This window comes from Brachionichthys hirsutus, chromosome 2 (genome assembly GCF_040956055.1).
Source record: "Brachionichthys hirsutus isolate HB-005 chromosome 2, CSIRO-AGI_Bhir_v1, whole genome shotgun sequence".
Taxonomy (NCBI): domain Eukaryota; kingdom Metazoa; phylum Chordata; class Actinopteri; order Lophiiformes; family Brachionichthyidae; genus Brachionichthys; species Brachionichthys hirsutus.
The window spans coordinates 3,969,594-4,041,682 of record NC_090898.1 but is presented as its reverse complement, the minus strand read 5'-3'; the positions used below and the strand labels follow the sequence as shown (position 1 = coordinate 4,041,682).

Genomic DNA, 72,089 nt, shown 5'->3' with positions numbered 1-72,089 from the left:
TGCGTTACCTGGTTGATGCGGGGGACAGGTGTGTGCGTTACCTGGCTGATGCAGGGGACAGGTGTGTGCGTTACCTGGTTGATGCGGGGGACAGGTGTGTGCGTTACCTGGCTGATGCAGGGGACAGGTGTGTGCGTTACCTGGTTGATGCGGGGGACAGGTGTGTGCGTTACCTGGTTGATGCGGGGGACCCGTGTGTGCGTTACCTGGTTGATGCGGGGGACAGGTGTGTGCGTTACCTGGCTGATGCAGGGGACAGGTGTGTGCGTTACCTGGTTGATGCAGGGGACAGGTGTGTGCGTTACCTGGTTGATGCAGGGGACAGGTGTGTGCGTTACCTGGTTGATGCAGGGGACAGGTGTGTGCGTTACCTGGCTGATGCGGGGGACAGGTGTGTGCGTTACCTGGCTGATGCAGGGGACAGGTGTGTGCGTTACCTGGTTGATGCAGGGGACAGGTGTGTGCGTTACCTGGTTGATGCGGGGGACAGGTGTGTGCGTTACCTGGCTGATGCAGGGGACAGGTGTGTGCGTTACCTGGCTGATGCAGGGGACAGGTGTGTGCGGTGTCTGCGTCGCTGTCCTCGCTGGACGAGCGGCTTCTCCTGGTTCCGCTTCGGCTTCCTCTCTGTGAAGACGAGGGAGACGCGACATTAGTCACAGCTGGACCACATACAGGTACCACACAACATAGGACATGCAGCCCCCCCCCCCTCAGCGGCCCCCACCCAATCAGAATGCTTTGATTTATTCAATCAGAAGACAAATGAGACAGAATATCCCTGAACCACTGCCGTCTTCTGATTGGTTGGGCACGCTGCATTAGCGATGCTGCAGCTAGCTGCTGAGTGGCTGGGGGGGTGGGGGGGGGGGTTCTAGTGCTGCTATTGCCCCCTGCAGGCAGGAAAACAGAATCTATGACAAACTCACCCGGGGCGCTCCAGACGACTTCAAAGCACGCCACGGCGTTCCTCACCCGCGGTTTCAGTATCCTGAGAGACGAGAGACGAGGGACGAGAGACGAGAGACAAGGGACGAGAGACAAGGGACGAGAGACAAGGGACGAGAGACAAGAGACGAGAGGAGGGTTCGTTGCTTCAGGACCACATCTGTGTTGATGCGTCATTTGACACCTGCAGTAACTCCTGAGGACTTTTCTTCTTCTTCTGTTTTTTGTTGTGGTGACCAAAACAAAAGAAATATACTGACAAAAGAAAAAAAAGCACTTTTTTTTTCTCTCCATTTCAAAATTTGTTTCAACATCTATTAAATAGAGGTATAAACTTTTTGTTCAGACCCTCATGTAACTTTAAAGTCCTTTAAGTATTTATAAATACTCGTAGTGCTACATTAACGCGAGCATTCTAGCAAGCCAATATTAGCATTTAGCTAAAATAATTCCTGATGCTCCTCCTCCGGTTCCGCACATATCTTGTGTAAATGAATCCCCAGATAACCTCGGCATTCCTCAGCGTTAATGATAAGGAATTAACGACAGGCAGAAATCATGTTATCATTTTAACAATAGTGGTTTTCGCCTGAACGTGATGGAAACAATGAGTCGTCGTGTTTCTGGAAGTCAAGGGGCAGGACGGCCTGCTGTTTTAGCCGGGTTATAAAGGCGTTATTACACTATAATCTAAAAAGAACCGCGGTCAGCGGTGCGCGTGCGCGTCCAGCCCCGCACGCAGAGGTCTTACGTAGACTGCAGTAGCCTCGTGCTGCTTCTTCTTCTACGTTTTCCTTCTCAGTCTTCTTCTACGGTTCTGGCGGTAGTCAAAGGGCTCTCCAGCTCATTGCTGCCACCGTCTGGACAGGAGGGTGCATCAGCACGGCTTTGATCCTGATAGACTCGTCTCCATCTATAAATATCTCGTTTATCCTGATTCAGAAACATCTCAGCTCCTCAATAGTTTCAGCGTTTAGAGAGATACTCTGGAGAATCAGGATAGTGAGGAGGATAAACCAGCGAGGAATCAGAACGGTGGACGACTTTAGATTCAGGACATCGGTGTTCAAACTGGACCCCCATGATGCTTTCCCTACCTGGCAGGTATGTGTGGCAGCTGCACAGCTAGCTGAGGACACCAATCAGTATATTACTGCTGTCCTAACATACCTTGTAGACACATGTCGAGTTAATCACTGGAATTGTGAGAAAAGCATCGATTCATGTTTTTTTAATGAACTACCAATTCCCCTGGTGAACCGTCCCGCTCGCTACAAGTTAACATCAGCTCAGCTGCGCTCACAACAAGAGAGCGGTTCAGTGAACCGCTCACCCCCCCCCCGCAGCACAACGAGTCACTGAACCGCTCCCCCCCTCCCTGCAGCACGACGAGTCACTGAACCGCTCACCCCCCCTCCCTGCAGCACGACGAGTCACTGAACCGCTCACCCCCCCTCCCTGCAGCACAACGAGTCACTGAACCGCTCACCCCCCCCCCCCCCGCAGCACGACGAGTCACTGAACCGGACTCACGTATGAGTCACTGAGCCGGACTCACTAACCCGCTTTCAGCGGCAGCAGCCACTCGACTCGAGCCTGGGGGGGCCCTTCCTCACCGGAGCCGAGGGGCTGCTGCCCCGCCCGTTCTGTTTGTCTCATAAGGATCAATAAGAGACTAAAAGTAAAATCGATATTCAGTCAGTTAGTCCACTGATTATTCTGAAGATAAACTTTAGTGTCCGGACTTAACAGAAACTATTTAATGCCGCCTTTTTATTACAGTATATAATTAAAATTAAAAAATATATTTTTGGAATATTGGCGGAAACATAATAAATAAAAATAAAGATGTAAAACTTTTTTATTTAATGCTTTTGCACAAGTGTATTGTATACTATATGTATTTTTAGTCTAATGCTGCACTGTTTGAACACATTTTTTGCTTTTGTATTTATATTTAATTTATGCAGAGAACAAAAAAGAAATATGTTTTCTCCCTTTCAGAACTCCTGATCTTTCCCTCTTTTCCCTCAATGACATTTATTATTTCCCTGTTTCAATCAGCCATTTTAGCAGCATAAATTGGTAGCAGGTGAAACTTGTATTCACAGTATATTTCTATGTACCTTCTGGGTAACTGACTCAGTGACTCAAATGAACCGATTCACTTTAGTGAGTGATTCATTCAAACCCGATTCAGTAAAAAGAATCATAGTTCCCATCACTACTGTCAACAGTCGGCCCTTCGCTTCCCGATACGTAATCGCGTAGGTTTAGTATCCACCAATCACAGGCTCCCTCATTGCGACGTCATATTGGACGATTGAACCAGGAACCAGTATCGTAAATTAAGGAACGCGAACTTCTTCTCCTTCAAATTGAGGTTTTGGAAGCAGAAAAAAATTGATACGTGTTAAAAACGGCGCGGCTGACAAAGGACCCGATGCTACAACACGACTGGTCAGAACTCAGAGCATCGCTGGTCCCGTTGAGGGTTCCTGGTACTAGTCCCACCGCAAAGTGGTCTCAACGTCACTTTCTGTGATCAGGATGACCTTCCCAAAAGACAAGTGCTGGTCATTATAGTGACCAGAGACGTTTACACACTGGCTTTTCCATCCTTGTTTCTAAAATAAAGTTGGTCTGGGCCATATATTAAGAGATTGCACACATTTGTAACGTGAATAAATGACATACTGTACTCCCTTTAAAAAAATCGAAATCTCCTTTTATCGCCGATTACTTGTCATTCACTTTGTTAGACATGTCGCCTGCTTCGATAGAAGGCAAATGGAAAATCTGACGTATGGCTGAACAACCCTTCACCTTATAGATGCTAGTGACTCCTGAGGATTCCTATTGTCCTGTCCTTACACTGCAAAGTGTTTCAACAACTTCATCCAACTCAAGATTTGGTTTCATGGCTGAATAGTAGAAATCACACAAGATCGGTGCTTCTCTGATTTGGGCCACTTTCACACGCGGTGCAAAAGAAAAACACCTTAATCCTTGCTAAACAGTTAAAGAAGCGAGTGCCTTGTTTAGTGCCCATTGTGCAATATGCATTTATTGTTCTGCAGCATGCTTGTGCTCAGTGTGACACAAGTCTCACACAAAGCTGAATGTTAACACCCAAGGCTCTGGGGAAGTTACATTTAACTGTATGAACGCCGCCTATAAAGGGTCTTGATATAAAAATGAAATCCATGCGAGTGACAGGAGAGACGAGTCAGCCAGATTCAACTGTGGATAAGAAATGTTTTATTTGACTTAAACATAATTACAAGGAAAGCAAACATTGTAGCCTCGGTGGAAACCAATCCCAGTGAATCACACTCAACACAGTCGTCATCTCAAACTGCTTTTTATTACACCTTAAATAACAGTACATTTTAATATAGTTTCTATCTTGCATCCAGCTTTCGGTTGTACACTGACTGACTTTAAAATTAAATACAAAAGGTGGAAAGGGAACAGTTGGGGGGGGGGGTGCAGAGCTCTACAGTTATTTGATGGAGAAAGAAAAGGAAAGTGAATTTTTTTTTTCCTTTTATTTTTGCCAACTCCAGGCCTAACGCACAATTACAGCACATTTTTGTACAGGATGTCGCAGAGAAAGAAATAACAGAATGGAAAAGTGTCACTACCGCTAAAGAAAGAGCGTTTTGTTTACAAGGGAGGGAACAAGAGGAAATTCTGCCATTCAGATGCTGCAAGACTTATTTATTAGAGGACAGAAAAAAAACCTATTATAAAACATTTTTCTTTGTAAGTGGAATTTTGTTTGCTACAGAAGGAATGAAAATGTATTTGTTCCATTTTGAGATTGTGTGTGTTTAGGTGAATGAATGTACAAATGCATGTGTGTACAATTTAAACATTTACGTTACTTCTTAAAACGTGGAATCCCTCCCAAGTATGGACCAAGTAAACGTTTATGTCGCAGGGTTTGCTTCTCAGGTGCATAGCTTTGACATTTTAGTTGAATCATGTATACACAGAGTAGCCAAAAAAACGAGAAAAAAGAAAAGTATAAATACCATTGTACTGATATATTCAACAGGTTATTTTCTTAAAGAAAAACATCAAAAGGACTTAATTCCATATGCACCTTTTTAAGCAATTCTACAGCATGCGATTCTAAGAGATAACCCACCCATGGCAGACAACCGAAATCTGTTTTCTTCTTCCGTTTTTAACTTAAAAAGTATCAATATCATTATTTTCAAACATTGATTTATACAACATGTCATTCACAGAGTAGTAACTGCATTTCCAAGCACGGAACGGGCACCTCTGTTCAAGAGAGACGTCTAGATTGTAACCAGGCTAACGTGGATGTACGCCCTACCCGACCAAATCACATCACCGGTCCCAACCATGGGCAACAGAAACCAGGGAAAACCAAACAAAATCAAAAGGAGAAGACAAGAAATGGGGAGGGGTGGATTATGATTGGATGGGTTAATCTTCATTTAATTATTCTACACTGTCGCCAGACAAAAAGGTGTAAGAATGGTTAAGATGTTTTTTTTGTTTGTTTTTCGTTTTAAAAACGAGCATTCTTTATCATAAACAGCATGTGCTTGGTTAGTTAACTTTTCTTTAGACATGACTCTATATATGCAAAGTTTAATTTTTGTGCAAACAAAGATCTGTGGACTACACTGGAAACAGAAGAGGTATCATGGGACTAAATACACAGAAGAGCCAGAAGTGGCTGGAGGACTCCCTGCTGAAGCTCAGTTCTCTCACTTTGCCTGCCTGCCTGCCTGCCTGCCTGCCTGCCTGCCCCCCCCCCCCCCCCCCCCCCCCCGTCGGATAAAGCTGGATTTAAATGACACAACCTGCAGGTCCTTTTAGTTTCCAACTGAAAAGACACGAAACAAAGCTTTGATCCTCCTTTTAAACTTTAACCAAGAGCTGATTTATTTCTCTTCAACAAATAAACAAAAATAAACATGGTCATGTTAATAACCTTCACTCAGAGCGCAGGACACGTTTGCCGGGTGGCGGCAACGGCGGTGGTGGTGGGGGGGTTGAAGTTTCACTTACAATACCAGACCATGGCCATGGGAACAATGCACAATTTCCCCTCTGTTTCATTTTGAAACTACTAAATTCCTCAAGCTTTTATTGTAGCTAAATGAGTGACAGACACTTGTGCTCTTTAAATGAGTAGGAGAGAGAGAGAGAGAGAGATATATATATATATATTTTTGCCCTTGATAGTTTTTCGGGGTGTTTGGAGTCAGTATCATGGTGTTCTGAAAAGATTGGATATGCAATAAAATTCAACGTCGTGATGTTGGAATGGTCTTCCACTCAACTTGAGTCCAGATGCCATCTAGAATCAAAGAAAAGAAAAACATTTCGTATCCCGATAATCAATCACACAGTTATGATCAACTCAATCGCCGACTTTTCCATGCGTTGCGTCTCTTAAATCGGTTAGTACGACATGTAACATGCTGAAATCACATTCTAGACGGGGAATTTAACTCTAGTCTACACCATGTAACTGAGGTGATACTGCATTTCATCCCGAGTTTCATAAGTTGCAGTCTTCTTCTTGACCACCAGAGTGCAGTAAGAACAAACTCTAGCTCAGGTTCTCTGTGCCTCCAGCTGTTACGCACTGGACGAACAACAGTCCTAGTTTCTCCCTTACCTTCAGTCTAGTTCCAGATCTTGAGGAAGCTGTCCCAGGACCCTGTTGCCACTGCCATGCCATCGTCAGTCACACCCAGGCAACTCACCCGGTTATCATGACCAGCCAGAACACCTGCAGAGATACACCGAAAGCTTAGAACAGCAGCACATCAGCTTCTGTCTAACACACACCAAGACCTGGATATAAAGACTGCAGAGGCACATCAATCATTTCCAAACTGTGAATTGTAATCAGGTATGTTTCCCATAAGCTGAAACATGGAGTAAAAGGCATAAAGGGCCAAGGAGAAGTGAGTTACAGGTGTTTAGAGTCCTGATACCTGGCTCTGGCGTAAACCACAAAGAGTAACGTACCCAGCAGATGGCACCAGACTGTGTGCTTTTAGATGACGCGTAAAGGCTAACACTGAATCAATAAAATAATCATTATTCCAACCACCCAAATACCCCATTGGTGCGTTTTCGGAATGCGTGGCTCAGATGTGCACCTCCGTATTCACGCCTCCGTAGGAGCTCCTCACTGCTGGAGCTGAGCACACTTGCACAGAAACACACGGGCACACCACACTGCCCCATCTAGTCCACTATAATGAGCACAATCCCAAGCGCAGACTATTATGACATCAAAGCTTTACCGTAACTGTGTCTTTACACTTTTATAGCCTTTGCCTGTACACGCAAGCGCGTTTTACACAGACGTTCATGGTGGGAATGCTGCACTTTAATTACATTTCACCGTTCTGTACAAACATTATGAAAGCCAGCAGCACACGTAACAACAGGAGTAATTTGGTCTTCAGAACAATTACACAAAACACGAAATACTCAAGATATCTGCCACCGACGGAAGACAATCAGAAATAAATTATTTCGGTTGTCGGTTGGAGTCCTTGTTAATTGCACATCCGAGAATTAGTGGCAATTTACAAATGTAAAAAAGAAACACCAAAAAATGACCAAAATATCAAAAATAGGAGATTGAATGAAGTTTCAGGAAAAGTATTTTTTTGGGATCTGCCCAGGAAACCCTCATTTGTGAGAAATAACTTTCACATCATGGAAAGAAATTAAGTTTGCAATCAACAACAAAAGGCTGCAACTCAGCACTTAAATGTTTTGTGCAGAAAGTTTAATGAAAAAAATGTAATAGTTGGAGTTATCCAGAAATTAGAGACACAACAGAACTAATCAAAAATATTGCATGGCAGTAGCTAACAAGGCTACACTAAAGGTCCAGCATCTAACAGACCTACATCGGAACAACAGGTATGTCTGGCTCCACTGTTGAGCCTGAAAAACGTCTCACCCGCACGGTCGGCCTTCAAAGTGTCCCAGACGTTGCAGTTGAAATCGTCATAGCCAGCGAGCAGCAGGCGGCCGCTCTTGGAGAACGCCACGGAGGTGATGCCACAGATGATGTTGTCATGCGAGTAAACCATCAACTCCTGGTCAGCACGCAGATCAAACAGCCGGCAGGTGGCATCGTCTGAGCCCGTAGCAAAGGCGTTGCCATTAGGGAAGAACTGCAACGAGCACCGAGAGAGATTTCATGAGCCACACCTACCTCTGTGCTATTGGTCGATATAAAATGTGGCACCAAAGCATTTCATATTTATGTCCTTCCGGTGATCCAGTTTCTGCGGTCTCACCCACCAAGAGGAAATTGTCTCTTTCTACTCCTCATTTACAGAATCATGATGCAGCATAATATATTTACAGTAATTTAACGTGTCGGCTTATGACTAAACCCTGGGAACCAATTGTGGTCGTAAGTCGACGACCCCCCCGTACACTGAATGAGCCCGGTATCAGCTGCAGCATAATGCGACAGCGTCAACACCACTTTTGAAAGAAAAAAATTCAAATGTAGTGTCATTGTATTGCAGCCTGACTTTACTGTCACTTTACTTGAACAGGACCCAAAACGTCCCAAAACATGCAAGGAAGCGTGTGTGTGTGTGTGTGTGTGTCTGTGTGTGTGTGTGTGTGTGGGGGCCATACGCAGATAGCGTTGATGTCCGACTCGTGGCCAGTGAAGGTCTGTCTGCACATTCCTTCTCTGATGTCCCAGAGCTTGGCTGAGGCATCGCAGGCCCCAGAGACAAACAGCCTGGTGTCAGGTGCCAGGGAGAGACTCATGACATCACCAGTGTGACCAGCAAATGTTGTCGTCTGCTGACCAGTCTCAATATCCCACAGAGCACTGCAAGACATCAGGAAGAACACTGTTCACACAGCGATCCACAAGAGCAACAAATACAGCCAAATCTAGAGCTTAATGTTCAATGGATCAGTTGAAGGGGAAACCGATTAACCCACGAGGCAATGTGGGGGCTGTTTTGAGTCCGTTTAAAGCCCGCCCGCCTCTGGGTCGATGGGCCCCAATAGCAGGTTATAGCAGACATTGGTGGAGATTCTTAATATTGGCCAGGAACGCTAGTGTGGCTGTAATTCTTCATTAAAAAGAGAGGAAACATTTTACACTACAACACAAAATAATCTGATAACCCTATGCCCAATCCTACAGGCAACATTTCAAATGAACTCTATTAAACAAACACTTTAGTGAGCGAGTCCCTGGGAGGTTTTATTGCACCACACTATATGCAATACCACAACTCACCAGGTGGTGTCTCCAGAACTGGTAACAATCTGGTTGTCATCCAGGAAGCGACAGCAGGACAGGTAACCTGACAGGAGAGAAACACGAAACACGGATTGACAAAGTAATTTATGATGGAACTAATTTCCTACAGGGCAGAGTCGATTACTTTCCACATACAGAAGGAAATTCCTAATTATTAGATCATACAATCGGTGCAGCAAAATAGGGAAGAATAAATAATTTACAAACGGCAATGGAAAAAAACATTTTTTTCTCACTATTCAAATTTTACTTCCATGATTCATCCTTCACACACTGGCGAAACGCATGCAGGCCTCCCTACTGCAAGGAAACTAGAAATAAAATGCTGACACACTTCCTGCATCATGCAACACTGATCGGCTGAATATACTCTTTCCCTCAGAGCTCAAGATAGTTAAGCCAACTCCTATTATAGAAAAAGACATGTGACAATAATACCTATTGGAAAAAGTAAGAATTTTAAACTGAATCAAAAATATACAGCAAACCAGAAAGGCACCGAGGGAACAATGACTACATCAATATATTCCCCCAAAGCATTAGATTAAAAAAATAATAATATTGCTTACATTAGAATAAAATCATGACCTCTTCTGAAAATGCAACTCAAATGAAATTCTACTTTTCTTTTGTAGAAGGTAGAAATATGTGCAAAACACTTAAACCGTCACATTTTCACTTCCCGATTTCAGCCAAAGTCAACAAAATTTTCAAATGACCAGAAATATGTAATCTTCAAAACAAAGACAAATTACAAAAACCCACACAAAATGTGTCCAATGAACGCACTGTTCCATTACAACATATCATCCAGGGCGACTCATCCTGTCACATTTTCTACTGATGTTTCACATTTACAAGCAATATATTACTGCAATGAGTACAGAATGAATGATTTAAAACAAACATTCTCTGTACATGTACTGCTAACAGAATGTGTACAGTAAACACCAGCAGAGGCTACAGTCTAGAGAATCGGGCGATGCTGAAAGGACTCTGAATTCCTAATTGTTTGCCTATCATGGACTGTACAGCTTTTTTTCTTTATAATCTATTTTGTTTTTCTTTGGTCACAAATCTGCTTGATAAATGATAAATAAATACATAAAATGAATAAAATGTCTTACACCTGACAATTCCACCGGATGACCTGCAAAAAGCGACAAGTTATATATTACGTTTGATGCCAAGGTGTGTTCTCAAAAACGTTAAGGGGTTAAAGAGCCGAGTAAACAGAGCAGCTGTGAGGAAACCTCGTTGTTTGTCTCTTGTACTATTAATGACAGGTTAGTAGAGACATCATTACCCAAAGCAAGTGAGAACTCCAAAGACAACTTGTATTGTCCCATGGCTCAGATTATTATCTGCACTGAAGAGGACATACTGACTACCTGCACAGTTACGAGCAAATGGTTAAGGCATTCCAAAAAACCTTGGCATTGATGGGTCAATAGCCGTGCAACCTACCCGTGTGTCCGGCCAGCTCACGGCTGACGCGCACATTCCCCTCACGTGTCTTCAAGTTGTATATGGAGCAGATGTTGTCCAAGCCGCCACAGGCAACGTAGTTCCCAGAAGGGGCATAGGCGCACGTCATCACCCAGGAAGAGCGTAACGGGATGGCGTGGACCTGAACAGGAGAGAGAGGGACATTTAAAATTGGACAGTATGCTTTGACAGAGCATGTTGAACCCCATAACTCTCGACTTGGCACTCTCAAAACTCTTGAGAATTATTTTAGAAAGAACCCTGCACTAAATCAAAATAACTACCAGAAAGAAACAACTGATGATTACTATTATTACGCCTTTGTCACGCTACATGACCTTCAAAAGAAGCAAGTGACACTTGTCCCATTACAGAAATCTCTCTCTTCTGACTTGCACAATACAGGACCGATCAATCCTAGAAGAGTACGTCTAATCTAGCAATTACACAGGATGTCATGTCATACCATACACAGGATAGTTTACTTTCCTACAAAATGTCAAGTCATGATGCTAAACCAATTCATTCTGATAGGGACTATCGTTTATTTTTATAAATTATTACTGTTGTAGTTATTATAATTAATGACTCCTCTCCCCCAGCATATGTCTGCTCTCATTGGCTGCAGCTTTTTACAACACTGCAAACAGATCTGCGTTAGATTACGCTCTTTTGTCACTGATCGGCAAAATGTATGGTTAACCTGAAAACCCCTCGTCAAACCAAGTCTTTGCGTTTGACATCTCACACTCTGTCTCTAGGTTCCGGATTTGATCATTCATTTGTGGCAAGGTGTTAAGCAACAAGGTATTACAGAAACTTTGGAACTATAAGCCAAATGGGGGGTTGCATTCGGTTCAACTCAAACTACCTTTAGGCAAATAAACAGTCTGATATTCCATTCTATGTCATATCATTGTTCCTTGGAATATGATATTTTTACCTTGTTTGTGGTGTAGCTGTCCCAAATAATAAGTTTGCCATCCTGGGAGGCGCTGACCAAAAGCCTGATGGAAAAAGAAAGAAAGAAAGACAGACATTAATCTCCTGCTTTAATCTCCAGTCACTTGAAATCTGAGAAAACAGGATTTTGAGTTTGAAGAAGCCAAAACATATTATTATAGTTGGATGAAACAAGTTGCCAGTCTGGTTAATGTCAATTTGGAACATGCCTTTTCTTTCTCCGTTCTGTGATGGGTATGTTTCTTTATAAAAAAAAAAATGCTAAATATCGGTACGCAATTGCAGTCATCGGTCAGCATTTGAAATGGACAGGCCACAACATTGATACCCAAGTAGGGAAACATGTTTGGGAAGCAACTTACAAGCTTTTAATATAACACATCTGCACAAGACAATGAGAGAAATGTTTAAAATCTGCTCATTTGTCTTAGTACAAAATCACAGCAGTTCTGCAAATGGGCCGTGCTAATCTTAAAATGCCGTCGGGGTATGCAGACTCATTTCTGTGTATTTTTATTCCGTATTAGGTACTTTCTAAAACTATCTGTAGATATAGATATATAGACATGTATCCAGAATCTGCCGGCTGGTAAGAATAGTTATTGTTATAAAGATTAATTATTTCATCTCTCAGGTACTGCTATGACTGTTCTGCCATCTGGGTGAATCCAGCAAGCGTAACCACAGCGATGGCTCCAATGCACTTAGGTGCAGGGAAAGGAGTGATCACACAAAGGAGTCTGATGAGACTGCGCACGTCTTAATTACCAGTGTGCATGCACTCCCTCCAGCAGATAATCAAGTAGGGACAAAACGGTCTGCGATGGAAATTTCATCTTAAAAACCTGAACAATTAATTGAAGTCAGATAATCAAAGCATTAGATGATTTCCACAGCAGAAAAACATCAGATTAGGTCCCATATTCGATCAAATATAATGCTTTGATCAGAACAGAGCCCAGACATTGAAAAGGTAAGGAATAAACACCCATTGTTCAGTTTAATTATATACAACCTCAATTGTTTTTGCCTGTTAAATTGCACACAGTATATGTCATTGTTGTTTAATAACATGACTTAAAACACAAGACATGGTCATGATGACAGTTCAGTGAATGCTCCAACACTCTGGTAGGTGCAACTTCATCTCCCTCACCTACAAAGTTTCAACACAACTGACTCCATCTTGAGTATTTTTCCTATCCACATACCTTCAAAGCAGACAAACACACAAGACAACGACAACACGCACGCAAACACACACACACTGCTTTCAACACACAATACACTAACACTGCTGTCCATCTTCCACTGTGTTAATCTGATCAAATGGTTTGGACAGATGAAGGTGAACAGCCTCGGGATGCATTGAAATAAACTCGCGCAAAGACAGTTCAGTTTGCTTTTATATATCAATTTATATATCAATTTCCGACATTTGGGTGAAGGCCTGATTGGAAGAAATAATTGATCAACAGAGAGAATGGTGTTGAATGACATTACCTTGAGTCGGTGCCCCAGTGCATGGCATAGATTTTAGCCAGATGCCCCCTCAAAGTCCTTCTAGTACGCATCTGAATTCGGCCAACAGGGTCGATGTTAGCTGTGATCTAAATGAGATTAAAATGAGAATCACTAGAAGGCTCTATACGGTGATCCAAACGAGAGGAGTCGTTTCTGACAAATAATTTGTTTTTATAGATCAAAAATAAATTATGTTAAGATAAAACTAAGAATTTATCCTTACCTGAGATAGGGTAGCATCCGCACACGCTTTCCTGGCATCCTGAAATAAAACCCAACCAAATCCATTTCAGATTACTCTTCATTATTTAGTATCACTGAATCAAGCTATGGGAGTTCGTGATTTTATATAAATAGAAAGCATTAATGATACAGCCTGAACCAAAGAAGTATCCTTTTAATGTTGGTAATACTACCAACTACTGTACTTTCGAATTGTCCCGTGAAGGGTCGCCACAGCAAATCAACGTTTTCCACTCACTTCACCCTGTCCTCTGCATCGTCCTCCCCAACACCAGCCACTCTCATGTCCTCCCTCACTACGTCCATGTATCTTCTCCTGGGTCGACCTCTAGCCCTGTTCCCTGGCAGCTCCATCCTCAGCATCCTTCTACCGATATAGTCCCTGTCTCTCCTCTGGACATGTCCAAACCACCAAAGTCTGGTCTCTCTGACCTTATGTCCAAAACATCTAGCCTTCACTGTCCCTGACCTCACCACTGTCTTGTAGACCTTTCCTTTCATCTCTGAAACTCGTCCATCACAGAGCACGTCTAATACGTTCCTCCACACATTCCAGCCTGCCTGATCCTTCTCTTCCTTTCCACATTCTCCATCTGCGCTGTTGACCCGAGGTACCTGAAGTCCTCTACCACCTTCTTTACATCTATTCCTTGTAACTTCACTCTTCCCCCTGGGACCTTCTCATTTACACACATGCACTCTGTTTTACTCCTGCTCACCCTCATTCCTCTCTTTTCTAGAGCAGACCTCCACTTCTCTAAATTCTCCTCCACCTGCTTCCTGCTCTCACTGCAGATCACAATGTAATCTGCAAACATCATATTCCAAGGGGCTTCCCCTCTCACCTCATCTGTTAGTCTATCCATCACCATGGCAAACAAAAAGGGGCTCAGAGCTGGTCATAAAAGCCCTATAATGGTACTATCTAGACATACCAACATATTTAAAACTGTACGTGTTAGTAACCGTCTCAATAACACGTAACAAATGTCACTCAAATTATGGTGAATTACAAGCAAAATAAATAACTAAATGCACCGTCATAAGTATTCACATTTACATCACTACAATGATGTTGGTATGAAAATGATTAGTGACTCAGTGGAATATAGTCACCCCACTGCTGTGGTGATTTACAGCACTGAGGCCCATAGCTTATGTGAATTAGATTATTTAAATCAATGACACTTTAACATATGATGTAAAATATGTTGCAGCTTTCTCAACCCAAGATTATTCCTAGATGCACTGGCATTTAAAAAAACCCAAACATTTTAACTACCTCATCGACAGGATACAGCCGAGTGAAAAGTTCATCAACATTGGTTTGAAACAACAGGGTCTAGAGCAAGAAACCTAATTGACAAGATGTCGGTCTGGATTTTTAAACAGAAAATTAACACCAGACAGACTTGAGGAAAATAAAGGACTTACTCTGATCTGGTTCTTGAGCTGCTCAGCCTCCTGGCGTAGCTGATCCAGTTCACTCATTTTCTTCTTCTAATAGTGTGCCGTGCTCCGCCGCCGAGACTCTTGCTGATCTGGAGGAGAAAGGAAATTAGTGTCTCAACTTATATACCACATGATGTAAATTTCATTTTAGCAGCAATACAGAAATATACTATTAATTAATACAATTAAATACTACAAACGCTGGTGTACCGTGTTACATGAAAGACCATCGGCAAAATGCAAAAGATGGTCTGTGCATTGTGTCGTGTAACTGATTTATGTAAACCGATTTATCAGAACATTGCAGGTAAAATCAGATTGTATTTTAAAATCCACCTGTGATGACCCGGACAAAGAATCACAACAGTCCAACACTTTCTAGACAACTTAAGACTTGTCCTTGCCAGCTTGAAACCTTGTTACCTAGCAACAAGCTATAGGCAGCTACTTTAGGCCTTTTACTTTTGATCCACTACCCAAATACCATCAACACCTCTTGGCCACATCGACCAGCTGATAACCAATCCTCAACAACTGATGCAAGAAAAAAGGGGAAAAAAAGAAGCCATCAACATGGCAAACATTTGTTCTTGTAGTCATCACTGATCTGCCAAAACAAAGCAAGGATTAAGAGGTTAATATTAATAAAATGGCAACACTACAAACCCTAGATGCTCAAATGATGGACAGTTTGGCAAAACTCTCAATGCTATGGTATCTGGACTCTAAACTCTCCTCCAATGTCATCGCCGTAATCCTTGGACACAGTTGATTCAGCTCCTCCAGCCAAATCCGGTTAAGACAAAACCTGCTGATGATCCTAAAAGCAGTGGCTATTCCGCTGACCCCAATCCTCTGGCTGACGCTTGAAACACTTTCACTCTCCACAGACAGAAGATGAGCTACACTTAAACCAAAAAAAATAAATGTATTGTAAGAATTACCCATGACAAGACATCGTAAAAAAGCATTAGTACTTTGAATAAGTTTAAGTCAGAAAATCAGTGGACAAAGCTCGAGGGAAAAAAAAGCTATCCAACGACAGCGTCAAACTCAGGGATGCGTTGAATGGCTCAAGTGGACTAAATGAAAGAAGTCTACCTTTCTAATGATTTCTTCTCTCACTCATTCCAATATTAATTGCCCTGAGAATATTATGTAACTACCCATCTTTTTTGTTTTTTGAGAAAATACAGCTTAATTATCACCTATCTGTCAGAATACCTCAGGCCCTATTCCTACGACAACTACATCTTACCTCACCTCTTTGGTCTCCGGTTGTGATAAAGGTCCTTTGTCCTAGAGGGTGCAGAGACCTTCTGACTGAACACTTTCAAGTGCCTGAGATCTCAGTAGCTACCCATCACCTGATTGGCCAGAACTGTTAAATGGGTCTGCATTTATGCAAGGCGCCTTAACCCTTAATCTCGGTGATAAAACTGTCTCATGGCAATATTAATAGGTAATTGTTGTCTGGTTAGGTTGTCTACCTTGTATCAGGCCTTTGTGAAAGAGATAGTGTAAGCTCAAAAGGTTACAATAAGAAATATCAGCAGCACCCATAGATATTGGAACCTAAAAATAAACCATACTGTGAACCTGTGCTATAATATTTACTGTGGCAAGAGATCTTGTCCTGATATACTTTAGGTTAATCAGATTCAAAAACTGTAACCTGGTGTGACAATTCATTAAAAATGATGACACACCTAACAAAGCAACCTGCCACTGTAAAGTAGTAGTATAAGCTAAAATGTGTCCACGTTGAATTATTGCCCTTTGTCCGTCCTAAAGTTTACTTTGTAAACACCATCATCTTTCAGATACAGAACATATAATACATCAACTTCGCACGAACAACAAGAGATTCTGCTCCCTAAAACGATCTCTCCTGAAGCACAATTTTCCCATGGTCCAGAAATGATGGGAGGAGTCTACCAATGCTAAAGTTTGCTAACTAATTCTGCTAGCATTGTGGCTGTGACAAAACGTGAACCGAATCCATTAGCACTGGCTGTCTGGAACTTCAAGCTGAAGCAGCAGGGAATATAACCGGTCTGCAGCCTTTTGTGAGATTTACGTATTGACGTTCAATACATAAATATATCCCAAGTACAGAGTATAATAAAAGACTGGATATGGGAAATGTTTAACAAGTAGAAGTCAACAGCCCAATTGAGTGAGATAGGCTTATTTTTCATTTCTACCGCTTTGCCAGGTGTGCCACTGGGGTATTTTAGTAAATTAAAGCGCAACACGATCTTTGGGAGCAGCATCACATGGTTGAAAGGGGCAGTCGTCGATTGGACAAAGTAGGGGAAGAAATCCCTCCCTCTCCCATGTTTGTTTTGGTGTGTGTGTGTGTGCACTGTACTTCCTCTACCCTAGATGCACTACGTATAGTGTTACTACGTACATTCGTCGTGTGTTTGGTCCGGTGAGCTTTCACACTGCATACAAACCGAGCAAACAAACAGAGACCCACGTTTTCACTGATTCAGTTTGCTTGTTTGGTCGGCATCAGAGTTCGGATGAGCACACCTACCCAAACAAAGCGGCCTATCCGAGGAAACGAACTCTGGTCTGTTTAAAGTGGACCAAACAGCTCTGGTATGAAAGCGACCCTAGTCTGTTAAAAAAGAATCTGGTTTTGAGAAAATCTAATGTTCATTTTAAATCCATGAAATATAAATTAATCCCTTATGACCAAAATCACGAAATAAGATGATGCTCGTTGTAGGCAAAGTTTACTAATATAATCAGAGGGGCGATTCAGAGCATTTTCTTACCCATGCGCTAGCGGGAGCATTGAAATCACTGCCAGTGCAACAGATACAGTTGATTTTGCTGCCTTCTCATTTCTGGTATCTATTTTTAGAGTGGTAGTGGTGGAGGAGAAAGGGGAGGGAAGCAGACTTCACATTTTCCAGCCACTCCAATCAACACTGACATCTCAGGCAAAACGGTGACAAGGAGAGGGGAAGTGAAATTTGACTCCACACACAAACACTTAATTTGTATTACTCCTGTCGATCTGGCAATGATAACAGTAACAATTAATTCCCACACTACACATTTACAGTATAAGATGGGAGTTAGGGAATGTTACCAGGAACAGATGAATACATTTTGGTGATGATCCACTAGAGATCCTGGATTCTGGATCACTTTGAAATTTTTGTTAACATTGCAGTCAATAGAGCTTCAACATGTGTTCCTCAGTATTTCGGTTGATTATTGACCGACGTTTATGGAATTTGACACAATCTCTATCTGACCACTGAATTTTATCTGGATCAGATTGCAGATATTATCAAGACGTTTTTTTTTTTTGTTTTTTTTTATTATTATTTTTTAAATCGGGGTACACTTTTTTTCAGCCTACTGTGCATTTTATATTAGAGATAGATTTCTATAGCTCAGTCAATTTTGCATTGAGCATGTGAACGGATTTGTTTGCTCTACCAAGCAGGTAATCCTGCTAGGAGACAAACAGACGTCTGTTAGCAGGATTACAGATAAACTGCTGGATGGATCTTGATTGAAAAAATCTGACAATGGGTCTTTGTCTAACATTGCAAAAACATTTTGAGACTGATCTGTATACCTGCCTGAAGGAGAAAAAAAATCCAGATTTTCCCATTTATATATAACAGATAAATTTAAACGGATTTATTTATCTTGTCAACTATGAATCAAAGTCACTCACCAAAAATCAGTCAAAAAGGGGTCTGATAGGCACTTCATGCGAAATGTCTTCGGATCTGATCCAGAATGAGGTCAGGAAAACATATTACATTTTTAAATTGAAACCCCCAGTTACAGATTAAGAAGTCAGGTAAAAATACACATCAACTCCAATTCAATTTAGCTTTTTATGGTTGGTGTGTAAAGATACCAAGAACAATTTATAACCTTTTGATGATTATCTGAATCACAATATCGATTGTGTAAATCTAATTACAAGGGAAATGAGCTGCTTGGCAGAGGTTTGAGCTTGCTGAGTGCTTTTCTAGTTAAATTTAAAATCTATTGAAGTTAAACCTTGGAAGTTATATGAATGATAAAAACTAACAGGCAACCAGACAAATGAAATGTTTAGTCAATTACATTTGGAAAACAATTAAAAGACTGAATTACAGTAGACAAAAAAGCTCCACCATGATGACAGGATGCGGCAGACATTGACATGTTCTGGTGCACCAGAGGATAGAGGCAAGCTGGAGGATAGAGTGAGATTAAACTAATGAGAATGAACAAGCAGAGGACAATCGGGAGGGGAGCTGCTAATTAACCCCTTTGTGAAGGGGAGCAAGGATTAGCAAGATCCCAGCATTTTACACTGAGCAGAGGAGGCCTAAATGTACTTTGGGAAGGCCAAAGTTATTAAAGAATATTTAAAAGCATTCTTCAAGCCCTCTCGCCACTCTCACATTGACTTAGGTTAACTTCATAATTCACTCAACCTCTCGAGTTAAACACGACATCCAAATATGTAACTACTAAACTGGCAAAATCATAACTCACAAAAGTACTGGGGCAGCTGTGGCTTGAAAAGTGCATTGATCATAATTGAAACTTGCACGCACTAAAAATAAATGCACAATCTGATGTAACAGGAACTGGATATTCCTGATTAGAACAATTCACTTGTGTCAGCTTTATTTTTCTATCTTTAATATTTGGATTACATAAACAAAGCTAGATTCTAAGCGTACAAGTCTCTTTTTTTCTGATTGGTGGGTAAGTGCTGCTGGGAAGTGATGCATAGTAAATATAGCTGAAACACAAGCAGGCCAAAAAAGAGGAAGGAACAAGAGGGCTGATGATGCAGGAAAAGAAGACAGAAGGGATTGCTGCAGGGCTCTAGTTAAAAGCACCATGCAACGTCATTCACTGTGCTATTCTCGCCAACGAGCACATTCACTTTATATGTTGACATTTTTGGTATGGGGGGGGGGGGGGGGGAGGTTGAATTAGCACTCTGTCCAACTATTGATTTCAGTGACAGCGACCTTGTCAGTTTAACAGATGCTTTTTACTATCCAAAGCTACTATTCTCAACTCTCAAAAAAATGCAAGGATAAATTACAGCCCTGAGAATGAAGAGTTCAGGGCCGATCAACTCATTGTTAAATGCAGCACAAAAATACAGTGACCTGAGTGCAATACTAAAGTAGCAACAGTTGCCTCCTTCTGGCAAAGGAAACATGGATGCAAATCGTGACTGTATGAGGAGCCGGAGAGGCTGCTGGACAATGAGTGAAATGAGCCGACTGACCAGTTCTCCCCAAAACTATACGTAACTATAACTCTAATGAACAAATGTTTACAAACTTTGGACTATTCTTTTAATTAATTCCTGTACCGTCCGAGTAGAAAGTGGACTTCAAAATCTTATGGGCCACAGGCAGGTCAAGAGCAAAGAGATAATTTTTGCTTGAGAAAATACAGAAGACAATGTTAACTTTTAAGCTTCAATAAATGGGCAATACATTTGTGTTTGGGCTGTGGCTGAGTTCTAGGAATTAACACGGGACACAGTTAACATTGGCTCCCTTCCCATACCCTAGACTGACTAAAGATTGAATTTCACTTTTTGGTATTATCCAAGACTAACAATATAATCCTATTCACATTATCCACATGCAGATTAAAAAGAAAAACATACCTATCGGTTGAAAATAATTTCTTTAAAAGCCAAACTAACAGCCAATAAGCTTTTGAGGCAGATTTATCCCACATCAGTTTGAGCAATGCATTAATATCAAGATCATCTTTTTGGGAAATATGCCATCCCCTTGTAATGAATGAAAAGCCTTGACGTGCTCTTGCCAGTGTTACAAATTGTAATTTTTTCATTTTGTAGACCATTTAACCAACATAAATATTATCCTAAATAATAGCAAGACTTAGACTTCAGAAATGTGGAGAACACAAACCACTGCCCTTTCAGTTTTTTTTATAGACAGACATTTGCTGCCCCCCCCCCCCCTCAATTACCTGTAACTTGCAACTCCAGACAGCTTTGAGACAAATATGTAGAATCTCCCTGCTTCAAATCAGATGGTGAGTTTCATATAAAACATTAAAAATCCCCATAAAATCACAAATACTAATTGTAGTTGTCGTGTACCCTGTATTCAGGTTCACAAACCCCTTCTCAACCACGCTGTCCGGTATACGAGGGCTGCATATTGGATTAACTTGAGCAGGAAACACGTCAGCTTTAAACCGTTTTAATACAAATACATTGTCTATAATTTTACGATGGGGAAATCAAAGAAATATAGCCCGCCAGCCCTGGAGCCACTGGACGTTCGGCAGCTGCCTCAGTCCAGGAAACAGCGGCGATGAGAAAGGCTTCGAACGCCATCTTGTTCATTGCAGCTGCTTCGGGCCCTGATACAGGAGCCCATTCATTCGAGGAGGCGGAGGGAGCGCAAACGGGGAAAATGAATTCATTTCGGGAACCAGTTAACACAAATAACACTTAAAAAAAAATGTAGAACGTTTACTTAAGCCATGAGAAACCTGTTGTATTCATGACGGACTATTCTAAATGTAACATAATGTACATGGCAGCAACTTGGTCAAAGTGGTTAGCCTGTGGTTAGCCTGTAGCTTGCCGCCACTGACTCGTCGCTAAACCACCTCTGCAAACATTTGCGACTAAATACACCATCGAATCTGCGTCTATTCTGGCGTGCTAACCATTATTTTACACTTTATCGGGGTCGTTTCGGGATCGGGCTTCAAATGCAGAGAAGTGAAGCGGCCCGATGAGGCAAAGTCAATGTAGCAGCTAACAACTCGCGCTGCCAGCGAGCAGGCATCGAGATAAACAGATTGATCAAATCCAATTAACCAATGCGGTTTAAAGTCGTCCCAATCCGGTTTAAAGTCGTCCCAACGCTTGTGTGAACAACGTCTTCGCCTCGACGTCATACCGCTCGTGCAGCTATGGCGTCCGCAGCGACGCTGAGCGATCTCAGGTCCGTGTCGCCACAGCTGCAGACTTCTACCGGCATTATGCATGTTACAAACTATTACGATCACAAATTAGTTTCATTTTCAGCATCATGAGAGTCCATGGAGCCCCGGTTGAAGGACTCAGCGTGGTCATTTCAACGATTAGCCTGCATCTACCACGGTTTCGATTCTCTGCATATCAACGAGCCCCAACATCGAGAACCACGTCCCCGTAGCAAAGAACACAATCCGCAGTCCAGCGAGGGCGATAGACCCTTCACGGGTAATACCCGCCGCTTATATTCGGGGACATCGTTCTTGCTGCCACGGTGGAGTTCTACACACCCAGATCAACCAGGCCAGGCCGTCAACCAAGGCTCCGGCCACTGCTGGCTCACTTGTACGGGCTGGCTACGACATAGCGGGGGTGGCGGGGAGTCTGTCCATCGGTGCAGGAGCCATTTTTTTTTTTTTTTGACTCCGTTAGCAATTACACATTTTAAACACGAGTGGAAGTTGAGCCAAAGTGTTCGTGTTTATTGGAATTGTGCAAGAGTAATAACCTGCGAGTTTATAGTAATCATCTTTAATGGTCGAAAGGAGTTTGTCGGTACAGTAACGATGACATACGTGCGAACATTTAGCTTTAGGTAACGGACCAACACACCGCTCTCAATGCTCGTTTGAAGCTCCGAGCAGCGGCACGTCAAGTACTTTGCTTCTGTAAAATGGTAAATAAAGTATAGCTGACAGAATAAACTCAACAACTTATTTAAAGGAGGACTCAAAGGCTGCAGAAGGGATCTGGCTAGTGCCGCTATAGCAGCTTCATCAGATATAAGAAGCTCACTGGACGTTACGACCATTTGTCACCTGCAGCGCAGGGGTCTCCAACTGTGACCCCCACCCAGCCATTCCGCTGGAAGCTAACAGCGGGCTAGCTAACGGGGACCCCCACCCAGCCATTCCGCTGGAAGCTAACAGGGGGCTAGCTAACGGGGACCCCCACCCAGCCATCCCACTGGAAGCTACCCGCGGGCTAGCTAACGGGGACCCCCACCCAGCCATTCCGCTGGAAGCTAACAGCGGGCTAGCTAACGGGGACCCCCACCCAGCCATTCCGCTGGAAGCTAACAGGGGGCTAGCTAACGGGGACCCCCACCCAGTCATTCCACTGGAAGCTAAAGCGGGCTAGCTAACGGGGACCCCCACCCAGTCATTCCACTGGAAGCTAAAGCGGGCTAGCTAACGGGGACCCCCACCCAGCCATTCCGCTGGAAGCTAACAGCGGGCTAGCTAACGGGGACCCCCACCCAGCCATTCCACTGGAAGCTAACAGCGGGCTAGCTAACGGGGGAGCCACTCAGCCCATGTTAACCCTTCGTTTATATTTCCTGCCCGACAGACTGGCCAAGCGCAGTTAATCTCCTGTAGTAACATTTCGGGCAGCAAATAAATACACTTACCTGCGTTCAATCGAGGGTGCCCGTTGTTTATATCACATTGGCTGGAAACAGCGAAATCTCGTCTCTCCTCTCACCGTCCAGGAGCTCAGATTTAGCTCGTTTAGCTACCGAGGAGCGGCACTCCCCGAACCCAGTTTTTGAGCCGCCGAGGAGGGGGGGGTGACACACCGGCGCAGACAAGGCGCTGTTCACCCAAACAGAAGCGTCAAAGTCCCGTCTCGGCGTCCTTCCTTCTCAACGCAATGTCCACCTAATCCACAAAAACACCTCCTTTCTCGTCTTTCCCAGCGTCGTCGTCCTTCTTTTTTCTTCCTTCACGCCAGGACCTCAGTCGCTTCTTCCTCCGGCCATCAAACAGCAGAGATGGGCGCGGTAACCCTGCACTCAGGTCTGGGAAACCCCACGTATGGCAGCGTCAGAACGTCCGCCGACAGATCAGGAAATACTTCCATTTAAAGAGTTTTTAATCTCACAAATAAATACATTTTAATTCTGTTGATTTGTGCATATGATGAATTTAAATCAGATGTGATCATCCGCCAATAAAGATTTAACAACCTTCAAGCACAGCCACGTTGATGAGAAATACGCTCACCGCAATTTACCTACAGATATTAATTGATTATTAATTTTTTAAAATCAAAAGCCCACAATACTTGTGTCTAACCATAACAAAAACTGGTTATCTTATTTAAATATATGGGTTTTTTTTCTGTGTGCCTTCACATTGATTCTGTGGAAGACTCCTGGAAAATGAATTCCATGGCGGTACAACAGGAAAAGCTACTTCTCGCCAATACTACTGTCTTATTTGCAAACCAAACAAGACAGTGCTACACATTTGAATACAGCGATGAATACACTCTCCTGCAGGGATGCATGGAGTTAGCGCAACTTGCAAATGTATTCAATACGTGTTTAACGTGTGCCTTATTTTGTCTTAAAAAGATATTATTTTGATGTGACTAGTTTAAACACTATTAAAGTACTAATATTTTTTTTACCTTAACTGGTAGTTTGTTGAAACTTTACAGCTATATCTTATGTTTATATTTCTACACTGTATTTATAATTTTTTGCACTATAAAGACAAGTGGTAGAGCACTTCCTTTGCGTGTGAGAGGTGGTGGGATCGATGCCCACATTCTCCAAAGATTTTTGGAGACGTGGCTCAGTGGGTTGGGAACCCTGATGAGTGTTCGCTGGTGGCTGGAGAGGTGCCAGTCTTCCTCCAGAGCACTGCCGAGGCGCCCTTGAGCAGGGCACTGCTCCGGGTGCACCGATCATGGCGGCGCCTTCACCCGATGCCCTCTCCTTGTGGTACTGGGCCCCTACATATACTGTGTGTGTGTGAGATTGTTGTACTAGGGTGTACATGTAATTTTGAGTTTGTAGTGTCCATCATTCATTGCCAATGACAATAATAAAAGCTTTCTTCCTTTTTTAATATCAGTTTAATATCAGTTATCAGAGTCTTCCATTGTTCCCAGAATCATGGACAATATAAGGCAGCAATAGTTTTTGTTATCAGGTATTATTCTCTGGGTATTAATTGTGCCCTGTGGTTTGTTTCTGAGCTAAGAATCTACCGGGGATTTCTCCCTGGTGCCCCGTGTTTGTGGGTAGACTCGCACTTCAGCACATAGACGACTTGGTAATTATCACCAGTCGTCAAGGTAGAGTGCTCAGAGGAGGGGTTAATGCTAGTGGGATAAGGCGTATCTCGGAGACATGGAACACTCTGCCGTCCCCCGGGACAACAAAGTGTATGTGGGCTTGGCCCGGTGGGGAAGGACGAAAGCGTCCTCATCCATGGTTTGATGAGGAACGCTCCTGAGAGAGTAGGCTGCTCTGAATATTGCAGCCTTGCATTCAGGGACGTGCTGTTTGTGTCAGATCTGTTTTGCTTGAACATTTTGACATTGACAGTCAACGCTATTCGACTCGGCTTAAAGTAGATGCAAAATGCGTAAGAGTCGACATGCATCACACGGAACTTGAAATTGGGATATAGTTTCACATACACAGTCTTTTTTTTATGTGATGATGAAAAAGGGATAACAAAAACAACAATTACACGGAGACACAAATGTAAGATGTCTGTTATTGTGGTTTCCTCCAGATTTTTTTTTATGTTTTATCCAGAACTATTAGAGGAAACTGAACAATCTTCTGCTGTTTGATGTTCACTTCTGTCACCACATATTAATGCACTTACAATATACATCTTACCGAGGGTAGAGTGTGTGGGACTGTGTGGAAGGTTGTGTGTTCACATGAATGAATGCAAAATCATTCATTTATATTCTTTGATGTACAATAAGAAAAGTATTATTGATGAAAGAGACGAGACCCCCAGCTAAGATTTCCCTTTATCCCCTGTTTGTAAGTGCAACATGCTGCAATACAGGCAGTTGATTGAGGAACACTGCGTGTGTGTGTGTGTGTGTGTGTGTGTGTGTGCTTGTAAATCAAACAGGTCTCTGAGTGTGTGCTTCCACTGGGACTCGTCTGCCCAGGTTAACACTGTTGAGATTTAGTTGCCCGTGGATACGCCCCTGCTTGTCGACATATAAGCGTTAAGAGGTTTCTTTTAGCAGAGCTTTGGGCCACCCGGGGGAGAAATCTTGCTGTCTGCATCAAGCCTACGTCCCCATACATTTTCTGCGTAAGATTGGTTTCATTGTGATCATGAAATAAGTTATCAAACTATGACAGATTGTGATCATTATAAACCATTAAAGCCATTAAAGTGAGGAGAAATATCAAAAAAATCATTTTTTCTCCTATAAGAAATAGGAGTTTTTCATTTTCATAAGCAGCAACTATACGGCAGAGCAGCCTTCTTTATGTTTTAAGGTCATAAATACGCCAAAATGGAATATTTCACACATGTATGGCTTCCATGGATGTGCAGCATTTTCCTTCAGTATTTTTTATACGTGTAACTTTCACAATCGGTCGTTTTCACAGACAGATGGGCAGAGACAATGCGCATTCGCCTCCCATCAGCAGAGCAGGGCCGTAAGTAGCACTATTTCACAGCATTAGCGACGGATCAGAAGAGAAATCAGATTAGAAAAGAGGCAAAATAAATATTGCCGAATATTATCTCACATATTTCATAAAACCAGTGGCATTACACAAGGCTAAGCTCATAATGACCTTGCTTTTTATAGGCAGGTTGGGGTACTGTAATCTGATTTGGCATAATCTCCTACAATCTCTGATAAATGCTTACAGCATGCATCTCTGAGAGGACTCAGATCCTATTGGTCGGCACTGTCATCACTGACATCTGCTGCTCATACGCACAGAGCTTAGCTCACTCCAAGTTGGACGCCATTAGGAGTCTATCAGGCTCATTTTTTTATGGGACTTTAGCTACTGAATATGGCAGAGTAATCTCCTAAATAATCTAGATTCTAGATGATTCACTCTTCCCCGGTGCTGCTGTTGTGGACTATTCTAACATGAAATCATTCGGGTCTGAAACATTCAACCAATGCTGAAGATGCTCCTCATGCAAGCCCGGCGTGCAAATGTGTGTGGCGGCATCACATGATACGAATGAAAATGTATTCACGAATACCAACGTCCGCGTTGATTCAGAGTATCTTTTTACATTTTATAAAACAATTACATTTAGATTTGGATTTGATTAATTCGAGAATTAAGTTTGACGATGATAAGACATCTATAGAAAATACTTGATGTTGCATTTTTAAGACCAAAAAATGGCAGTGATACAAATATATTGTCAAAAACAAAAAAAGATATTGGCAGATTATTGTTATTTTACGGATACAAATATTCTAGGAATGGTTTGGTTCTACAGGGAGGAAATGAATTAGGGCCAGGGCTGACAACGGAGCCCCCTCGTGGCTGCTGATTGGAAGTGCAACAGCAGAGTACAGTTTTAGTGGACAGACTGAAATTAATCTCTGTAATATCAGACAAGATTAAATGTATTTCAAGTTTACTTAATGATCAGATATCAGAGACACTAAATGAATGACAAGAAGGCTTAGTGAGTGTTTGTAGCGCCCCTCAGTGGTTTTTTAATGGGCACTGTCACTTACTCTACATTCTTCCTCACTACCTCTCTCATCATTTGAAATTAAAATTCATGGGTAACATTTTAAAATCTACTGAAATCATTTAATTATAATCAACTTCTGTGCATTTTTTCTTGTATGTATTATGCTATTATGAAGTTGAATTAATTTGATCAGTCTGTTCATTTTGGTATTCATTTGAGCCTATTTTAAAAAATACATGGTCATATATATTGTGTAAGATTCCTGATTTTCTGTGTGTGACACTGGCTATTTTTGGATTGCAGCAGTAAACAGCTGTTTTTTTACGATTGTAAGAAAGATTATTAACAAAATTATTAACCCTTTATATGTTATCAGAAAAGGAGTACTATCAACCATGCTGTTTGTAATAGCTAAATCAAACAAGACGTTTGATTAGATTGGTATAACTGGTAGTAAGTTTAAGTTTTTAAAGTTAGTACTGCTTTGCTGGGGTTTGGCAGCAGGTCGTTGCAGCTAAAGAAAGGCTCTCTGCTAACAGTTACAGATGACTGTCATTGAGGAGTTGAATAATTGCCTCCTCCAAGGAGGTTATGTTTTTCATGGTGATTGTTTGTCTTTAGCAGGATTATGGAATGGAAGTACTGGATGGATCTTGATGGGAAAAGTGTGTTTTATTTGAGGAAAGATTGTTCATATATTTGGTCCTGATTAGTTATTCGATATACATACTAATATACCAGAATACTACATCAAATGAATGTATATTTACTTTTAATATTAATATTAAAATTTCAGAGACTGAACAATGGTTGGGCTGAGTGTGAAGTTTTTCCTCTATGTCCGTACAGTACCAGTTAGCTTCCAGTATGTACTCACACACCCTTGTTGTACAACACAGCTGCACTGGATACAACCCCTAGCGGTGGCATTAGCTGCTGCAGGAGGGAGAATCACTGCGCTTCACACAGCGGCAGGTGTTCAGTGTTTAAAGATGCCTTAACTTAAAGGATTAACACACATTCATAACATCATATGCTTCTGATGATGTTATCATGTATCCTGAAAGTGTGTGGAGTTTTCACTTTAGTACTCTACAAGTGTGCCTTCCAGGTACGGGCGCAGTCATTCATCCTGTCGTTCTGACAGGTTGTGTACAGTGTGTATGTTTTTTTACCGCCTTTCTGCATTTATTTCACTTTTTATTTCTCAGTTTACATCTGACTCGTATGATTTTAGCTGAAACAAGTGAACTTCTCTGCTGAAGCATCAGCAGTTTTATCTAATCCGTTTCATGACCACATTTCTTTTTATTATGCACACGATGAGATTTTGAGCCCAAAATATTTTGATTGCATTCTATGGTGAGACATTTGACATTTGTTACGAGGGCTGAGACAAAGTGAATGTAAAATCTTGTTCTAATGCGTGGGCTCATAATTATGACTCACAGCTTAAACCTACGGACACTTTTTAAAAACCGTTATGGAGTTATTTTCGGATGTATAGTCAAATGGAAAAAAACTTCAAATATAAAATATTTCAAGTTTTACTACTAAAGTGCGGATTCTGAATTTGAAAATAGCAGCACATTTCAAACAACCTGGGACCGGCTCAACAAAAGACTGTGGCAGTTGTGGAAAGCTTGAAAAAGACCTGTTGGATTACCGAGCAGTTCCACACAGGACTTTATGAAGGGTACTTCATGGACTAATAGACGTGAAATTGCAAAGATATGAGGAAGAGTTTATTCGTGTCTGAGTTGCTGAGGCTCTTCAAAGAGGGTAAAAATGCTAATTGAATAAAAAAAACAAGTGAATCAGAGTTTCATTTGAGTCCTGTTGAGTTTAAGACCATTAAATAAACAGTAGGAAGGAAACCCACACAAAACTCAGATCCTTAAACAACAATGCTTTATTGAAACTAACATTTAATATTCAGGTTTGAACCGTAAACGCACAATTCACCTGTACTGTTGTGTGTGTGTGTGAGAGACGGCTTGTGTGAATGTGTCCCTCTGGCTGACCTCCAGGTGCTGCAGAGGTCATTCTATGACCAACGCCATCAGGTTGACGCTGTAAACGTCTGTCTCCTCCCCCTTCAAGGTAACAGAAAAACATGTCTCCACCCCCTCCAAATACTGAAACACACACACGCACACCACAGCTTTTACAGCAAAACGTATACCTGTACAGTATTATTTGAGTCTTTGATTACTAGTTAGTGCAAAGAAAATGAGTTGCCAGCTTTTGAAATAATCTAACAGCATTGCTCTGGTCTATCTGAAAACATGTCGGAGAAAATTGCTGCAGAGACATGAGGGATCGTCTCATCTAATTATTGAGTAAAAACCGGATACTAGTGGTTTCACAATAGATGGTTAAATAGTGGTTAAAGACAGTCGTTATTGTTGTAAAAAGCTTTGTTCTGGGATACATGGAGTCATAACGGTCACAAATAAATAGCAACTAGAAATAAAATATCAAATATCTCTGGAGGTGATCAGGTTTATGTCTGTTTGCCGTTGGCTGTTAAAATGTCATTTTTTGCTGGCTAGTTCAGATCACTCGATTCATCCATTCTATTTGTATTCTTTATATAATAATATCGACATATTCTAGTCTATGTTGTACAGCGCTGCGTTCCCAATGAGCATCTTTGGTACCGGTATTTATTATCTTTAAAGAGGACATATTCTACCCTTTTTGATGATGAGTGTGATGTGATTAAAAGATGGTTCATGATTGTCCACATTATATAAGATGAAGGTCTTTAATTATTTTTCTTATAAACTTTTATTTATCAGTTATAAAAATACAGTTGCATAAGTTATGTTTTAAACTCTGATTTTGCTCCTTAATTTCTGTCGAATCTGCTAGATGTACTGTAGAGGACCTCCAGGAACAGCTGCATGCAAAGAAGGCAAGGAAGAAGTGGTACAGGAGATTTTTGTGTGGTAAGTAGTTGTCCCTGACCAGAATAATCTCGGGATCGGGGAGGCCGTTTATTCCAATCACCTCCGTCCCGTCCTAGTCTCCCTGTCCACTGCCCACATGAGCGTTGAATTCCTCCAGAAAAACAATGGTCCCCCGTCATTATCAGGACAGCGGCTGAAATGAGCTTCCTCCGTAGGGTGGCTGGGCTCTCCCTTAGAGACAGGGTGAGAAGCTCAGTCATCGGGAGGAGCTCGGAGTAGAGCCGCTGCTCCTGCGCGTTGAGAGGAGCCAGATGAGGACGCTCGGGCACCTATTTAGGATGCCTCCTGTACGTCTCCCTGGTGAGGTGTTCAGGGCACGTCCCACCGGTAGGAGACCACGGGGAAGACCCAGGACACGCTGTTTAAAAATATTTTTTTTATTTGGCCCTCCGTCCATTTGACTTTGACATCCCTGCTGTACAGTACATCCAGCAGATTCGACAGAAATTAAGGAACAAAATCAGAGTTTAAAACATAACTTATGCAACTGTATTTTTATAACTGATAAATAAAAGTTTATAAGAAAAATAATTAAAGACTCCTCATCTTATATAACAACAAACGAACCCAATTGCAATACCCTCGCCCCCCTTTCGGCGAGGGTAACAAACAGACGGACCCAATTGCAATACCCTCGCCCCCCCTTCGGTGAGGGTAACAAACAGACGGACCCAATTGCAATACCCTGGCCTCCCCTTCGGCGAGGGTAACAATTGCTCATGAAAGCAATCGCCAGATTAAAGGCTAAACCTTGTACCTTGTACCGGGTCGGGGGCGTCCAGGTGATGGTGATGGTGCGTCTTTGGTTTGCTTCCACGGTGCCTTTGCTGGGCTCCACACTGAAGCCCTTCAGCTGCAGAGACGCCACATTGTCGCAGACAAACTCACCCCCACTCTGAAAAACAGCAGGACAAGACAGAATGCATCAGCGCTCACCTTGAAACATGGGTCGGAGTAAAGGAACTGAGCCAGAGCAGCGTTTTCAAACAATAAAAACTGATGCAACAACATTTTAAATCATCTTTAATGTTTAGATTTTGCTAGATATAGTTAAAACACAGTGGTTTAAATCCCCTACAGAGTGCTGTATGAGTGAGCTACAAAACGCAGGACAACTAGAAAGACAATCAGCGATTGCAGACCCTCGCCTCCAAAAGACTATTGGATCTTGTGAGACAGTAAACAGGGCTTCCGGATCAGAGGGGCCAAACCTGCTCTAGCTTGCTGCTCCGGAACGTACTACAAGACTCCTTCTGGACTCTTTTTCCCGTCATGCCATTCGTGTCCCTCCCTCTTAAAGTGACACTCCCATGTTACAGCACAGGCACAATTCTAGATGTAAAAATAATTATAGAATCTGGATCTAGATCCGGATCAACGCCATTCTCGGGGAGCACCGAGCCACTGACAGAACCTTGCTTGTGTAAAAATTCCAAGTCGATTGGGTTACTAGTTTTTGAGTTATGCGCGCGGACAGACCAGCAAACAGACAAACAGACAAACAAACCCAATTGCAATACCCTCACCTCCCCTTCGGCGAGGGTAATAATGATGCTGATGCTGGTGATGACATCATTAACTCCAGTGTCTTATTGTATTCTCTGTCTTCTCACGGTACCTTCTTGCTGGACTGGGTGGAGCGGATGCAGCCCACCTGCAGCTCCCTCACTGCAGGTCCGATGGTGCCTCCCCTCCTGACGGCCCTCAAGGTCACCAGTACAGGAATGCTGGGCTTGTCCGTCATCCGTGAGTCTGCTGAGAGAGAGGCCCACAGCAGCATCGTCACAGGTTGCATGACATGCCAAACACTTCCTGTTGTTCGCTGCACTCATGATAACGACCCCACACTGTTCATTTGTAGCCCACGTGGATTTATTATGCCTAAATTAACAATGTTAACGGCTCTGGGGAGGAACGGTTGATTCATCAGCCGGTCATTCGGTCCAGACTGAAGTTTCTCAAGTGTTATAAGTTTCACATTCAGTAGTTTTTATAAAAAAAAAAGTTTACAGACATCTTGTCCCCATAATGGATTAACTATAACAATCTATGTCCTTATTTCCCCACATAGCACCTTCATTTGTCCAAATGTACAATTCATCCATTAATTTGCTTCAGATTTCTTTTAAATCTGGACTCAATCCGACTGGTTTCAGATGGGTACAATTTGTTTGTATTGGAGACAATGAAGATTCATTTGAACAAAAAGGGTAAATCGAAGGGCTCCACATAGATCTGACACATTTGGCCCACGTGGATGTAAATCCGTGCTGCACACAAATAGCTGTGACCAAACAGTGACAAACAAAACAGCGCTTCAGCAGTCTGTTCCATTTATTTGCTATGGAAATGAAGGAAGTCAGTGGCTGAAACAAGGAAGGTAAAGTAGAGGAACGCTGTAGCATGCATTCAAAGACCAGATTTATAGTTAATTACACCTGTATGGTTCATTAACCTCTTTCCTGAAGACTAAATAGAAACTCGAGCTTCACTGGAAGTTAATGGGAGGCTTCCCCATTTGAGTGAACAGTCCTGTTCCTTTAAGCTCAGGCTCTGATCCAACTGGTGCTACTTTTAATTCTCCGACACCTCATAGATTTGATTTCGCAGCAGTCTTGTTCAGAAAGTGTCCTTATTTTTACACACTGGAATCTAAATGTGAATATGGACGAGAAGTTCCGAGTCATTACAGTTAACTATGTAATGTGTGGATTATTAGTTGAGTCTCAGTAATTGAGTCAGAGCGTATGCCCTCTTGTATCTTGGATAATAAGCCTGACTTGACTCATTTCTGTGGCTACCAGTGCATTGCTGATCTGCGTGAGACGAACATGGCAAACATCGCCACGCCCTGATGAGGAGATGAAGACAGAGGAGGCTTTTGATACCTGACAGCTGTGTCTGATTGGTTATCAGCGGAGGGAGGAGGGACTCAATGGGCACACCCAGCCGGTCTCCTCCACACAGATACATGTTATGGGAAGAGGCTGCGCCCTTCAGATCCTTCACACACACTTTACTCTGCGACACACAGACATGCACAGGTTTAAGGTTGAAATATCATACAGACCAGAGTGGATTTATGACGTACATTTAGATAAAAAAAGGCCAGCATTTTGGATGGGTGAAAGCAGTCACTACTAAACGGACGACCCACAGCCCTTGTTATTAGGAGTTTCATGCAGGAGCTATTTTTGCCGGCTCCTTTGAGTCTGAAGGTTGAGCTGAGTGGCCGTGTGACTTTTGTGTTGCTGCTCTGATCACCTTATTTGTGAGCTCTATGGTTAGTCTGTCAAAGTAGTTGACAGAGGGGTGGTCAGGCTGAAAAGTGGCGGTGATGTCCTGGCTCTGTCCTGGATCAATACTGCCCTCTGCTGGCAGTGCACTGAACACACTCAGCCCACTGTAGTTTTGGGTTCCTGCAGAGGTTGGGAAGCACAGGGTGCATTCACTTTACTGAGAATGGCCACCTAGCTTGACTTTGACTCTGATATTATATATTAGTAAATATAATAAAATATATCCTGAAGGCAATATACAGCAGATTAAAACACATAATGCAGGTAAAATGAGCACATCTGACGGTATCAGCTGGCGTATTTGTCCGGCCATAATTAAGACGTGTGTCCGTCGATAATTATGTAAATGTGAACTTGTGTATTGTGTAAGCTTTAAACACTATCATTGAAAACCAAGGCCCTGAGCCAATGATCCAGTGATTCAGACACCCATCACGCCTCTCACCGAGCCCTCACGTCCTGGACACATTTGCATCATTTGTTTTTCTACACATTTATTTCTGATAGCGCTCCAGTTGTTAGATTTTCAGCTTCCTTGGTAAGCAATCTTTGTGGCATCTTACCAACAACAGGATGACGCTTGGAGTCTTTGTATCCTCCCAGCAGGAGGGCCACCTCATCAGCGCCACCCTGAGGCCTGGAAGGAGAGAGGCTTTCCAGCTCCACCCTGAAAGTCACCGCCATCGCTGAGCTGTTCTTTAACTATCAGCAAAACAGGTTTAATGTCAGATCCAAAGCTGCGCTCTCCTCCAAGCATCAATGTAATCAGTGCAACAGACAACCCACATTTCCAGTCTGCTTTTTAAATGTGGAATACAGAACATGTGTTCACCACAAACAAGATCTCATTCTAAAGCTTCTCATTGTCGCTGTTTTAATCATCACTGTCGACCGACCTGAAGGACCAGTGAGGCGCTTTCCTTCTCCAAAACATAGCCAAAATCAAGGACACCTCCAGTGGGGGTTACGGTAGCAGCAGGGACCCTGCCCTCCCCAAGCAGGGTCACCTCCAGGGTCATCCGCTGACTCCGCACCTCCAGGGTCTCACAGTACTAGAGGACAGGGGGGGGGGGGGCACTGCATAAGTCTTGACGATGGTATTAAACTTATTTGAAAGGATAATTCTGATGGAACAAAGTGAGCATATAACCCTGGAGTACCCACGGACCCAATGAGTATGAAAAGGGTTCCTGGGTTCTCCAGGGTTAAAACAATATTTTTGCATAATTCAACTTCAATCTGAGTGTTACGGGCCATTTCACCAGTGGTTGATTGTGAACTACGCAGGTGACTCACTTTTTTCTCGAGGGAAGGACAGAATGCCAGGACCAGAGTGTGCTTTCCTCCAGGTTTTAAACACCTGAGAGCATTCAGAAGGGAAAAAGTACCAAGCGTATCCAGAACTGACGAGCTCAGCTGGGAAACAGTCAAAGCGGCAAACAAGCTGAATTCACTGTTATTTATACGAGTTTATTTATACTATCTGCCTTTACAGCAGTCGCAAGGTCCAATTAGCATGAATACATTCTGCACACGTCGGTCATATTCAGTGTCTGAACGAGACGCTAACGATAAGAGACGCCATTAACGTGATGGACCTATCATCTATAAATATGTCTCTCATCTTATTATGACACAATAACTTCATTAAAATTCATTAAAAGGTGAATTCATCTGTTATAAGTTTTGAGATCTCTCCATTTATCCTTTAAGTCTCAGGACCCCGTTTAAAACGTTCATTTTCTTGAACAGCCTATCCCAGCAGTCTGTGGGCGAGAGGCGGGGTACACCCTGGACAAGGCGCCAGCTCATCACAAGGCCACACACAGACAGACAATCATACACTCACACACACGCACACACACACACACACTCTCACACCTACGGACAATTTAGTGCAACCAATTCACCTCAGCTGCATGTTTTTGGAGGTGGGAGGAAACCGGAGAACCCCGAGAGAACCCATGCAGACAGGAGAACATGAAAACTCCACACAGAAAGGAATCAAACCCGGTACCGTCTTATTGGGAGGCAAAAAAGCGCCACCCACTGTGCCACCCTGTTTATAACACGACTGGTTTATAGTGCTGCTTTTTTCTTGCCAGTATCTTCTGGACAAAGGATACATCCAAAGGTTCCTTTGAAATGTTCTGAACTGTAATTCTCTTGATCACCGGTTGTCCTAAGAAGAGATGACACAAGAGCATATGATTCTCAGCGTTGATTGAGTTCATTGTTGATTTGCTCCTGTCCCATGTTGTCTTCTCAATGTGCCGCCTCCGGTCTGTGTTTCCCTCTTTGACTTCTCAGTTTGATGTATCGTCTCTGGTCCGGGTTTTCATGTGTTCAAAGTCTTTTTTTTTTTGGTGCGTTTTGTCAAGTTTTGCCGTTTTCCCAGTTATTTATTCTACTTTTAGGATTCATTTTGTTTTAGATATGTCCTGTTGCCTGCTGTTTTCAAACTGTGGTTGTCAACATTCTTGGGTTTGGTTGTGTTTTTCCTGCTTTGCAAAAACATCTCTCGATGAACCTGGTTGTTTGCAGCTTATGTTAAAACTTTGAACTACTTTCTTGCTGTCTCTGGATTTAGTCTGAATTTGGGTCCTCGTCTTAAAACTCGAAACACGAGACTTGTATGATGACGGTCACAGCACAATATCATCTGATGACGTTCCGTTCACGTTCTCCAGCGAGGAAGATGACGCCGCTGCAGAGATCGTCTGATGGAAATAAAGCTTCATCGACCTCTGCTCTTTGCTCAAAGATTCTTCAGTTGAAGAATGGAAAAACAAGTAACTGGTGTCTCAGTGCATTCATTTTGAATTACAGTTGGCAAACACCATTGCCTATGTTTGCATTCTTCAGGATTCCTATCTGTTTGAATCATTCTGGATGTTTAATGCAAGCTTGAGTTTCACTAAATATGTTTGATTTGAAACAGTCAAATATATGTTTCCATGTTACTGCTCGATCACAAACTCGATCAGTGACGCATTACAGAGCAAAACCACACGGCACTCAGCAAGCACAATTTGACTCCTCTACCACAAAAACCGGCTCTGAGAATTTTGAAAGACTTTGGTATCAATATTTTAACAGCTATTCCAAAGAAACAATATTTTATTAATGGTGAATATGGTTTCCACTACAGTTTGATGGGAATCAGAATCTCTTTATTGCCATTGTCAGTCACTGAGGCTTCACAGACTATGATTTATTTTCCCACTGCAATCATGCAACAGGTAACAGTAATGACAATAATAAAATGCATGATGTCGAGTTTCATTATTTATGTTGCAGTTGTGAATTTTCAACAAGACAGATTAATGTCAGTATTAAATTGCATTACAGATCAGAGTTTGGTAGATTTCATGTCATGGTGAAGTATTGATAACATTATCCATAAATTTGGATGCAAAAATCTATAATCACTTCTTTCCCATAATAGGATCCAGATGACAATTCTTAATAAATAAATAAATAAACAGATAAACAAACCAACCAACCTGATATGTGAGATATGCAAGGAACCATCAGACACCAGGAACATTCAGAATGACTCACCCACTGCCACCAGACAGAAGTCGATGACACTGTGTCCATTGCCGGATGTTACCACGAGAGGGGGCTGCACAGCAGTACACTGCAGCTTCAAGTGCAGAGTGTTCCAGGGTCTGTGGAGACGTTGAAACGATCACCGAATCGTGATCGCTGGCTACGGCCTGTCTGACTTCATTCATTCATCCCCTGAACCGCTTTATTCGCTACCGGGTCGTGCTAGAGCCTATCCCAGCAGTCAAAGGGCGAGAGGCGGGGTACACCCCGGACAAGGCGCCAGCTCATCGCAGGACCCCGTTTGACTTCTGAATGATAAATTAAAACTGATATTAAAACTGTATTTGGCTGGAAATGTTTGTGAGACCTCAGTTACCACCAGATCACTCAACAGAAGGTGAAATTGAGTAACCTCACGTTCTGCTCTTGTTTTGAATAGTTTAGTTTTAAACCAGAGATATTTCACCAGCATCTGGGGCCCTCTAGCGAAAACCAAACGACATTTTACACACACATTGGAGAGATTATTAAGATTCGAGGAGAAAACCCATGTGGACACGAGATGAACTCCACACTGGTGAGTTGCAGGTGGATTTGAATGCGGGACCTTTTTGCTGTGAGGCAACACACAATGGTTATGGTTACTTGATTCAAAGAAGATGATATTTTCTTCATTAATTATAAATCTGAAGTAAATAATGCAATGAGTTATGTTAAAAGAGGTAAAGACACCTATAGGTTCTTTTTTTTTTTTTACAAAGCTGCATGGAAGCTGATTTGGTGTTACCTCCACACTGGCTGCAGCTGCCCGTCTTCCTGTGGGGGGTCGCCGTCAGACACAAAGCAGGGAACGGTGAACTCTCTGTAACGTTGAGTGAAAGAGTACAGCAGAGAACTCCTGGCCTGTTCATACCGCTCTGACCTACAAGGCAAAAATATTCACCAGTTACACAAACCAGGAAATGCTCTTCACACTCTCACAACGAAAGCCTAAATGAGAACTAGAGAAGCACACGGAGAGCACAGACCTCAGGCAAGGAGCTCATTCCCCATGCTAATAGATTTCCACCAAAAGCCATAGGCTTATTTTTTATTTTATTTATATTTTTAGATTCAATGATCATAGAACTTACCTTTAGCAATTTAATTCAAATTGAATCCTGCTAACACACAAACAAGCAAACAAATGCAGTTAAAAACATAACCTCCTTAGCGGCGGTAATAATGATCCTTGCCTGGAGGAAGAGGGAATATATAATCTAAGTACGGTATATATAATATATATTATATACAAGTAAAATGTTGTCTTGTTGAAACTCAATTTAGAATCGGTTTTAGAAACACAAACAACCTCTCAGGTAGAATGACTGCAGTACAATACTTGGATATTTGGATGTAAAATATTCATGAATATTTGTTCACTCGCATTCCAGCTTTTGCTTCACAGCAAAAGTGTTTGTGTTACATAGGAAGCAACAAGAGTGATGACCTCAAGGGGAGATTTGAGCCCTATAGAAATGAAAGCCTCCCACCCGGGCTGCATGTCTGCAGGATCTGGTGATTCCGGCGGCTGCACCGTCTCAGGGCTGTCAGAAGTCTTGTTATTTTTTGGAATCCCTGAGGCCGTCCTTCCTTTACGCTCTTCCACTGGGACAGCACTGCTAGTCTAACAACACACACACAAACAAAAAACAACTGATACGTTCACGCTGAGGTTTTTAGCTTCTTCATTCTGAAAACTCCTGTTTATAAAAAAGTGATAAAAAAAGCTCAGATTTAATCCCATTTGGTAGCGCAGACTGAGTCGCGCAGACTTGGGTCGATGGTTTTTAGCTGTACCTCCTGTTTGGTGTGTCTGGTTCTCTCCAACTCCTTCTCGCAGAGCAACTTGGCACGATGGAGGAGACGCAGCGCCTCCTCTTTGATCTCCTGGTTTGTAAGTCGAGGTCTGAATGTCACCAGGACCAGACATCTCTGTCAGAGGAGAGATGCCACAGATTACTCAGATTTCAAGGATCCAGCAAGAACTTTTTTTAGTTTTAGTTTTTTGTATTGTATACAGATTTATAGAATGCCTTAAAATGTGGACTGATGCAGTCTAAAAACTGGATTGTTTCTCTGGAGTCTGAAATAAAGTTTGCCACAACAACAACCCAAAACATGAACTGCAGTGAATTTCAAAATGCCTATTTTTGCTGAATTTAACATCAGACGTTGACACTCTTTGATATTGCAGCATGGAACTGCAAAATAAACACATTTCTAACTTCCAACTAGTGTCCACCAGAGGGCATTATTACACTACACTACAGTCATTCACTATGACAAGTGCTATGTGTAATTCTACAGTCGATGACTGTACTGAGTTAAACTGACTTTAACTCTGTGTTTACACTCTCTGATTGAAAGTAATTTCTGTTAGAAGTTATATACTAATTACAAAATCTCTTCCATTAACTCCACCTCTCCGGGCAGCAAGCTGCCAGCAGAAGGAGTGATGCTGACATCTGAATCCTTGGGTGGTGTGAAGGAGAACAGTGTGGGGGCTACAGGGGCCGTGGCATCTTTGCCCAGTGGGGGGGCTGGCTGTTTGGAGTGATTTTGGTTGGTTTCGTGGTTGATCAGGTGAAGCACAGCAGTATCGCAGCCACCCAACGCCGTGCCCCCAAACTGGACCAGAGAATGAGAGAGTTCTAGAGGAGGATCGACACCCACTGCTCGGCAAGACAGAAGGAAATATCTGCCGACAAAAATGAAGGAACTGTTTAGATATAGAAGAATACATGTGGTATTAATGAACAGGAATAATTAAAAGCAGGGATGATTCAACAAATTCATGATGCCTCATTTACACGCTACACAAGATCAATTAACCTGTTTATTCCAGACTTGCAGCGGAGTTGGAAATTGTAGTCTTTGGCCTTATGGGCACTGAAAATCAGATCAATTTCCAGGGTCTCTTGTGGAAGCAGAGTGCCAAAACCATCATTAGGCTGGACATCAAGAAACTATAAAGAGAACACAAACTGTAGGATTATAATACTTTTAAAATCAATAATACATAATATTTCTAATAGTATTTGTGAAACAGTCTTTCAGTTTACATACATGCAGTAATGCTGTTTTGTTTTATATCTTCCTGTGAAAACCAGGGCGGATTGGGCCAACATTTGATCAACTCTATGTTTCTCATTGAAAGCAGAGCCTGAAGAACTGTTTAAAACTGAAGGAAATGAGAGGCTCTCTTCTACAGCAGCATAACAAGAACTGAGCAATATTTGCATCGTCTTGCAGTTAAATCTCGCCCACACAGTGCTGGGATCAGCCGGTCACCCAACTGTTATAACAGTGACGGACCAGAATGTGTTGGGATTGGTGTTTTATTATGTGGTTATAACAGGATCATCTCATAAGAGAGAATGCCGTGTAGTGTGGGATGAAACAACGTTCATCTAAATGGAGCAATTAAACAATGAGACAGTTATTCCCAATGACATTATTGAAAACAATGTGCCCCATGCTGTGTTTGATTTTATTCATAAATAAATCAGATTCAAGAACAACTATAATTTAAAAATCATATATATCGAATAAATAAACTTTATAACCTGAATCATCGTCATACTAATCGTTTAGCATTAGAGCTCCTGCAAATGGTCACCATAGAAACAGCCCCTGTGACACACAGGAAGTTAGTAATCTAATAATCAGTTATAGTTGCAACTTTGAGGATCTATTTATCTGTAAAACCTTAATATTTAATATGAGATAAGGTATTCACAAGACGCATAATAAAACTCTGAATGCTCTTCTTACCTTGGGAACATCCATAAAACCAAATTCCTGTGGCAGCAGGGACATGTTGGACAGACGAACGCTGGTCGTGATCGACTGATGGATGGAACAGAAGCCAAAGTCCACCTCAGTCCGGTCAAACTGCAGCTCTGATGACGTCACAATCGCATGAACCACATAATCAGTGGTCTTTACCTAAAATCACAATGACAAGTATATGAAGAGTTATATATATATTTTTTATTGCAATGTGTAATAAGAATTTGTGCCAGTGGTCCTTTTGAATATTGCTCTGCACTGGCATCACTTTTTAATTTGTAATAATTAAACTTCCAATCTTCTTCTGGCTCACATGCTATTCCTGTTTCACAACAGCTGGTTAAGTGTGTGTGGAGGATGCTTGGTGCTTGTTACTAAGGAAGCATCAACACCCCACCAGGTGTACGCTGTGTAGAAGCATGGAGCAGCTGTTTAGGCGTGTCTAACCTGCACCCGCATCACTCATTGGATACAAGGACAAAACTTCTTGTGAGTGGTTTTGGTCTTTTTATGGGATTTATTGGTGATAATAAAAATGAAGGAACAAGGTCTTTATGTTTGTGTAATACCAGATGAAGAGAAGGCAACCTGCGGAGTGTTGGGAGTGTTGTTTTCATGACCTTGTTTTTGGTCTCGGCACCATTGCTTCCCTGGCTGCTGTGAGGTGACAAAACAGTGTGTGTCTGTTTATTTTTATTTCTGTGTGTGTGTGCGTGTGGTGCAATGCCAGAGCTTGGGGCTCGGGGCAACAGCTTTGGTGCTCCACAGGAGCATCCTGACCCCCCCCCCCCCTTGTCCTGGGCTGGATGTGCAGGGAGAGGAAGATGATGATGATGATTTGGCAAGAAATCAACCTCGATTTAGATTTTCATGAGAGGGAGAACTGGCACCAATGCAACATGAATGTGTAAGCAGCTGCTCTGTGGTTTTCAATAAAGACTGCTGCAGCTGAATACATTTTCCCCTTTAAGGGCTTCTAAACTTTTTGTTGACATTATTCTGTAATACACGTTGAGTTATTTTGAAGTATTTAGACGTGCAGCTCTTGGGAGGAACAATGTTTGACTCTGAATAATCAAATAATCTGAATTTGATTCAAGCATCACGTTTTTGGGCAGGTTTAGAGGTTGTTATGGATAATTATTGTACTTTAGTCTATTAGCTCCTGAACTGAAGGAAGGGAAAGTTCTGAAAAAGGAATCGCCATGACTCACACGTGACTTTTCAAGGCACTAAAATAAAATGTCCACAATCATTCATACCCTATAGGTCAACTACAAGAACCGTATCATGTCGGCCTGTTTGTGTTTTATACAATAGAGAATAATAGAGAACCTAAATATTCAGTGCATCAGACTAGCCCTTGCACGCAAACATAAAGACCATATCACTGCTATTTTATTACAAATTATCTGTTGGAAGCAAGTACTTCCAGAACAACATGGCATAAAATGATCACTGTCAGATCGCAGCTATGAAGCCTTTAATTGCATCTCATGTCCGTCAGTCTATCCATGTTTCATGTTTTATATATTTCCCCATGTCCAAAAATGAAGACAGTGTGTGACTTATGTGAAGACAATATTATATGTGCATATTAGCATTGAATATTGAGTGTTAAATAAACAAATATAATATTGCATATGACGATAGTCCTTGGAATGAGAAAATACTCATTCGACTTCAGCAGACATTTAACAACATGGAATAACCTTTATGCTCGGCTTATTAGTGCCCATGAAGTAACTGGGCCCTGGGGGGCAGGGGGATAATTTTAGCGTGTTAGAGATAAAATGGGTTACAACCTTCAGCATCTCTTATTCTGTTGGCTATAAAGTAGGACACAAGCACTGAATTGCACAAGTTCAGCTACAGAAGAAATAAAGTGGAAGCACATGATATATATATATATATATATCATGCAGACCTGTCCTGATACTTGCATAGCCATCGGGACTTCCAGGACTCCAGTATCGCTGTCAAAAAACATTTTTGCGTCTTTGGATAAGGAGCATCTACGAGAGAAAATACAAAGCAGATAAAATGAGAAAAGAGAGCACCAATTATCACTGCTGACAATGAACGCAAAACTGCATTAGATTTCTATTTGTTTTCGGTACATCAAACACCAATAGTCCAAAAGCACAGTCGAGCTTTTCGAACAAATCTAAAGTTTCCGACCCTGAAGACCCATTACTTTCCTTTAACCCACGACTGTAGCGCCGGCTTGCCAGAGGAAAGCAGGAGGGAGAAACAGAACGCGCCTCCACACTACTGTAGGCTGTAGTCATGGTGACGAGAGATGTAAGATTCAAAGAGGTCCAGTATTCATGCACAGGCTTATGCAAAACTCCAGTGCCCCAATATAACACATACATGTATGAGCAGGTGTGTGTTCATTATCATGCACACAGGGGTCAAACGTCAAATGCAGCTTGTGAGTCAGGTCCACCCCCATTTCTCACTTTCTGTTTTTTGCTGCCATTACTTGCTTTCCACGACAGTTTTTCTCTCATATCAACTGAATTATTTCTTTCTTTATGCTCTTAATGCTGGTTGAAGGTTTGGGAGTGAAACTAAGGCTTCAGGTTCAAGGGCAGGTGCCGCTGCACACAACTGCTGCAAGCATGCTGTTCTTCTGCAACACTCTGCAAGACTCAAAGCTTGGAAAGGTCACTTCCACAAAATTACATTTCTACATTTGCAAAGGAGAGTCATGAAAAAGGTCATCCATTGCTTGACCAATGAGTGCAAACGTATTTAAAGAAGCACTCATGTGTGTTTTTTTGTGTTTTTTGTTTGCTGCCATACAAATAGATTCACTGCTGGAGAGTTACTCTTGAATTAGCTTGGCAAGGCAGAGTGGAAAAGCACGGTGGGACGTCACCAGGCCCATATGCTTCAGAGAATTTGTGGATGGATGGGGTTTTAAATCCGTCAGTGTCTTGCACAGATTTACTTTGCTCTTCATCTATGCAGACACAGCCTCATACATCTGACATTAGGGAAGCATTCAAATCATTTTTTTCTGACTGTGGTAATGCTGAGGATGCTGCAGCTGCTAAAGGATTTCACCGAAACCTGCTGAAAAACCGGGCAAAATATCATTGGCTTTGTCTGAATCCGTGACAGCAAGGCTGAATAAACGGTGCGATTTTAGGATTAATTTAATCTCATGGTTGCTGCTTCCTCTTAGGTGATGGGTGCAAATATTGTATGTGTGAAACACATTTATTCCTCTCCAATAGGGAGTTATGCTTAGATTTCACTTCACCGTTAAAAAGTGATCATGAAAAGGATTACCAAAAGGATTAAGAAGTTTAAGGATTTCTCACAATGGGGAAATGGATAAGCAAAAAAACTACGAGTAACAGATAGTCACGGCAGCGACATCATCTATTTTATTACGACATTTGGGTCAATGTCGTCCTTTCTCGTCGGGGATTTTGAACTGCTGTTCATCTGACCCAGGACCTGTTTGCCATGGGAGACCTTACCAGGAGCATCAAGCCCCCGCCAACATAGCGCCTGAGATCATTCTGGCACTCAAACCTTTCTGGTGAGGTGTGGCTGCACTAAAAATAGGCCATCAGCCTTCTTCACAGGTAGTCAACTCGATACAAGCATGGACGATGGAGGCACATTTCTTTGGAAAATTGAGCATACTATGGAGGTGATTGTGATCTTACAGAAACTGTCAAATCAGGATATTTATTCAATCAGATAAAAACATTACCATTGTGGTGGCTGAACATGATAAAATGAGACAATGAGCAGACATGGACATGATGTCAGGCTAAATGAGGGAAGATAATCTAAAGTTTAGTAATTTAAGTTGTTTGTCCACCTGAATACAAAGAAGCCGCATTCCTCTGGGCTATGCAGAATCACAAACAGATATCGTCGAGAGGGGATTATATAGTGCCTGGAACAATTCACTGGATATGAGAGAGAAACATGTGGGTTGGATGGTGACAAACGAAAGTGGAGGAAGACAGGCAGAGAGAGAAGAAAGATGGTGGAGGATGTGGGAAGGCTGAGCACAATCTTTTCAGGAAGCGAGAATGTGCTCACCCTCTCTCACAAGGAGGGAAGGCAAACGGCAAACACCCGTGCAAAACATAAAAGTAATGAGTCACTTTAGAATCCATATTTAATAGTGTGTGTGTGTGCCAGAAAATGAATAAAAAGACATCCATCAATCCATCGAGAGCAACTTTTCTGCTTTGTGGGTCACAGGTCTGGTGGTGCTTAGCCCAGCTTGCTATGGGCGACAGGCGGGGCACACTTCAGACACATCGCCAGCAAATCACAGTGACGTGGGGAGAACCTAAAAACTCCACACAGATTGGATTCAAACCCGGTACCTTCTTGCTGTGTGGCAACAGCGCTAGCCACTGCGCCACCAATTTTGAAATCCAAGTGACTAAATAATGAAGTCAAAAGGCTACAGATAGATTTATCTTCACTAATTACATGGCTCTAGTGTCTACCGTTATGTAAGATGAATCTAGGCCAGCATATAAGCACTGGTGGACTTTGGATGCATGGAGGGTTGAGAGGATTCTGAGACTAACACAGAGAGGCAGAATGGATGCAGGGTTAGAGAAGGAGCACGGAGACAGACAGCAGAGATACAGAGAACCAGAGAAAGAAAGATAGTTAAAGTGAAGCACAGAGGTGAGAGGCCAAGAATAAGAAGTATGCATGCCAGTTAGGCAAGATGGCACGCAAGTTAATGGGAGAGAGAGGAAAAGTGTGACAAAAGGAGGTGCTGGCAGCTGCAGCTGTGTTAGCATAGCAGCACGAGTAATGCTGCACACTAATCCTCTCATTACAACTCTGCCGATTCACTGAGACGGATTACTAACATTTGACCACTTTCCCCTTCTGTCCTTCGGATGAACGATGATGCTGCAAACATCTGTGAATACGATCTCCTCCTTGTGTTCTTTTACTGTTAATATCCTCTTAGCTATCGTAGACAAAGCTGCTAGGCTGTGAAGGGAAAACAGGTGGGTGGACAGAATAATACGACTGCCCACGCTGAGCTTTTACATATTTCATGCCTCTCATATATGCCCTGGGGGTCGCCTTGTCCACTCCCTCCCCTGGTACTCAAGTTCTGGATCAACTTCTGCCTCTCTCAATGTAGAGTCTGTATTATTGTAGAAGGAATTAGCACATCCACTAAAGATAATTACCAGTGTTCAAAAACCAAAACTATATTTGCCTTAAGAAATAATGGAAACTCGATGAGTCCGTTACTAAGCACCAGATAAATGTCCATTTACATGCATACATGAGATTAATATGTATCTAAATAACACATAAAAGTGTAAAAGAGCTAAAGAGAACAAAGCGGCAAACACTCCGCCTTCGTTTGCATGTCTTCGGTTCGCCTCGGCTCCAGTCGTGTGTTCCATCTCCGAAAACGTCCGAGGGATTTTACACTAAATTTTTTAGTTTGAAAACCGAGTCTCTCAAGAACTGAGGTTCCACTGTCATGTCATTTGCGCCTCTGTGATTGACAGCTATATCAAATAAATCCTGCTCTCATAGTAGTTATCTGGAGAGGTACAGTTACAATTTTGTACATTTTGTGACTAGCTCAGAATTAAATTTTTTGCCAGAGTTTTTAATTTATTTTGTATTATTTTATTAACAATATTTCTGGAAGGAGACCCAGGGAATAACTAAGCAGAATTAGAATTTAAAGTTCATGTTAAAGGTGTATTAGTTTATAATATCCATTTGTACCTGCAGGTAAATTAGTATTGCAGCTAAAACAGAGGATGGCATCTGCGTCGACATTAAACTGAACAGCAAGACAACAGAATATCGACAAAAAAAACAAAACCACAACGCCACAAAGTACTCGTAAGAGCCATCAAAAGAAAGAAAGCCACATGAGCAATTAAAAGACCATCAAAACATCATAGTAAAATACAATAAAAGACAGAAGAATATAGCTACCAAACAAATAAATATGTTTAATCTCACTATGTTTTATTTAAGAGAACAGCTGCGGCTGGAACAAAGCTACAGCGCTTTGTTCTGCACTTTGGGACCCTGAGCCTCCGAACCGATGGAAGGAGCTGGAACTCACCAGACAGAGGGCGAGAGTTATCAGCTGTAATGGAGCTGGCTATCCGCTTATAGCAGAAGAAGCAGAGGCCAGAACATCGCAGAATAGCAGGCCCGGCTGCATTTAGATTACACACGTTTCTTTTAGAGTGAATCACTTTCGTAGAAAGCACGTGGAACCTTAACAGGCTTATAAACTAAATGAGATTGAGAAGTGCTCCAGTTATTAGTTTGTCACTGCACCTTGTGTGTCCTTCCTTACCTGGGTAAGAACTTCAGCTGGGCATTAAATGTCGATTGAGGTTGGATGAAGCCCGTTTTTGGCAGGATCTCCAGATGTTTCCTCATTTCTGGGCACACCTCAAAGATCAGCTTTAAGGCTGTGCTGGCTCTGTCAAGTCAAAGACGTCATTTCATTAGCATACCAGGTGCCTTTTTTACAATGGAATGATCTGTACAACCAAAAAAAAAGAGCTCATGCAATAACATAAAGGGCTTTATTCCACTAAGAAGCCTGCTGTATAGGTACAGATGGCAGCTCCACATGGTTCAGAATGCAGCGCCACATTCATCACATGGCTGCAATACTTCATAATAAAAACCTGATTATGCTTTTGTGAATTACAGTCTTTGGATATAAAGAGAACATTATAGTAACAAACATTAGTTTAAACACTATATAAATTAGTATGCGTGCCTGTTTAATCTTACCGATTATCACTGGTATTGGACAAGGTGGAAAGATCCCTCCAAACCTTTCAAATGTTGAAACAGAATTTTTAAGAAGTTTCCCTAAAGTATACTTTATATAGTATTTCAGGCGCTGTGTCCACGGGTCATCTGAGACCTCAGACGCTCAGCAATGACAGAATTGTTTTTTTTTAATGTCGACTAATACCTCCAGAAATGATCATGCATGGATCCCTTTTTCCAAATCCAACAGATGGTGGAGCCTATGGCTACGAGCCTCAGCGATAGCCCCTGATAGGAATTGATTTTTACCTGGGGAATTCTCATCATTCTCATCACAGCCTACACGACACACCTTCATAAGAGATGACGATACAACCACGCCGTAGAATTCGTCAGGTGACATGGATATACCATTATTATTATTATTTTATTTCAAAACGACAAGTGAGCTGTGGCCAGATAGACAGAGGTGCCGTTCTTTTTTTTTGATTCCCCTCTAAAATGAAGTGACCCACTTTTAAAAGAGAGGTCAAACAGATGGTTGTTTCCCCAAGGCAAGGCCGCTCTCTGCAGGAACACTTTGACGATATTAAGTCCCTATCTACATTGTGGCCAAGAGTAACCTTCAAATTGCTCTTAGAGGAACAATGGATATATAATCAGCCTAATTATGTTTAGGTGATCCTGTGCTTTTTTTTACTGGCTGACTGTGAGCTATTCATTTTTTAGGAAACGTTTAATGTTTAATGGCGACTTCAATGATAATAATAATAATAATACATTTAATTTATATAGTGCTTTTCTGAAAACTCAAAGACGCTGATAAGATGATATTCACTAATAATTCAATAATTTGCTTCCTTGGGGCAAAGAACATTGTGATACTGAATATGCAACCTCGATTCTCCTCAACCTACACTATACTAATATTTTAGTTTCCTTTTTTGCTCAATTTAGATATTCAAGCAAATATCGAAATAGAGGAAAAGGAGAGGCCTCCAGGAGAGACAGCAGGATAAAATACAGGATGTTGGGTGGCTGAGGTCGGGTCGGTGTGCAGCACAGGACCCAACATTGATCCTCAGCAGCTTCTGTGGGCTAACAGAGCTCCAGGTGTGCTTCCATCTAATTTTTTAACCTTGACTTTGTGGATCTATAATTATAAATAATATTTGGCTGAAACCAGAATGTAAAGCTGGACTATTATCTTACCCTGACAAATAAAGATGTATTTATTTTGTTTCATTTGAGTGAAATGTGTTTTACGATGAGGCACAAGGCAATTAAACTTGAACGAGTTTGGAAAAAGAGAGAAACTCCGATTCAGCTGTATGGTTGTTTTTATATTCCGTAAGGAAAGATGGTCCAAGAATATTTGTTTTCTTAACATTTGACTGAACACTTAGCAAACTTGTGAAACATAGCAAAACTTGCAGTCATCTACATCAATACGCTAAACTATGCAGCGATTATACTTTTTAGAAGTATAAAGTGAATGAATTATGGGGCAAAGATAGCTGGTTAGCATGCCAACTTCAGTGGAATGCTACAGCACAATACATCTATGTATTTGATATATCATTTCCTTTGGGGGATTTCTTAAGGCTCTCATTGTTCAGCATTAACATGACCAGAAATACTTGAGATGCACTGATGGTAATTTTCTTGATCAATTACAATTAAATATTTTGATAAAGTCTGTTTTTTCAAAAAATATTTTGGCTGTTTAATTTTCCCCCCTCTTGAAAACCATAATTAACAGAATAATAACATGTTTGTGAAACTTTTTTTAATGGAAAATAAATAAATTCATGTACATTTTCAGTCATTTAAACTAAACGAGTTTGTTCTCCAACTGTATCAGAGCGGAAGGACCGTATGCCAACTAAATCTCAAAATCAGGTTCAAAGTATTTTTTTGAGCAATAGAATACAAGGAAAATGATACAGTGTAAAATTTCCTAATTAATCCAGCGTGTTTTACTTTCCCAAAAGAAAAGCGGTGCTACCATCTATAAGACAAAAACCTTTAAAAATGCACCAGACCGTAGGAGTCTGTCACATTTTAATAATTATATCTATCTAATAATATTAAACCAAATTTGGTCTCACGGTTGTTACGAATTCAAGCCTTGATTCTGCATTCACAGTAAAAACAAAGCAAAACAAAAACAATCCTCACTGATGCACTGGTGCTGTCGATTAAAGTATCAGGACACTTGAGGGAGAATGCTGAGCAGAAAAGTGCTCATTGATTAGAAATGGAATGCTCCACAATAGCATAATTCCAAACAGTAGTTGTGCCTTGTTATTTTAACAACTAGCCTGAATAAACAGTCCCAGGCACACTTTCTGTACAAATTTCATTTCAAATGAAAAATGCAGCAAATGACTAAATCTAAAGGCAAGTGACCAATGAAACACACTGATAATGGTGCTCATGCAAATCGTTGCTTTTACAGTTGACAGCTGTTTCAGGTAACGTTGCAGAGAAACACTCGGGGTGGGTCTGCATGCAGCGCTCAGTGCCTGAGTTTGGACTGCGAGTGCACATGGCTACAGCAGAACCTCTGCCCTTTGCTCATAGTGCCAGGTGGCTGTACTTTGGTTTTTTTCTACATGTATTCCAAAGTCTCTTGGTATACCAAAGGTTCTAGGCAAGCTTCCCAATATTGCAGCAATGTCTGCTTTATGCTATTACAAAGTACCTGGCTGGATTTTTAAATAATATAAATAACATCAACAACAAACTCCTCTGGCCAAATAACAGAGGGCACAGATTGAACTAAGGTACAGTAGAAAAAGAGGAGATACAGTTAACAGAAAGAAATTGAGGAAGGCTCTGACAAAGAAAAAAGGCAATGAGGATGTTTTTTTATGGACTGAGTTTGGGCAGCATTGCTCAAATTCCCAGCAGGTGCCAAGCGGGAGGGGGGGGGGGTGTCAAAAATAAATCTCTGCCAATATATTTCAATCACCAGCACAAGAAAAAGCCACATTGCACTTTTGAAAGCCTCTGAAAAATAGTCTGAATTAGGAGCAATGTTCAAATCACTAGTTCACAGAGAAGAGAAACTTTGTGCCGCTATCTCTTAAATCTGTCACAAGCTCAGGAGGGGTGGGATATCTCCTCATCTACTCAACGGAAAAAGTCATAAATTATATGAAGAAAGCGGCAGCTCTCTTATTGTTGCCAATTTATTTTGAGTTCAAATGACATATTGCATGACGAGCTGCTGCAAGCATTAGCATTTTCTGACTGCTGTTCACACTGACGCTGTCATCATCATGTTGTCACATGTGCTGGTGTGCCGGCGCACCAGATGGAAGATTTCACAAATCCCCCCCGACACATTCAGTCCCTCCCCCACGTGATGAGACACAATGACTGCCTAGGTGGTGGTGGACCACATGCCTGCATGCTGCTGCCCACGGTGTGTGCTTCACAATGTGTCACTTCCATAATCATGAAGGATTCGCTTTTCATCCACGTTATTGTATGGTCCAAAGAGGATTGTGGGTGGTCCCTTTTATCACCCTTTGTCTAGCAACATTTAGCTGCTAATAAATCTCTATTATTATTTTTATTTATTATTATTACGGAACATATGCAGGATGGAGAGTTTAAATTTAAGGGATTTCCAATGGAGTGTCTCCCCCCCCCCCACAGAGACTACTGTTCTGGCAGAGACTGAATGACTGAGGGAATTCAGGATTGTGTTTTGTAGATAAGCCCATATAAGCATATACTGATTTTATATTTTTTTGCCTGTTTATCCCCTTGAATGTGCCTTGTAAAATTGGGATTTGTAAAACATGCTGGATACTATTTCCCTTTCCCAAAACAAATTGCCTGGCATATGTGGTCGCACACTTCCACATGGGCTGCATTTAAGAATGCGCAGTTTTGATGTCAGTGCAGTTTTCTCTTTTAGGCTGTCATTGATCATGCAGGCTAATTAAACTCATCTTTCAAACACTGATCGGGTATTTGATTGGGAGTCTGACTGAAATCATTTGTCAGAAAGTATCTGTTTATTTCTTACAGTAAATGTGTACGTATATCTAAACTGGTGGACCCACCTGCTTTGGACTGTGATCGCGTCTCGATACATAAAGTCAAACATGCAGATCTTCAGGTCAATGCTGGGCCGGACCATGCAAACCGGGGGACTGACTGCCACGCCCCTCACATGGATGGCTATCTGTTTGTATCAACGAGCCTTCAGTTACAAATGTTTCATGTAAAATAACACTGATTGAATTAAACTGACATCCCAGGCTCTTTGTAAGCATTGTCTTGTTTATCTACTGAATAAACAAGACAATAAACATGTTGTGTCTTACTGGTTTGCTGGTTAGATCAGAGAACTTGATCTGGAAGTCCAGTTTGGCCTCTCCTGGAACGGTTGGAGTGAAGATAACCTCTAGTTTGACGCTTTTGAAAGCTCCAATCTCACCCTCTCTGATCTAAGAGGCGGGACGTCAAACAGGACAAGCAAACATTTGGTGTTTCAATAATTAGTTTAAATGTCTTGCATCTTGAAGGAGAATAAAAATAGAATCAGTAGATAACGTGAGAAATGAGCGCCACCATCCCCACTTTACGAAAAAATCATCCAGACACATTGACTGAGATTCATGAATGTAATCTTTTTCCTTTCATCAGGGGACAGCGCTTCCACTCACATCAGGGACCTGCCCCTTAAAATGACATCCAATCAAATTACACCGACAAGCTGCGTGGATCGTAGCACTGAGGTGGTGAGAGCACAAATAAGGATCAGAGAAGAGGAGAAATGCATAAATGCCGCAAGTCACTTCAAGTTTTGGGACCAGGATGATGGATAATTTACCATTCAAGATACCAGCCTTCAACCACACAATGTCACACTATCAGTCAAAATGAGACTGATGGAGCCCCAAGCATGAAGCCACATGCAACACACAAATATAGCCGAAACAGAGGGGGAGGCGGAGGACCATTAGCCCCCTGCCAGAGAGACGTAATGGACCCTGAACCAATCCAGAACTTCACATGGACCACAAGGAACACGCAGCATGAGCTAAAAACAAGACAGAGGCAGAGTGTCTTCAACAGACACAAATATTCATCTGGTGTTTCTGAACTGAGGAATTGTCTCTCTGCTCGTCGAGTTACCAGGCTGGTATTTATATTTCTGGGCCTTAAAAGGGATTTTAAAGGATTCAAATATGACAATTTCAATGCTGGGAGTTAACAGCAGGGTTACTGGTCTTCATGGTGTTGGTGCCGCAGTCAGGACAAAATCGAAACCATTTGTTATTCACATTTAGTCTGCAGTGCTGCTATGAATTGAATACGAACAGCAGTATAAACAACGTTTCCATGATCACCAGTTCCCTTTACTTATTAATCAAACTAGAAAACTATTTCCTAATTATTATCAAACACAAAGTAAAGCTGGTGCTGCCTCTGAGGAGAATTTAAATTAATTCAGTCAGATGAAAAATGCAAGAATAATTTTGCGCTCTCTGTCGTAGTTGAGTATTGAATACAATACTTACATTTCCTAGATGTATGTCACCGGAGTCTGAACAGCACTGTTCCATCTGGACAGCCACATCAGACGAAGACTCTGTGTGTGTAGCTGAAGCTTCTGACACACACACACACACACACACACACACACCCATGCGCTGGGTAAACACCTTGGACCTGATGGTAAAAGCCAAATAGAGTCGGTGGACTCCTCATGGTGGCGCCAACAGAAAACACGAGCCACCAGAATCAAACGCGTTCTTTCTTCCCAACAGCAGTAAGAAAGAAACCAAGAAAAGAATGTGAAGTAGATTGTGGGAGTTTAGTTTAGAACATTTTTATACAAATTAATTTTGGATAAAACATGTGATTCTAATCTGGAATCCGGCTATTTACTGGAGAACTATTTGTTCAAGATCACACAGCATTTGCCAGCAAGGGTAAATAAAAAAGAAATAGGCAGTCGTTTCCGAAGCCAGCAAAACAAAGGCGAAAGAATGAGCAGCTTATCAAACCATCAGTGGAGGAAAGTGCTGAGTGGAGTGCTGAAGATTTCAGATCTGAGAGAACATTGAAGAGAAGATGTCTCCTTCCTCCGAGCTGTGAGCAAGGTGAACCCTGCACCTGTTTGTGTGAGAGTGTATGTGTGTGTGTGTTATCTAATTTTCTGTTGATTTTCAGACCTCATTTGGTGTATTTCAGAGAATGCTTCAGCCAATGACGTTCATAACAAAGCACATTCAGAAACGTTTCATTTGTGCCGTGGTAACTACTTATTTTAACATTCTTTACGGGGACAAGATGGTTTTTGGATGTGTTTTTTGGGTTCAGGGTAGAGTTCTGCTAACAGACCTGGACTGTGCCAGATTCCCATTTGGAAGCACATTCAGACTGCCCAGTGGGAAAAGAGAAGGTCAAACTTTACATTCGTGCCGAACACAAACCCGAGTGAAATGATTCAATGTTTTGAAGTGGACGCACGCAACACCTTTACCTGCTTGCTCTTCCTGCGACGCCTCAGAGACATCCTGACTATCTTGCTTTGGCTGGTGTTCTTGGGTGCCGACGCTCCTCTGGTCATCAGATGCTGTGCTTTGACTCTCCTGCTAGAAACACACACTCACTTTACTTGATTTTCCACTTGACATCTGCCTTTGGAACCAGTAATGCGTCTTAACTAAACAGTCCTGTCATCATGTACACTACCGTTTCTATTTTTAAATGATCACATTCTCATTCATAGATGATTTAGGTTGTCATAGAAGCAGCAACCGTTGAGGTTCTGCTCTACAGTCAGACCTGGCATGTGTTGGCAGGGTCATGGCTAGCATCTGGACGAAGACATGTGGAGGGGTCCACGCTGAAGTGCGTGGCCAAGGCACCCTTGTTGGTCAAGGTGAATGTCCGCAAAATGGTCTGTCCCACCACGTGCGAACCGAAGTCAATGAACGGACTGTCAACTTCCAGCTAGAGGATACATCCAGAAACAGAAATTAGCATCAGCGGCGAGAAGCTGCCAGCTTGAGTACATATCTTTACATATATTAATATGTATGTGAATTGATTGAACAATATACACTGTTGCATTGGGGTAGCCACTTGGTGGTGTGATATTTATCCACTGATAACTGATGTCCCCCTCAGTACAAAATGAGTGACCTAAAGTTACATTTAAAACACCTGCTTTATATTAGTCATACATCACCAAACAGTAGCACGTACGCATATTCATAAAAGCAAGAAGGACAAGTTGAAAAAGTCAGATTGGTAATCATATTAATTTAAAATACACTTATTAAGGACACAGCACATAACTCACATCACATTTCTTGATGCTGCACCTGATGGGCACAGAGAAAGGACCCACTGCTGACATAAACTGGATCTCTCCTTCCATGTCCTCATTGATCTACACAGGAAACAGATACGATGGGACAATGTGCTGAGTCATTGAAATGCAGGCTCATCTTACTCATCTAAGATTGATATCCATTCAGTGTAACATGAACGGTTACTAACCACAGGTTGAAAAACTGCCTGCATGTTGCAGGACATCCCAGGGGATAAAGATCCAGGCGGCACAAAGCTGAAACACACATCAGAGTTTATTGCAAATGATAATGATCATTCCAAAAAGGTTTAAAATGCATCGCATATAATAAACAGAAAGTTGTCCCTGTAGTTAGTCAACTACAACAAAGATACCATTGCTTTGAGACAAACACGTCTTTCTTTCAGTACTTCTGCTAAGCAATACGTCTGTAACAGTAACTTTATTTTGAGAATGGATTAATCGAGTCTTTTCGCGGCATCAGCAGCAGAAACAAGGTTCGAAGCAAACTTTTAAGTTATGGATCATCATCAACTCCCAATGTTCATGCCTCTGCATCTCAAAATATAATGCATTAACAGAAAAAGCAGCTTCAGAAGAGTTATAAATCTTCTGAAAGTGGAGCAGATAAACAGATGACAGGGCAGAGGTCAAATATAAACCTGGAGCTCAGTTTGTGCAGAAAACAGCAAAAAAGACAACGCCATTCTTCATATAAAGACAATGCAGTCCAGAACAGAGCCACCAGGAAAGATTTCTTAGCCAAAGCATATCTGAGCTGCTAGCAGAAAATAAAAGTTTGTTTATAGACAAATAGGGAAATGTTAGGACTGCAAGCTAGAGCAGCATCCGCATCGCGCAGCACACACACACACACACCAACACTGATGCTGCCTGGAGGAGCGCCATAACATGCTGCTTTCACAGGGATGCAAAACGAGGTCAGATCAATATGGAAATAGCAGGCGGCCAGCCAGAAATATCGAGAAGATTCTGAAAATTCAATAGATGAAAAGTTAGCAGCAGGCAACTCTCAGTATAATTAGGAAGCAGATAGAGCTACAGAAAATAATGTATTTTGCGATTTGGTGCATTGAATGGTCCCGTCCTTTTGTTTGAAAAAAAGTGTACCTCGTGAAATATCCTTTGTGCCAAGTTAACATTTTTGCTTGGGGAGTGTTCAAACCAAAAGGCGCTCATTCGTTCATTTTCGTCCGCTTTTGCGGGTCACGGGAGTTGCTGGATCCTATCCCAATCTTCTATTTCTGTCGTCATGCCAACTGAGTATGATGAGTTCTCTTGTACAGTATTACTACATTCCACTAAACAAATTAGAAACAGCATATACTGTACTGTCAACCTTTGGCTCCAAATGACAATGTCACTTCTGCAATTTGATTGGTTCAAGAGACGGACCTTTGACTCTATCAAAGATGAGAAACATTTCTCCACATTGTGCCTTCATGTAACGGTGACTTCATTTTGATGCAGAGCTTGGGCACGAAGGGTCAAGTCTCTAGGGGGCGGTATCGATTCTGGCACTACTGTTTTTGCTGAATTTGTCATGAAGTAGATTGTTCAAAAGAGGAAGAAATAACTTTCTGTTCTAAAACCTGATTTGAACCTTCTACAAACAGGAAATGTAAGATCAATCTGTGCATACGATCATCAACACCATCGGCAGCAGGCTATTATTTTGGATTTGAGTTAGATTCATCCATCCATTTTCGTCCGCTCTTCCACTTTACGGGTCACATTGGTTGCTGAAGCCTATCCCTGCTTTCTATGGGTGAGAGGCGGAGTACACTCCGGATGCATTGTCAGTGCATCACGGGGCAAGTTCTTAGATGTCAATTGAAAACTTCCATACAACCTACCAAAGTGATCTGGAAGTGCATCAAAGAATTGCAACTTTTTTTAGTGGCCCCGCTGGTAATTCTGAATGGCATATCGCATCAGAATTTCTTTTTGTGGCTAATTTCCTTCTTTATTGGTTCCATCCTTGTTGTATTGTTTCAGCACAGGTGTCATAGAACGACACGGGAAGAAAAAATAGAACAGTTCACTTGGGACTAAATGCTGAGTGAGGCAGAGTTTGAAAAAGCCTGCTAGAGCCCTATATAAGAAGCTCAAATTGAGGTCATGCTGTACTGTACATTGCAGTAAACGGAGATGTAGCGTAGCACCGTGCCGTGAGTGCTGTTCAATATTCTAGGGGCTTCCCCTAGTAAATCAGTTCAGTTCATTATGCATTTCAACAGAACTAACACACCCTGACATTCATATCTACCAGCAGTCCGTGAAGCATCAAAACTTTGACGTGTGTGAATAGCGTAACGAACACAGCTGGCGTTCACATACAAACGACACGCGCGGCGCCTCATCTGAAGCCACGGCAAGTCAAGACATTTCTACAGCCACTCAGTTCAAGAGGATCGAAGCTGTTCTCATGCCAGCAGTCACGAGCTGCATTATAATAGGAACGGATTGCCATTTGGTTTAGTACAAGCATCTGAGAGACCCCCCCCCCCCCCAACACAAAATGTAAAAACAAAAATACAAAAAGTAACATTTCCTGTTCGGGAACTTTGTAACACACTTGTATTCCTGGGCCCTCAGAAACATTGATTTTCATTCATTTTCTATAGGCTGGGGCTTTTTTCTTTTTTTTGTTCTTCTCAGCCAAATACGTTTGGCAGAGAATAAATGCAAGGAAGTGACACTGACTGCAAAAACATAGCTTCTCTTTTCAATAACTGTGATGCTGGGTTGTGTTTTTTTTTTTTTCTTCCTTTTTTCAGAAGTGGAAAGATACACCTCAGCCTATTTTGGCAAAAATTCACAATGAGTATGCTGGGTGGGGGGGTGTTGGAGGGATGCAAAGCCATTTTTAGAAACTGAGTGGGAGTGCATTGAACAATAGGCTTGTTTCAAAAAGCAAAGTGTGTTCTTGGTTCCTATTCCTCTCTGTCTTTCTGTGTTAACATTTTCATCTGGATTCCTACACACAGAAGTGTTCGTGTCGGTGCTGACAAATAAAAGAATGATGGACACAGGAACACTTAACAGGCTTGTTTATCAGGTCCGCTGTTTGAAGCGCGCTGCAGCTTCCGTACAACAATGCGCATGCGCGCAGACAGAGCATGTGATTGGCAGAACACAGAACATCACAGCATTACGTCAGCTCCTGTAACAAGAAGATTTCCTGAAAATGTCATCGAGATCCGTCCGTAACTTTTTGAGTTATCTTGCTAACAGATAGACAAACAAACTAACGCCAGCAAAAACATAACCTCCTCGGCGGCGGTAATAAATACGATACATTTGATAGTAAGCCACCATGTAATTAAAGTCTAGAAATGGAGAGATTGAATTGAGTGGAGCATTTCTTTATGTCATGAATTAACCTTTTAAGGATTGTGTGTTTTTGGTAGTCTCTAAAATACATGGTCACACTGCAAATAGCTAATCCTTCAATTTATATCAGGGGCACCAAGAGCAAAAAAACAGAGGAATTTTTCCATATCCTTCCATTTATCTTCTACCAATTATTTCAAATTGCTAAATGTCCTTTTAAAAAAATAAACATAATCATAAAAAGTGGATTGCAATGGTTCTGTAACGTAAATGTAAAATGTGAGGGAGATTCCAGTTTGAGGGGTATAATATCCTCTCCACAACATGTACGGATGGAGGAGCTGATGGGCGAGTGAAACACAGTGAGTGACCTGGGGAACAACACATCTCTGTTCAGCCTGTGGGCTGAGAGCGAGGAGACAGCAGAAACCTAGACTGACTCACTCACTGAGCCGAGACTCAGGAGAGGAGCTGTGAGGGTGGTGATCCACATGTGGGAGGACAGGCTTTGCTTTCCCATCCACTTCACCGACTTATAAAATGACAAGAAGTGGTTGCATTAAATTCCCGAGAGACGATGCAGAGGCAGCTGTTTCAATATGGAAATAGAAGCTGTTCGATATAGGGTGAGTTCAGAAGAGATGCAACAGTTGTTGTCACAATACCATAATTCTGTCCTGGAACCAGAAGTTTATATTTTCAATGCATGAGATATGAGATAAAAAATATGAAACATCACAACTAAATGACAACATCATTGTCTCTCATCCCTGTAAGATAGCAAATTCCCTAACATGGATGTATACAAATATTGTAAGATTAAGTCAGATTAAGAAAACAAAAAACCATTGAACGCAAAGGCGTGAAATAACATTTAAATACGGTAATAAAACTCCTTCTCATCCGTATTGGCATTATGACTTGAACGATTATTGCAGAAAAACCGTGACGTTATTATTGGCTATTGCTCATTTTTATTTGATAAATTAATTTCAGGCCAGTTTCCTGTATGTGCTACTCCATCGCCACAGGAATCATTTATTTACAGACTTACTTGATTGACAGAACATCCTTCAGACGGGTGGAGACCATCAGAAGCTTGCAGTAGTTAAGGACGTCGCCGATGTTAGTCAGGATGATTTTCCTCGTGTATTTTTTCCCCACTTCAAAGTCCTAAAACAGATCGTTGTATGTAAGGTCGGTCAGTTGCTCTTAGGATCCATCAACAGAAGAGGAATAATAAACAGCAACAGCTGAACAGGCTGACTTGGTTTTTAAAAAGGGGGAAATACGAATTTCTTTATGCTTATTTATGCTAAAAGACTTATCATGAAGTGTTTTCAAGAGGTATATATTTGATAGAACCAGTCGTGTGGTACCTTGAAGAGAACGACCTCTGGGATACTGATGAATGAAGGCCGTTTCTGCTGTTTTCCACAAACTTTTTTAACAGGTGTCTTGACCTTTCTACTGGCGCCTGCAGGTACCGGTACTTCCTGCTTTACGTCCGACTGAATCAAGGTTGTTTCCTTACTCAGGATCTGTAACTGTACAGGGAAGAAACAGCAGGTAACGACATGAGAACTAATCCCCATGAATAAGTGTGTAAAACATAACACAACACAACTCAGTAAACTCAAATGTAATTGATCTAAAAGTGTTGCAGCAGTGCAGCTTCTGCGACAAAGCGTTCGTAGAGTGGCTGCAGTCCGGTCCTGTCCCCACTGAATAGGTGCATTGAATAGGTGCTGTGCATTATCATATAAATATGAGAATGAATGTGAGATCTTGTACTGCTGAGTAATTAATTAATCAAGAATGGGGCAATTTTTTCATTCAACATTTTACGTTATGTCCCAACATTTCTGGAAATATTGTGGCATAGAAAGTAATTTACATAGTTAAAAACATGTAAGATTTTATGTGTAAATGTATGTAATAAAAATAAAAATATACAGATGTTTTCCTGTGTCATAGATTTACATGAGTCTGAAGATGTCAAGGATTGAATTGATCATCATGTGAAAATGTCTGTTGTCTTCCTACCCTTCCTGTCCTATATTTGGTGAATAAGACTTTTATATGCTTTTTATCTTCATTCTCCCCTCGTGAATAATCTAATTAGCTTTTACTTTGTCGCCGCGCTCATCTAGCGCTCCAGCCATTACTGTGTTGAGAAGCAGGCTTGGATGAGGGCATGAGTTTGACCTGTGTGTTCGGAGGACGGATCTCTTCCACTCGGCTGGGAACTCGCTCATATCTGTGAGCTGTAGCACCGCGCTTGCTCTGGTGCCTCAAAAGCACCAGCCCAACGAGAAGTGATGTCTGTCACCCCACAGGAGGGATGGGGGCCAAATGAGAGCGTGACAGTCACATCAGCTCCACAGCACTGAGCTACACACACTTCAGATTCAGACTGAAGAATAGTCAGGAGAGGTGCTGTCACTGTGGCGAAATTAATATGTTGAAAGAAATGGAAAGAAACAATACCAGGCAATTCTGACTGTGCACATTGCAGATAACAGTAATTTAGTGTTCTGCCTGGCTTACAGTCCTGTTATAATCAGGCCGAAATGCCAGCTTTTGTTTTTACTTGCTATAGAGATGGTCTTCAGTGTTGATGTGGATGTGTGGTCCTCTCACCCCATAAAGTAAGTCCAACTAAGACTCTGATTAGGGAGAGCCTATTGGAGAAGCCCGATACACAGCTTTGGGACATCAACTTGTGTCCTTCCCCACCTGTGCAACCTCAACTGTCGTTTTTTATCCAGCTTGACTAAATGACTGCACAAAAGACGAGCTGATCTTGATGGTAGCAATAGAAAATAGCTAAACATACATAAAGTCACAGCTTGTGTGTCACATCACTGCTAAAACCATAATGCTTGTGCCCCAGAATGGAAGGAGCTGCTGCTTACTTGGGCAGCCGCTATGTTTGATTTCAGACCCTCGACAGCTTGTAGTTTCTTTTCCAGTAACTCCCAGTTCTGCTGTTCCTTTGCAGCCTCTTGCAGATTCATCCTAAATGAAATGGGGACAATCATCGAGCACGTGAATACTGCACAGTGCACGGAATACAACACACATCCACCATGGCTGCCTGCGAGCTTCAAGGAGCAGAACAATTTACTGGGCTTGTATCTGAGTGTTGTAAGTGACTTTGTCTTAACAGCATATGAGATCGTTGTGTAGCAGTTATTAGCTATGAGAATCGAGAGAGAGAATATAGGGACATCCTTTAGTCATGAAAGATTTACGACTTTGACCTTTGCCCTAATATGAAATAATATTTGACCTTTGACCTAATATGGAAAAATTAATATCAATTATTATTAATTATTAATTAATATTAGAAGGAGGTTTTTTTTGACCCCTTGACCTTTCAGTAAGTAAGGGGGGTGGGTGCAATCCCCCCATGCCCCCTTCCCTTCCCTCCCCTGGCACTCCACTCTCCTCCTCCTCCTCCTCCTCCTCCTCCTCCTCCTCCTCCTCCGGAGTGTCCCTTTCTGAAGCAGTCGAGAAAAGTAGAAACATAGCATTATTTGATTAACATAATATAAAATAATAGTAACCCGGGAGAGACATGTTCCTCTCAGATCGTCCTTGGACTGAGTTAGTATTCAAAAATACTACCAATAATAAAATATTAATCATCCAAATAGTTTATTATATGTCTTGCATTTTATGTTTATTGTAATCATGGCATCAATTCAACAGACGGTTTTCCCTCAGTTTCCTTCCCTATTTTAACCAATGCTGAATAATATTAATACTATTAAATACAGCGTTTTGTTTCTTATTCACACTGCGCTGTGGAAAAAGTTCAAGTTAACATAACTTTTTTGTACTGACAGTACTGGCTGTCAAGGCCTTACTGTCAAACCTTTTCAAACCTGACACCTGTATCGCCTCAGATCAGTGTTGAACAGCTTCTCCTCATTCTGCAGCTTTTGACACAGCCCACATCTTACAGTGGAACACAAAAGCGGTTGGATAAACAGTGACAAGCACAAAATACTGCCTTGTCACTGATTGTCACACGCCCACCTATTTTCTGTTGCTTGTTGTTGCTCAATCTCTTTCTCAATGTTCTGAGGTTAATAAACATTAAGCCGTTACCTCACTTGTTAAACTTTCCTTTGCATAGCAGGGTCTTCTTCTCACGAAATATTTTTCTCCGCCAAGTTTGTTTATGTTTCCATGGAGACGGAACGCAAAGGGTGTTGCCTAGCATCAACAAGAGAATCCTACTGGTGGGATATCGGGTGACTGACCGGAAGTATCCGTCAGATCCCCCGTCACAACAAACGTGACAAGGGATTCGACCTGTGTTTGACTCGCGTAAAAATAGCTAAATTAAGAATTAAACGCCTTCAGACAATATCAACGATCTGTTGTTGCTGGGCAGATACCGGTAAAGCCCAACTCGGCTGTATGTTGCTGTGACTTTGTCCAGATTGTCAACTCTTCCTTGGGTGGAGTTGTAGTCCATGATCATTTGTGGCTTCATGTCTTCTCTTGTGCTCAGAGATGCATCTGTGTGCATTGTGCTCATTACATTCTACCATTCTTGTTTCTCTTTGGGCAGTATGAAAAAACTGTTGCTTTCTCACTGAAAGCAAATATTGAGGAATACAGAGAGGTCTGCCCTGCACATTCAGAATTTCCTTGGAAAGTTCTGGCTTATTTCTTCTGACTGTTCCCAACATAGCCAGCTTCCTCTTCTGAAGTTCAACTCCAATGCTGATTGAATATCATCAACTCGTGTGACAGCAAATCTTGCAGGACCGGGAGTCATTCTGATGACATTGGAAGATGACAGTCTACCTCGGCTTTGTTGACCATTTTATATTACCAACTTTAGATGCCCATGTCCCCTCTGTGGATGATGATTGCGGCGTTCCTTGGTTTTCATCTGATGCAGTGTACCGTAGCATCACTCTGACCTTTGGTGTTTCGTGCTAAAAGCAAATGCTACCATTTTAAGACGGGATCACAGCTCATCTGGTGCTTAATGGCTCGCAGTGCAGACAAATAGAATAGAGGGAAGAACAGTGTGGAGCGAGGACATTATGGAAAATGTTCTCTCTTTGCAAATTGATGAATCGTTTGGTACAGAAATGCGCACTGTCTGAAGAGGGCCGGGTTGGGAAATCTTATCAGACAAAGAGGAATACCAATGAAATGGAAAACCATGAAATGCTTCTTGAACTGGTAAAATGATCGATGCCAAAAAGAGAATAGAAGAAAATAAATGCATGGTTTGCATCACACTTGTAGAGTCTGTAAAGGTAAATGTAGCTTGAGTAGCTATGGTGTCTCTAAAAGTTGAGTAGGAGCCAGTTCCTGACCTGGCCACAACTGAGGGGTCGCCATCATCATCATCATCATCGCCGTCGTCACCATTGCCCTCTCTTTGAGCAGATGCATTAATCCCGGCCTGGCCCGGAACAGCTTGTGAAATAAATATCACCATTATGAGAGGATTGTCCTGTTAATTAATTATTATTATTATTAATATTAATATTATTAATTATAGAGCCAATCTCAGGAACTGCAAATACAGTAACAACATTTTGCAAACAGCGACAAAAGCTTTGCTCACCTTCATTGTCTTCATCAGTGCTCAGGTGGACATCCAGCTGTCCAGCAACATCAAAAGCGCTTGTCCTGTCTTCAAGGTCCATTTGACCTATTCTTCTTAGTATAACCTTCCAAATAATAATACTATAATATTAATACGCTGCCTTAAAAACACAGGAGATATTATCAGACAAACCTACAGGTTATAGGTCATGTGACGCTACATCGTTCATACAGTAGACGTACTATAATGAGTGTTAAGATTATTTCAACTACAAAATAAAAGCGTGACATAGTTGTGCATGATGTCTAAGAGGCTGGAAGACCAATAATATTACTTCTACGAACAAAAAGATTACTTCTGTTGAATTCAAAAGGCAGTTTGCTAAATTATGTTTACCTCGAGTTGAGGAATGGTTCTTAAACATTTGGAGAAAATATGAATCGATATATTTTAAGGCTTGTGACAACGACGGTATGTACTTTGATACGTTTCTAAACAGAATCTGACGTGCCGTTAGCCATTAGCGGAGGAAGCTATAAAGCTCTTCAAAGGAAGGACAGCGATTGAATGGTTCAATTTAAAAGTATGTAGCGTTATTTAATAAACATTAAGCCGTTACCTCACTTGTTACACTTTCCTTTGCATAGCAGGGTCTTCTTCTCACGAAATAATTGTCTCCGCCAAGTTTGTTTATGTTTCCATGGAGACGGGACGCAAAGGGTGTTGCCTAGCGTCAACAAGAGAATCCTACTTGTGGAATATCGGGTCACTGACCGGAAGTATCCGTCAGATCCGCCATCACAACAAACGTGACAAGGGATTCGACCTGTGTTTGACTCGTGTAAAAATAGCTAAATTAAGAATTAAACGCCTTCAGACAATATCAACGATCTGTTGTTGCTTTCTAAAATAATGATGATAAAAAAGTAAATCCGCCTGCTCTGGTTTTATTTATATCTACTTTTTTCTTTATGTGGGCAGATACCGGTAAAGCCCGACTCAGCAGAAAATATCCCAGCTGGTGCAGAGAAGATGTGAATCTGAGAGGTGCAAAATCTTTGAATGCAGGACACACGTCATCCTGTCTAATTTAATCCTGAAAATATATTCATTTGCAGTTGATCAGTATTAAACATTATTGGCACAATGGGCTGTTTTGGGGAGTTTCAGAAGAGGATGAAGAAGAGAAGTGCAGTGCATGCATGGTTCATAACAAAAACATGGGAGACCAAATACATAAATAATATGATCCTGATTGACAAACAATATACCAGCTGAAGGAAAATATATTGAGATAGACAAGAGGGAATAATGAATAGTTTGTTTGACACACAAGATACATGTGCAGTGCATTGTCACATACAGCTCAATGACATCCCAAAATAATTTACAGTGCAAATCCAAGTGACTGGTGGGATGGAAAGAGATTTGAGCACTGACGGTAAACCTGCCTCTGCTCCCCGGGGCAAAGCAACAGTAATGAGAGCAGGTGCAATGCTGCAGCTTCCACTGAACTGTTCCTTCATACCAAAAGAGATCACGTTTAATGAGGCAAAAATAAAAATAAAACCAAACTTGAGGTGCATAATTGCTTTAATCAAACAGAGATTAAAACGTTTATGAGAGTATACCTCTGAGTAATAGTTTTTAAATAATATAATAAAGATTAAAAAAAAATACATTAACATATCAAACATTTTTAGACTGACATAAAAAAAAAATATTGTGGACAGTCAGTAGGAGCTAAAGCGAATGCCAGTGTCTATAATCATCTGCCAATCAACTCTTTGGAATCAAGAGTTTGAAATCTAAATGTGAAATAAACTATGAATGCTTGGCTGAGTAATTGACATTTAGTTATGACAACTCTATTAATTGCCGCCGCCGAGGCAGGAGCTTATGTGTTGGTCTGTCCGTCCGTTAGCAAGATAACTCAAAGGGTTCTGGACGGATCTTGCTGACATTTTCAGGAAATGTTGGGAATGTTACCAGAAACAGATGATTACATTTTGGTGATGCTCCAGGAGAGATCCTGGATTATGGATCAGTTTGAAATTTTCAGTAACACTGAATTTCATCTGGATCAAATCTAGAATGATGTGAAAACCGCATTTATGGATGTAAAAATTAGTTAAAAATAAACATAAACTCTGATTAACTTTTACTTTTCATGGTTGGTGTATAAAGATACCAAGAACAATTTAGAACCTTTTGGTGATGATCCAGATCACCATGTGGACGGTGTAAATCTAATTACGAGGGGAATGAGCTGCTCGGCGGAGGGCTGTGCTCTCTGAGTGCTTTTCTAGTTTAGTTATTTATTTGAATGTCTTATAATGCTGATCATTTATATACCTTTTCATGTAATTATGTTCATTGGCCCATTAGAATTATATAAATCTTTGAACAGTCTGGAGTGGAGACGTTGTCTGGTTAGAGTTTCACACTTGTCCACAAATTTCAGAGGAGTCTCCATCAGCTGAGAGAATATGTACAAAACTCAGGCTGATGTCACGAATAGTTGACTTGTGTAAAACGCAAGATAGGCAGTACTTGTGTACTAATGGAGATGATTCAAACCTGTCAAACAGATTTGAGTCTGTTTGACAGACGACCAAATGTGATGTTTAGACACCAAACAACGGAGGGAACGACAGATTAGTCAGTCTCTCTCTCTCTCTCTCTCTCCCTCCCTCCCTCCTTCCCTCTCTCCTTCTTGTGCCAGGCGCTGGCAGCAGCGTGGAGTTTTGTTTCTCCACGGTACGCGCTCCTCTGCGGGCTGATCATGGGCTCATCATCGTCATTTTCTTCAACAGCAGCATCAGCGCCGCACTTTACTTTCTCCTAGGCAGCACCGGATCACGACAACAGCGCGCTAAGACTTCAAAGTCCTTGGCTTTGTCGTCGCTTCCAATTTGCGGGAAACCTTTTTTTTCTTCCTCCCCGACTCTCATCTCTTCTTGATCAGAAAGCGTGTGGAATGGAGCTCCTAACTTTCCTACTGTGGAGTCTTGCCCTGCTCTTTGTTGGAGGGGACATTTTCACCAGGTGAGCTCGGCCCTTGCTCAGTTCTGGCGGGTGCCTCGTTCCTATTGGCCGACAGTGTTTTGCTTGTGCTCCAAAAAAAACCCGGCAGGTAAATAACAAGTTGGAAGGTCAGAACAGAATTGCGAGATCGCTGCTGAAAGGAGGGATTAGCCGACGCGACGAGGACGATGAAATAATCATCAATAGTTTTACCCGAGCACGCTTCCAGACGCGGGCGCTAAACGGTGGCGCGCTGCGTGCTCTCCGAACGCACTTCTCTCGTTCAGTGATTTTTGCTGTTGTGAATATTCTTTATGAGTGACGGGTCCAAAGAAAGCAAGTGTTAAGGAAGGCAGTAAGAAGACAGAAAGCCTGATGACGATGGAGATGAAGCAATTATCAATAAACGTGACCGTGGTTTCCGCATAAGTGATTTGGCACGCCAGTACGAGCGCAGTACATCGATCATATACACTCCTCAAACAGACGGATGCTATCAGGGACACAAAGCCTTCCAAAGGCAGAACTATTATGTCTAAGTTTATGTAAGTGTATGTGTAAAGGTACAATTACTGCAGAAGTGGCTGCGTGCCGTCCGACTCCTCTCCTGCTGCACATTGTTCACTGCTGTCAGCCCGACCGTCTGTCTCCAAGCTAAAACTCAGAATAAAAACACATTTTATATTAGAATAGAATAGACTCTATTGTCATTGCACAATTGTGCGACGAAATTACACTGCGACAGCCCTGAAAAAAAAGATGCAGCTCAATACACACTAACACACACGCACACACACACACACACACACACACACACACACACATTCATGCATGTACACACCACAGCATTCTTATAAAATACATTAAAATGAATTTTTTGCAAATAATATTGCAAACATTTCCCACATTGCACCGTGACCTGTTTTCTTTTTAAATGCTGACTGTATGTTCAGTTCAGTTGTGGCTCTATGAAAGAAACTGTTCCTCAGTGCTCTGAGTGCCCTGTAGCGCCTCCCAGAGGGCAGCAGGGAGAACAGGTGATGGCAGGGATGGCTCGTGTCCTTCAGAATGTTGACAGAGTGACTGAATGTGTCTTCCAAAGTGGGCGGACTGAGTCCGATGATTTTCTCTGCGGATGTAATGCCTCGTTGGAGGTTCTTGCGGTCTGCCTCTGTGCAGTTTTTTTTTTTATTCAGGGGGGAATCCCCCCCATTAAGGGTCAGACTGGTAGAGTGATGAGAGCCAAGCCTGACATTTGGAGAGGAAGTCCTTGATCCAAATACACAGAGTGCTGTTGAGACCCAGACCCAGCGGTTTTCTATCCAGTCTGCTGGGAATGATGGTATTAAATGCAGAGGAGTAGTGAAACAAAGAGCATCCTCCACATATGTTCCCCGCTGGTCCAGGTGTGTGAGTGCTATGTGGAGAGCAGTAGAAATAGCGTAGTCTGTGGAACGGTGGGCTCTGTATGCATATTGGTGCTGGTCAAGGTTAGTGGGGAGGTTGAGTTTGATACATTTTAAAACGAATTTCTCAAAGCATTTAGTAACAATGGGGGGTTCAGTGCCACTGGTCTGTAGTCATCTGAACAAGTGATGTTGTTCTGTTTAGGTACTGGGACGACTGTGGCTGATTTGAGGCAGCCTGGGACAGTGAGAGATTAGAAATGTCAGTAAAAACCTCAGCAAGCTGGTGGGCACAGTCTCTAATCACTCTCCCTGGCCTTCCTGTCATTCACTGAGCTGAAGATCCTCCTCACCTCGTGGATCTGAAGAGACAGGGGCGGGGGGTTACCGGCGTCCGGTCTGGGGGGCTCAGTTCCATCATCACTCTCAGCAGATTCAAAGTGTGCAAAAAAATGTTTGAGCCCCTCAGCTAGGTGTAAATTGCTGTCAGGGAGTGGATGCTGATTTCCCCTGTAATTCATAATGTGCTGGATGCCTTGCCACATGCGTGCCGGATTCCTGTGGGAAAAATGGCCCTCGATCTTCCTCTTGTAAGCAGCCTTAGCCTGCTTGATGCCCTTCCTCAGGCTGTGCCTGGCGGTGCTGTACTGCTCTCCGTCCCCTGTTCTGAAAGCTGCGTTCCGCTGCTTCAACAGAGCTTGAACCTCCTTGGTCATCCAAGGTTTACTGTTTGGGTAAACTCAGACCCTTCTCTCGGTGGTAATGTTCTCAATACAGTGTAGTGATATAACAGAGGACAGTGGTGGTATAGGTGTCTATGACTGGGTCAGAAAATAGACTCCAATCTGTCCTCTCAAAGCAGTCTTGCAGCTGTACGGGGGCATCCTCAGGCCAGTTCACAACAGTCTTGGTGGTCGATTTCAGTTTTCTGATAATGGGATTGTATGCTGGGGTCATCAAGAGCGGCAGATGGTCAGATTTTCCAAGGGGCGCTAGGTGGGAGGCTCTGTATTACATTTATTATACCATTTTGTGTGCATGTTTGTGTATATACATAGCAATTAAAAAAACATTATGTTGTTATTAGCGTTGATTTGAGTGTTTTTAGACGTCCGGAACAGATTAATTTGTTCATTTATTTTATATAGGAATAATTACGGTAATTTGACATAGGAGTGATTTGAGTTACGATTTTGGTCCAAGAAAGAATTATACTATACGTCAAGGTGTTAATGTATATTAATGCACAGCAGGTATATAAAGCAAAGTATAATTATGACTTTCCCATATACACACTGCCCATACCTACAAGCTGTCTGCTTTCACCTCTGCTTTACCCACTGGACCTGATTACACTATTTGCATAATACATATGCATAGAAATAGGTTAATGTAGTGTTCGTTGTTAGATTATTTAGCGGTAATGAAAAGGAAGTGAGGTGTGTAGGCGTACTGTTGTGCAGAAGATGTCACCGACCTCCGGCCTATTCGACAGTCAGATGATGCAGTGATGCACATGGATGAGAGCAGCCCAGTTCTCAGGACCAACACAGTCAACATTGACTAAGTAAATCACCTGTATGTCCAGTTTGGAGATAATTACATAAGGGAGGGACTTATGGACAGCTGCCATTGTTATTAGCCTCTGCTGCTGAATGTGGTTAAATGAAATGGTAAATGGACGGAAGATTGGATTGGTCATCCAAATGCATCCTTGGATGACATTGCATCCACCTGTTACGTTATTTACATGATTACAAATACTAAACATAAATGTCACCTAACATGCTAAGAGATTATCCAAGGCGTGGCTCCAGCACCACCAAGTCCCTCCCTGAAGCCGGTCATGGCAAAGATGAGTGGGAACCTAGAATCATACTCGGTGATCCAACATAAATCCTGAACATTTTTAATCTTTCCTGTTCTTGTGAAACATGCTATAATAATTTAGTCTGAGCAAGGCTGTCCAGAGCAACCGATTTCACATTGATGAGTGACCTCAGGCTCCTCTTAGTGGAGCTCTGACTGAGTAGCGGCTCGAACAGAAACACAAAAACACACATCTGAAATGTGAAGGAGCTTCTGTGCAGCCGGGCTCTCCAACCTGACTGCACAAGGAATCAGAGCGCTCTATTCACAGATTGCCAAACATCGCTGCACTTCACAAAAACAGTTGGAATCGAGTCATAACTCGGCTGAGCATCAGTGATCTGCAAATCCTTTATTATATCTTGTCTGTCAAGAAGCTTGTGGGCCAAGCCAACGATCTCAGCTTCACAAGGCTATCCTGATGATGTCAGATATGGTAATGAGATTCTTATTGTGTTATCATGAATCCACATTCTGGATATAATAATAGCAAACATCTGCACGGCTGCTGAGAACATCTCCCCAGAGTGCAATGATTACACTTGTACTCATGGGTCCACAAATAACTAGGAATATCTATTGGTGTCCTCATCAGAAACAAATCCTGCCTTGAAGTATGACCAAGAATCACGTCTCCTGTATGCCAACAGACTGTGTTTTGTGCTTTTCCCTGGCGTCCAAATCAGATCCATATAAATGCGATTGAAAAGCAACCAATTATGTACTCATTATTTACTCTGCTAATTTGAACAGTTGCCCATTGACATGCACTACTTTTTAATGTTTAATTATGATCTCTCCAAATGGATCTCGCCGCTGCTCCTCTCACACTGATGCCAATGAAACAAATGAAATGATGAGTCAGTGAGGATCAGAGGCCTGGCGTTCTGCTCCTGTTCAGGTAGCTCGCAGTGTAAGATTAACAATTAATTGGGACTGTTAGTCTGTGCTGCACACTGTGCTCACAAAAAGTCATCATAAATCTGAACGAGGTTGCTGCTCTTTGTCTGTCCTCTCCTCTGTCTCTTCTGCCCCATCTGTGCCACCTCATAAACAGACGGTTGCAAATCCAGCCTCCGTTCAATGAAAGTGAAAGGCAGAAGAAAGAGGAGTGCGAGTGTTTGCTATGGAAAATAGAGATGTTCATGTATTTAGTGAGATATACTTTTCAACTCTGTATACAGTAGGAAGATATACTCTTGAACCCAAAACATATATTAAGTAGTTAACAGTAATTAAACAATACAATAACAGATCAAATATACATTTTTACAGAACTGTCTTTCCCTACATTCAACAAAAAATGCTACTTTTGATGATAATTGCAGAATAAATTATTCCGTTATTTAATTCATCCCACAAAATGGCACACATTATCAAATCGGATGTGTTTAAAACAGCATGTCACTGTTCATTGAGTTACTGTAGCAGAAGAGTCCTGAATTTTATTCTGTCAAGGCCTAAATTTACATAAACGCTCCCTTCCCAAACAAAAAGAAATAACACACAAGTTGGCAGTCTGAACATGTATTGCATTTGCAGGGGGGGGGGGGGGGGGGTCATAGCAGCTAAAGAATGTTTAACAAAGTCCCAGAGATGCTTGTCATCAAGGGGACAAGCATCTGGTAGTT

The 72,089-nt window shown here is 41.9% G+C and overlaps 3 protein-coding genes across 3 annotated transcripts in view; 1 reads left to right on the top strand and 2 right to left on the bottom strand.

Annotated features, from left to right (window-relative positions):
* Positions 1-5,737: 5,737 nt before the first annotated feature.
* On the bottom strand, positions 5,738-23,718 carry gnb1a (guanine nucleotide binding protein (G protein), beta polypeptide 1a). Its single transcript, XM_068752163.1, has 11 exons — positions 23,377-23,718; positions 14,921-15,027; positions 13,467-13,505; positions 13,223-13,329; positions 11,700-11,763; positions 10,736-10,898; positions 9,245-9,311; positions 8,623-8,824; positions 7,928-8,144; positions 6,620-6,733; positions 5,738-6,295 (listed from the first exon to the last, which is right to left on the bottom strand). Exons 2-10 carry the CDS (start codon positions 14,975-14,977, stop codon positions 6,627-6,629), a joined length of 1,023 nt encoding a protein of 340 aa, XP_068608264.1. The 5' UTR covers positions 14,978-15,027; positions 23,377-23,718; the 3' UTR covers positions 5,738-6,295; positions 6,620-6,626.
* A 5,742-nt stretch (positions 23,719-29,460) lies between these two features.
* Positions 29,461-64,256, bottom strand: cfap74 (cilia and flagella associated protein 74). Its single transcript, XM_068750883.1, has 28 exons — positions 64,175-64,256; positions 61,949-62,075; positions 61,488-61,590; positions 59,949-60,116; positions 59,624-59,742; positions 55,401-55,467; positions 55,201-55,290; positions 54,681-54,848; positions 52,208-52,330; positions 51,944-52,065; positions 47,431-47,559; positions 43,009-43,096; positions 41,064-41,237; positions 40,122-40,255; positions 39,711-39,987; positions 39,087-39,221; positions 38,780-38,913; positions 38,035-38,169; positions 37,257-37,366; positions 35,819-35,874; positions 34,989-35,108; positions 34,589-34,744; positions 34,256-34,394; positions 33,658-33,812; positions 33,282-33,414; positions 32,012-32,145; positions 31,151-31,288; positions 29,461-29,556 (listed from the first exon to the last, which is right to left on the bottom strand). The coding sequence occupies exons 1-28, from the start codon at positions 64,254-64,256 to the stop codon at positions 29,461-29,463; spliced, it is 3,612 nt and encodes a 1,203-aa protein (XP_068606984.1).
* Positions 64,257-67,136: 2,880 nt separating this feature from the next.
* Positions 67,137-72,089, top strand: part of gabrd (gamma-aminobutyric acid type A receptor subunit delta) — a 15,514-nt gene continuing 10,561 nt past the window's right edge. The window contains exon 1 of the mRNA XM_068744370.1: positions 67,137-67,204. Within this exon, the coding sequence (XP_068600471.1) occupies positions 67,137-67,204 (68 nt within the window). The remainder of the gene's footprint in view (positions 67,205-72,089) is intronic.

Excerpts from the sequence above, each read along its gene's own strand:
- gnb1a (XM_068752163.1), bottom strand. The coding sequence starts at position 14,977 with ATGAGTGAACTGGATCAGCTACGCCAGGAGGCTGAGCAGCTCAAGAAC. Across the intron at positions 13,506-14,920 it reads AGCTCAAGAACCAGATCAGA|GATGCCAGGAAAGCGTGTGC; the intron begins GTAAGTCCTTTA and ends GTTTTATTTCAG. Across the intron at positions 9,312-10,735 it reads TGAGCTGGCCGGACACACGG|GTTACCTGTCCTGCTGTCGC; the intron begins GTAGGTTGCACG and ends CTCTCCTGTCAG.
- cfap74 (XM_068750883.1), bottom strand. The coding sequence starts at position 64,256 with ATGGACCTTGAAGACAGGACAAGCGCTTTTGATGTTGCTGGACAGCTG. Across the intron at positions 47,560-51,943 it reads GCGATCACAGTCCAAAGCAG|AGCCAGCACAGCCTTAAAGC; the intron begins GTGGGTCCACCA and ends TTGACTTGACAG. Across the intron at positions 32,146-33,281 it reads CAATCAGACACAGCTGTCAG|ACTCACGGATGACGGACAAG; the intron begins GTATCAAAAGCC and ends CTCTCTCAGCAG.